Source organism: Protopterus annectens, chromosome 4.part0 (assembly GCF_019279795.1).
Source record: "Protopterus annectens isolate FY-2018-M chromosome 4.part0, PAN1.0, whole genome shotgun sequence".
NCBI lineage: Eukaryota > Metazoa > Chordata > Ceratodontiformes > Protopteridae > Protopterus > Protopterus annectens.
In genome coordinates this window covers 941,248,978-941,321,066 of record NC_056733.1, presented here as the reverse complement: position 1 = coordinate 941,321,066, position 72,089 = coordinate 941,248,978, and positions in this window count along the sequence as shown.

Here is a 72,089-nt window from a genome sequence, read left to right as displayed (position 1 = left end):
CTGCAATTTTATCAAAACATTTATGAGTTGTTCTTGCAGCCACTTCTCTCTTTCTTTCTGTTTTGTCTCCCTTTTATACTACTTTTTTCCACTGACATTCTTCTAGCAATCAGAGTTTTTTGTGTAACTCCCTAACCCTGCCACTGGTTGATGGGTGGGTACCTTCATCATTGCGAGTACTTTCAATGCTCTCTGCCTGTGACTGCACAGTCCATACACTCGCTAAGGAGGGGTTTCATGAGCTGTCAGCCTGCCAACCAAACACCCACTGCAATGGGTCCAGACATCCCAGAAGTATGACTCCCAATGAGGGATTGCTCAGCACATCTCCCTGCCTTAATGTCTTCTCCCTTCCTCCTTCCAGCTTTCCTATCTTCCCCCTTTCCAGCTATATAAAAGGCCAATCAGGTTGTCGACATAAGGACACCACTAAAGTCAATAAATAAAATGTTGCTGTTTGAATTTACTGCTGGATAGCTGTGCTGAGTGCTGTTCTCTGTGGATTCTCATTAAAATTTGATTTGTATAGGTTCACACTCACACCCACATATCAAAAGTAGCTGAAAGAAATCTTAACTTTACATACATATGGCTTTCACTGCACATTGTTACACTACATTTAATCCATTTTACCCTGGTGAAGCTGGATGAATTTCACGTAGGCATTTCAGCGCAGCACCATGCTTTTCCATAAGCAGTGCCATTTATTTGTGCTTAGCTAATTAAAATTAGGTTTACTGGACCTTTTCACTGATCCTCCTTGCACATATGTAAACAGTGGGAGTATGATTACCACCATATTTCCAACAGAAAATAGTGAATTTCATAAATGTAATATTAGCTTTCTGTGTGTGCCCATGTGTTTGTGTGCACTTGAGTAAGGAACGGTATATTTTGCTGATGATGAGCTCTTCATCAGGGAATTCCAAATGGTCAAAATTTACAGAAGAAAACTTTGATAGTCTATCTTTTACTAAGATGGTTTGACAAACAGCATGTGAGCAAAATGGGCTTTTCAGACAAATTAAATAACTTATCGCAAGATGATACAACATCAGCACAGGATGCATTTGGTTAGGAGTATGGTGGCATGGGATCTGTGGTTCACCACAGAAAAACAGGTCTGCTTCCATAGTGAACTCTGTGTCTGTCCATCACATTGGTGAACAGGTGTTAACGTAAAGACACAGTCATTCTGTTTGCTTTTTGCCAACTGCATTTACTCCACTCACATTCATGGCTCACTTTTTAGCTTTGTGGATGCACATATATAAATATGTGTGACTATGTTTTTATGTTTTTGTGGGCTTATTGAGAACTGCACCCCACACACATACTCCTTTCCCCAAAAAGGGGGGAAAGGCAAAAACAAAAAACTGTAATAAGTCAAGCTGACCAGTATGGCAGCTCAACACTGCTTGACATCGATCCCATCTGTAATGGTTATGTACAACTGAGAAGGAGGACAGAGTGGATCAAAAGGGTAACAGGAGGGCCAGCAATGGTGGTGTAGAGGGATAAAGCCCCAACTACAGCCTAGGCAACTGCGACTGCAATTAGAGGCCCATGTGCTTAACAGGGCAGGCAGACAAGAATGGGCGTGCACACCTTGGGAGGATGGTGGGGCAAAAATGGCACAGACATTCATATGACCTCAGAGGAGGGTTGGCATTGCAATGGGTGGGCTTACAAAGCCACCATATGGTGATTGTTATCATTAGCGAGTGTTTGGGACTGTGCAGTCACAGACAGAGAGGTTTGAGAGTACCCACAATGATGCAGGTAGCCCATCATTAGGAACAGGGAAAGGGAGCTACGCAAAAAAAACTCTGACTGTTGGGATGCTGGCAAGAGCACAAACACACAGTGTCTGCCTGAATAATAGGCAAGAGCTGACGAGACGCTATCAGATCTAGAGATTCCCCACCATTAGTTAATGAATGCGCTCTAGTCTGATAGGGAGAAGCTTGATGGCCAAAAGGGAAAGGAGTAAAGATACACCTATACAAAAAAGGGGTAGTGGGATGTTTCTGATAGTCATGTAGGGTGTGATACCAAAATGGATATCTGAAAACATTATTTTTATTTATTTCCATTTGTTTACTGGGATAGTCCAACTTTTTTTCAAAGAAAAAAAATGGGCTGCCATGGTGGTGCAGTGGGGTTAACACTGCTGCCTCACAGCAAGAGGTTCTCCAGTTTGATTCTTGGCTGGGGTGCCTTCTGTGTGAAGTCTACATGTTTTTCCTGCCATCGAGTGGGTTTCCTCTGGGTGCTCCAGTTTTCTTCCACATCCCAAAGACACACTGCAGGTTGGTTGGACACTAAATTGGTCCTAGGTGTGAATGTGTGCACGTGTGGAAGGTTGTGAGCCAGTCCAGCAACTCAATACTGTAAAACTCCACTTCCAATTGTTCTGCGGACCATTGTTCCACTGTGGCAACCCTAGCAGGAAAAGCTGAAAGGAGAAGAAGATTTCAAAGAAAAAGATCCCCTTCCAAGTGGCTAGACGCTAAAACGTTTTTAAAGTATATTACTTATGACACTAGAAAAGCTACTAGCCACCACTGATCACACACTGCACTCACGGTACCCAACATAGAGAGAGAACACAACACAAAGGGGAACATAACACAGAAAGAACATAACAGAAAGATAGCACAATAGAGAAAGAGAGAATATAACACAAACAGAACACAACCAAGAGAGATCAAGAGAACACAACACAACGGGAACATAACATAGAAAGAACATAACACAGCGGGACCACAACACAGTAAGAGAACACAATACAGGAAGAACATACAGACACACAGAGCACAACACAGAGAGTGCACAACACAGAAAGAACATAACAGAAATATAGCACAACAGAGAGAGAGAGAGAAATGAAACACAAACAGAACACAACCAAGAGAGAGAGAGAACACAAAACAGAGAGCACATAACCCATATAGAACACAACACAAGGAGATCATAACAGAGAAAGAGAAAACATAATGCAGACAGAATATAACATAAGGGGAACATAACATAGAGAGTACAGAACACAGAGACAGCACACAGCAGAGAGAGAGCACAATACAGAATACAGAGATGAACCACAACCCAGAAAGAACATAACACAAAGATAACACAACAGAGAGAGAGAGAATATTACACAGAGAGAATCTAACAGAAAAATAACTTAGAGGGAGAGAGAGAAAGAAAACACACCACAGACAGAACACAACAGAGATAAGAGAACATACCACAGAGAGAACACAACACAAATGCATCAGGAACATTATATTGTTGATAATCTTTGAAAACTCATCTCCCAACATAAACAAAACCAAACATGCAGAATGATTGTATGTATGTTGTTAGTAAACTGGTTTTGACTATCAGGTGAAAATCTTGCTTTTTTTTTGTATAGCATGTATTTTTTTCTCTTTTCCAAAACAGCACCTCCCCCCCCCCCCAAGTGCAGCACAGTTCTAGTTATCCCTGACCTACTTGCCTACCATAGAGCCTTCAAGCTATTAACTCTACCTTTGTTATACAATATAATAAGGATCTCCCGACTAACCATAAAGCACAGACTTCCCCCAGTATATTTATGGCCTTAGTGTTTAATGTCAGTTATCCCTAGGAGGTGTTTAGGACTCAGTCTGGTGACAGAGGATAGGTGTGGCCCGCTTCTAGTATGAGCATACTTCAATTCTTATCTCGGATACCACAATAACTCACCTCCCCCACCCAAGTTAGCATATGCTTGCCATTACGCTCCCATACAAGACAACTGTAATCATCCTGTTTTCCATGGAAAATATAATTCTCCTACAGGAAACTGATCTGTAGCCACCCCCCAGACAGTCCTACTGTCACATGTCGTTATTCCTATTCATGTGACTTCAGCCTTGCAGACGAATACCTTGCATTTGTGCAGCTAGTCAACATAGCATCATAAGGTATGCTCTTTCAGGTGCATTTTGTGTTTAGGATTTACATACTTCAACTCAACTTTCTCCAGGTGGCCTAAAAACTTACTAGCATGCATTTCACTCTCGGTACTTCTGAAACTAACATTTCCCAAAATAGCAACTTCAAAAGCAGACTGTCTTTTCACTTTCAAAGCTCATAAACTCTGAAGTACAATAGCATTGCACAAAAAAATGCTGACTCATATTCCAGTTTTAGACACGTGGCAGGAAGCATTTAATGTCTTCAGTGCACAGCTGCACAGGTATTATATTACATTGACAGTGTAAATTGCTTTTGGTTAATATTCAAAGTAAACTGCTTTCCCTGAACCATATCTGCAAAAGGAATTGTCTACGTAGCAAAATAATCCAAAGTGAAAAAAAAAAGACATTTTGAAGAATTCTACTGAAAAATGTCTCGATATGAAACTGTTACTTGCTTATCAATATAGGTTTCATTTTTACATTGACAACTACGGTAACCCTTGTTTGTTTGATTTAATGATAAAGCAGGTTATAAGAAAATGAATTAATGTACCTACTTCCCATATAAGGGGAAAATCACTGTTACACCTTTCTGATTTTCTTTATAACACCAGTTTAGACATAATTTGCGACCCCCCCCCCCATCCAACTCTTCTATCCTTTGTTCCATAATCTTATCGTCTCCACACCATCCTGTCCTTTACAATAATTAGTGTGACTCACTCTCTACCTCTCAAAATTTCCAGCAACTTTTCTCAACTAGTAACTGGTCTATTTTCTCTTTATAGGTTCATAGGTTGGTACTAGGCTATTGGCCCTAGGGCCTATATAAGCCAAGCCAAACGGTACGATTTTGCCACATCATACATGCAGAAAACTGTACAGAAATTCATACCAGATCGGTCGAGGCCCGGGTTAACAACGACCGCCACCAGTACTGTTGGCCAACAGGGTGCTGGAGGAAATTGGGCTACTGTTGGCCAAAGGAGGAGAAGAGGTGGAAGGCATGCCCGAAGGCAGGTAAAGGCTAGGACTGTGATAGTGAGTGTTGGAACTTTGAATGTTGGCAGTATGACTGGTATAGGGAGAGAGCTAGCTGATATGATAAACCGAAGAACGGTTGGTATATTGTGTGTGCAAGAGACCAGATGGAAGGGGAGCAAGGCTAGGTGTATCAGAGGCGGTTTCAAATTGTTTTATCATGGTGTGGATGGGAGGAGAAATGGCATAGGCATTATCCTGAAGGAACAGTATGCTAAGAGTGTTTTGGAGGTGAAAAGAGTGTCGGATAGAGTGATGTTTATGAAGCTGGAAATTGATGGTGTAATGATGAATGTTGTTAGTGCATATGCACCACAAGTTGGGTGTGCGATGGATGAGAAAGAAAAATTTTGGAGTGAGTTGGATGAAGTGGTGATTACTGTACCCAAGGGTGAGAGACTGGTGATTGGAGCAGATTTCAATGGGCATGTTGGTGAAGGGAACAGAGGGGATGAGGAAGTGATGGGTAGGTATGGTGTTAAACAAAGGAATGCAGAAGGTCAGATGGTAGTGGATTTTGCAAAAAGGATGGACATGGCTGTGATGAATACATATTTTAACAAGAGGGAGGAGCATACGGTGACATACAAGAGCGGAGGAAGATGCACATAGGTGGATTATATCTTATGTAGAAGGGCCAGTCGGAAGGAGATTGGGGACTGTAAAGTGGTGGCAGGGGAAAGTGTAGTTAGGCAGCATAGGATGGTGGTTTGTAGGATGACATTGGTGATCAAGAAGAGGAGGATGAGTGTGAGGACAGCACCAAGGATCAAATGGTGGAAACTGAAAAGGGGTAATTGTGAGGTGATGTTCAAGGAAGAGTTAAGACAGGCACTGGGTGGCAGTGAAGAGTTACCACATAGCTGGGTAACTACAGCAGAGCTAGTAAGAGAGATGGCTAGAAGGGTGCTTGGTGCAACATCTGGGAAGAGGAAGGAGGACAAGGAGGACCAGGTCTGGTGGTGGAATGAAGAAGTACAGGAGAGTATACAGAGAAAGAGGTTGATGAAGAAGAAGTGGGATTGTCAGAGAGATGAAGAAAGTAGACAGGAGTATAAGGAGATGAGGTGCATGGCAAAGAGAGAGGTGGCGAAGGCTAAGGATAAGGTGTATGAAGAGTTGTATAAAAGGTTGGACACTAAGGAGGGAGAAAAGGACCTGTACTGATTGGCTAGACAGAGGGACCGAGCTAGGAAAGATGTGCAGCAGGTAAGGGTGATAAAGGATAATGAGGGAAACATACTCACAAGCGAGGAGAGTGTGTTGAGCAGATGGAAAGAGTACTTTGAGGGGCTGATGAATGAAGAGAATGAGAGGGAGGGAAGGTTGGATTATGTGTGGAAAGTGAATCATGAAGTGCAGTGGATTAGCAAGGAGGAAGTAAGGATAGCTGTGAAGAGGATGAAGAATGGAAAGGCTGTTGGTCCAGATGACATACCTGTGGAAGCATGGAGGTGTTTAGGTGAAATGGCAGTGGAGTTTTTAACTAGATTGTTTAATTAAATCTTGGAAAGTGAGAGGATGCCTGAGGAATGGAGAAAAAGTGTTTTGGTACCGATTTTTAAGAATAAGGGTGATGTGCAGAGCTGCAGTAACTACAGAGGGATTAAATTGACAGCATGAAGTTATGGGAAAGAGTAGTGGAAGTTAGGTTAAGAAGGGACATGATGATTAGTGATCAGCAGTATGGTTTCATGCCAGGAAAGAGCACTACAGATGCGATGTTTGCTCTGAGAGTGTTGATGGAGAAGTACAGAGAAGGTCGGAAGGAGTTGCATTGTGTCTTTGTGGATTTAGAGAAAGCATATGACAGGGTGCCTAGAGAGGAGTTGTGGTATTGTATGAGGAAGTCGGGAGTGTCAGAGAAGTATGTAAGATTGGTACAGGATATGTACGAGGGTAGTGTGACAGCGGTGAGTTCTGCGGTGGGAGTGACGGATGTGTTTAAGGTGGAGGTGGGATTACATCAAGGATCAGCTCTGAGCCCTTTCTTATTTGCAATGGTGATGGACAGGTTGACAGATGAGATCAGACAGGAGTCCCCGTGGACTATGATGTTTGCAGATAACATTGTGATCTGTAGTGAGAGTAGGGAACAGGTGGAGGAGACCCTGTAGAGGTGGAGATATGCTCTAGAGAGAAGAGGAATGAAGGTCAGCAGGACTCAGACATAATATATGTGTGTGAATGAGAGGGAGGATAGAGGAATGGTGAGGATGCAGGGAGTAGAGGTGGCGAAGGTGAATGAGTTTAAGTACTTGGGATCAACAGTTCAGAGTAATGGGGAGTGTGGAAGAGAGGTTAAGAAGAGAGTACAGGCAGGATGGAGTGGGTGGAGAAGAGTGTCAGGAGTGATTTGTGACAGACGAATACCAGTAAGAGTGAAAGGGAAGGTTTACAAGAGGGTAGTGAGACCAGCTATGTTATATGGGTTGGAGACAGTGGCATTGACAAAAAGGCAGGAGTCGGAGCTTGACGTGGCAGAGTTGAATATGTTAAGATTTGCACTGGGTGTGACAAGGATGGACAGGATTAAGAATAAGTATATTAGAGGGTCAGCCCAGGTTGGAAGGTTTGGAGACAAAGCTAGAGAGGCAAGATTATGTTGGTCTGGACATGTGTTGAGGAGGGATGCAGAGTATATTGGGAAAAAGATGCTAAGGATGAAGCTGCCAGATAACAGGAAAAGAGGAAGGCCTAAGGTAAGGTTTATGGATGTGGTGAGAGAGGACATGCAGGTGGTTGGTGTGACAGAGCAAGATGCAGAGGACAGGAAGAAATGTAAACAGTTGATCTGCTGTGGCGATCCCTAACGGGAGCAGCCGAAAGAAGAAAAAGACATATCGGTAGCCTCTATTATTAGAAATGCATATAAACCATAGTCTATACATGTAAAATTGCTGTATTAAGAACTCTGTATGTATTACACTGTATTTATGAGTTACTAGTCTGTTGTAATGTTTGATATTTTGTACAAGTGTCCAGTTGTAAAGGTGGAGCTTTTCTCCCCGGGCCTCTGCTAAAAAAGGAAATGTATCCAGTCGGACTTTCCCAGTACAGAAATGTAAAATAAAATAAAATGAATAACGAAACAAACTACTACAACCAATGCAGTAAATGCACTGCTCCAAAACTTGTATGTAAACATTCTAGCAGCAAATCAGCTGACTGGTTTAGCCGTGTGTGGACTCCATTTGCTGCTGGATTGTTTAAATAAATAAATAAGCTTATTTGGTCTTTCTAACTTGCTGAGATAATTGTTTTCTTTACCATCTTTTTGCATATTATTAAATTATACGCTGGAGCTGCTAAAGTCGTTCACTCCTTCTCATGAAAGAAGTGACACCCTGCTTCTAGCATGATACAGCCAGATGGAGTAATAAAATTCAAGGTTCAAATAAAAAGTAAGAAATATTAAAGAAATGATCAAGGTGCTTAACAGTCCTGGAAAAAGTCAGTGAGTGCAGAGCACAAATCTTCATTTCAGCTCTTGCAATTAGAATAAATTCAGTGAAGGCGACCCTGGCCAGCTGTAACACAATCTCATGATTAATACGCCTGAAGAACATTAATGAAAGCTCACTGATGAACGAATCATTAACGTTTAAAGGGTACAATCAGCGCAGGCTTATATGACTTGCCAACAGGCTTATCTGACAATGTTTTGGTGCCTACATTTATTATATACTATTTCTGTGTTTCAAACGTTATCAGGAAAATGCTACAGGAATACAATCAAACATTTGTTCAATCTGAAACCAGTTCACCCTTTCTCAAAACAAAGTGTTATCATTATTTTAGTTTCATTTAAAACACCAGTGTGCATTGATACAACAGAGTGAATTACACAGACAAGCTCCAAAGAGCTGAAAAATTAACCTCTATCAGGAGAATGTAACTACGAAACAGTTAAGTATTGACTGGACACCATTCAAAGCATCAGCAACGTATTTCATAACGTAAAAATATGTGCAGCCCTGAAGGAATTTTCAAACAGAGGTAGACTTAAAGTGCCTCATAGTTGCACACTGGACTTTCTATGACTCATATAAGATTTTCCCATGACCTACATACCAGTGTTTTCTCTGCCGTGTTATTTCAGACTTCTGGATGTCTGACAATCTTTTTGTTTCAGAGTCCCAGCATTTGCACCATGGATTAATTTCAGGGAAGCTATCCAACTCCTTTCATATTATTTCTGCATTTTAATGACCTTGTTAAAAAGTGTACTTTGCTGAAATTACAGTTTTGCTTTTTAAAGTGTGATTTGGTAAACCACCATTCAGAATGAACTGGGCAGTCATTAAATATGCCACATGCTGGCACACTGCAGTGGTTTGGCATCATTCATACAAACTATGCCAATGGATTTGGCTAGAAGGATAATATAACATACACCTTTTGTTCGATACCTGACACCTGCATACTCATTACATCTTTGACATCTTGGCTGTGCCAATTCCTTTTGCTGTTCACTGCCAGTAATGACATCATAACCATTATTTAATGGGTGGGTCTGTCCTTTTGGTATAAGTGGGCATTGAGTCACTTGACCTTGCATTGCTGGGACCGACAACTATCATCCAGTTAAACAAAAGCATAATTTTTCTATTTTTTCTGTGCAGCTGTTCAAACCACATCAGCTCTTGGGGTGGGAGTCAGCTACAAAACATTATGACCACATGCTACCATGAACATATGTAGTGACCACAAATAAGAACCATTGTGCAGTTCAGTGATCCAGAGCAAAGTCAGACCTCCAAGGTCACAGCAACCAAATATTCTGTGAACATTTGCTTATTGCTTATGGCTGATCTCAAGATCTAAAGACAAGCAAATATATTTTAAAACAGTATGTGAACCATGCTTAAAGTAATAAATAGCTCACTTATATAACAAAAAGGCAAAAGTACAAGATAAGCTGTGTTTGTCTTACACTGTAGTTAAGGAAATGTGTGCAGTGCTTAAGAAGAGGCATATCTAATGTCAGTATCCTGAGGCATATCTAATGTGAGTAGCCCGAGGCATATCTAATGTCAGTATCCTGAGGCATATCTAATGTCAGTATCCCGAGGCATACCTAATGTCAGTATCCTGAGACATATCTAATGTCAGTATCCCGAGGCATATCTAATGTCAGTATCCTGAGGCATATCTAATGTCAGTATCCCGAGGCATATCTATTGTCAGTATCCTGAGGCATATCTAATGTCAGTATCCCGAGGCATACCTAATGTCAGTATCCTGAGACATATCTAATGTCAGTATCCCGAGGCATATCTAATGTCAGTATCCTGAGGCATATCTAATGTCAGTATCCTGAGGCATATCTAATGTCAGTATCCCGAGGCATACCTAATGTCAGTATCCTGAGACATATCTAATGTCAGTATCCCGAGGCATATCTAATGTCAGTATCCTGAGGCATATCTAATGTCAGTATCCCGAGGCATATCTAATGTCAGTATCCTGAGGCATATCTAATGTCAGTATCCCGAGGCATATCTAATGTCAGTATCCCGAGGCATATCTAATGTCAGTATCCTGAGGCATATCTAATGTGAGTATCCGGAGGCATATCTAATGTCAGTATCCCGAGGCATATCTAATGTCAGTATCCTGAGGCATATCTAATGTGAGTATCCGGAGGCATATCTAATGTCAGTATCCCGAGGCATATCTAATGTCAGTATCCTGAGGCATATCTAATGTGAGTATCCGGAGGCATATCTAATGTCAGTATCCCGAGGCATATCTAATGTCAGTATCCCGAGGCATATCTAATGTGAGTATCCCGAGACATATCTAATGTCAGTATCGCAAGGTATATCTAATGTGAGTATCCCGAGGCATATCTAATGTCAGTATCCTGAGGCATATCTAATGTGAGTATCCCGAGACATATCTAATGTCAGTATCCCAAGGCATATCTAATGTCAGTATCCCGAGGCATATCTAACATCAGTATCCCGAGGCATTTCTAATGTGAGTATCCCTAGGCATATCTAATGTCAGTATCCCGAGGCATAAATAATGTTAGTATCCCGAGACATATCGAATGTCAGTATCCCGAGGCATATCTAATGTGAGTATCCCAAGGCATATCTAACGTGAGTATCCCGAGGCATCTCTAATGTGAGTATCCCTAGGTATATCTAATGTCAGTATCCCGAGGCATACCTAATGTCAGTATCCCAAGGCATATCTAATGTCAGTATCCCAAGGCATATCTAATGTCAGTATCCTGAGGCATATCTAATGTGAGTATCCCGAGGCATATCTAATGTGAGTATCCCGAGGCATCTCTAATGTGAGTATCCCGAGACATATCTAATGTCAGTATCCCAAGGCATATCTAACGTGAGTATCCCGAGGCATCTCTAATGTGAGTATCCCTAGGCATATCTAATGTCAGTATCCTGAGGCATATCTAATGTGAGTATCCCGAGGCATATCTAATGTGAGTATCCCGAGGCATATCTAATGTCAGTATCCTGAGGCATATCTAATGTCAGTATCCTGACGCATATCTAATGTCAGTATCCCGAGGCATATCTAATGTGAGTATCCCGAGGCATATCTAATGTCAGTATCCCGAGGCATATCTAACGTCAGTATCCCGAGGCATATCCAATGTCAGTATCCCAAGGCATATCTAATGTCAGTATCACAAGGCATATCTAATGTGAGTATCCCGAAGCATATCTAATGTCAGTACCCCGAGGCATACCTAATGTGAGTATCCCGAGGCATATCTAATGTCAGTATCCCGAGGCATATCCAATGTCAGTATCCCAAGGCATATCTAATGTCAGTATCGCAAGGCATATCTAATGTGAGTATCCCGAAGCATATCTAATGTCAGTACCCCGAGGCATATCTAATGTCAGTATCTCAAGGCATATCTAATGTGAGTATCCCGAGGCATATCTAATGTCAGTATCCCGAGGCACATCTAATGTCAGTATCCGGAGGCACATCTAATGTCAGTATCCCGAGGCATATCTAATGTCAGCATCCCGAGGCATATCTAATGTCAGTATCCCTTGTCTTCCTCATTGCTTGAAGAAATTTCACGACATAATGTGTGTTAAATGAGCAGACTTCAGCTCAATGAAACATTAACAAAACAGCAGAAAAAGCCCCGTGATACAGAGTAATGAACCCTTTACTACACCTCTGGTGACCACTGTCCAAACAGTGGCACTAATTCTGGACAGGCTGGATGGGAATAAGCAGCTTATGGTGGCTCACCCATCATGGAGGGAGTGAGGCTGCCTGCAGCATTAAGAACCTGCCAAACTCTGTGCTGTAAGCAGTATACCCTTGTCCAGGAGGCTAGACATGTACAAGAATGTAAATACACCTCCCTTAGGTACAGAGTGTACAACTTTCAAGGCAGAGCTGTCATTGTGGGGAAGGGGCAGGGTACACTGTACAGCAGCCCCAGACATGATAAAGTATGTCCAGCAGATGCAGTGAACAAGGAGAGGAGCTCGTAGCACCTAATGGTCAATTGGTCAACTGCAGGGAGGGCAGAAAAAATACAGGAGAAAAATCTTTAAGCTCTTCTAACCTGTTTATTCTTCACTTTCTAGTCTGCCTTTTGTATCTACCTGGGTTTCAGGAACCATGTCCATTACTGTAACAGGATACTGGGTTTAGCCCATGCATGCCCAACACTTCTCAATATTCAGTCTTCTACAGGACTGGCCATTAGTTAATTCTTTGCCTACTCCAAGTTTTATAGGTAAATATTTCTTCACATCAACTTTGCTTGCAGTATGTGCCCCTAAAACATAACATTTATGTGCACTTGACAGGAGCTCAATCACTGTAGTCATTAGTGTCACTGACTTCACTGCCATACCTACTTCTTTTCGAGTACTGCATTTCTAAGGGCTGCCATCCAAAGCACCTGATCATACCTGTCACTCTCTGCATTTGCCCCACTTATACAATTTGTAAGGACTGGTCATCAGGGCAGGAAATGCCAAATGACATCATTAAACCAGTGGAGTGAAAATCCTACCGCTGATCTCTTACTGGTTCTACTGGTCTCTATGCAGTTTAGTGTCCCACTAGTCCTGCACATCTATTTACATCATGTTACAGAGCCGAGGGCATCCATAACACTTTAAAATACCTTTTCATTTATTTACTGATATTTGATTAGCAGGAATGTCTGACAGGATAGAAGCCCATTTTCAGTGGAGGCTTGGAGAGAAAAGCTCCAAAGCATTGCAAAACATTTTAAGAACAAATTTTACAGTCTTTAAAATAATACAACAAAAGACAACTACACTTTAAATTTGTTTGTTTGTGTCTTTCGGCTTTTCTGGGTTAGGGGTCGCCACAGCGGAACTCCGGTCCGCTAATGATTGGTAGTTGATTTTTACGTGCTGAGTTACCAGCCCTGACGCACAACCTTCAACGAAGGTACGTCCATTCACGCATGTCTCCACGCAGAAGACGCTCTAGCTGAGAATCGAACCGGACAGCGTCTTAATGTGAGGCGACTACTCTACCACAGCACCACCACCGCGGACAACTACACTTTAAATAATTATACTAAATTAGACATAATACAAAAACTTTGGTTAAGAATAGATATAACCTATATCATAACAATTTAATAGAGAAATTTTAGCCCATTTATAAAGAAATGAAGGTAAGTTAGTATAATACAAAGTGAGAGAAAAGCAGGCTTATGGTATATTTAGAGAGAAAGCCACGGGACAAAAATTGATAGAAATAAGGAAGTGAATGAAGAAGGGAGAGTACGGAGATGTAATGTATGAATAGGTATTTGTTCACATTTAGGGACATAGTTTATCCTGGTGTTGAGCAAGAACATAGGCAGCTTTTGGCTAGGAAGTCTTTAAGAATGGTTTTGAAGGACTGTGGTGAGGGTATTGATCTAATGGACAGAGATAAGAAGTTCCAGGCCTTAGCAACATGATACGAGTACAGACAGTGCTCAGCAGATTTGATAGGTTTGTGGACAGACAGGAGTTTTTGGTCATTGGATCATAATGGCCAACTGAGAATACAGTTGTGTCGAATGTTATTTAGTGCTGGACAAGCAGATGGATTCTGGATAATTTTATAGGTGGTAAGAAGCTATGTATATGTTAGCTGATGGGGTAGTTCTGACCAATTTAGGCTTTTTAGTGCTATAAAGTGGTGGGTTCTAAAAGGGGTATTTGCTGCAAATTTAATCAAGTTTTGATTTTTTTTTGTGATGTCAGAGGGTTAGAAAGGATGGGAGTGCCATAAAGAGGTGTGGGGAGGAGATAAGTAGTGTAGCTTTAGTTGCATTGGTGAGAACGTTTTTGGCTCTATAAACCATCCCTAGTTTTTGATGAGTTTTTCTTATCCAATTTTGTATATGCAGATTGAATTTAAGATGATCACCCACTATCATCCCTGATAATTTGCTATGAGAAGTGACTTCAATGGTTGTATTATCAAGAGAGAGGACTTTATTTTTTTTTATTTCAGGGGAGAGGAATTTGGAGGAGAAAAGTAGTAACTTTTATTTTTTTGGGTTGGGCTGTAGGGTAGCTAGGGTAGGGTGAACTGGGCAATCATCACGGGGTTCTCTTGTCCAAGGCACAATTCGGCTATATCCAAAAAAAAAAATAATATATATATATATATATATATATATATATATATATATAAACACACACACTGTCTCTCTGGCTATATCTTTGGTGTACACAGTGAGCAATTTCTATTGCCAAAAAAATATATCTGTCAGCTCACTGTGGGTACATTTATTTATAAAAAAAAAAAATTCAGGAGTTGGAACTTGGCTAAATCTGTCAACAGATTTAACTGCATTACTGCGAACTGAAACTGCTGAGGGCTTAAAAAAAAAGTAAGTGCATGTGTACGCGATAATGCTTGTGCATACACTGCGCAAAGTTGGACAACTACTGAAGGGATTGCTGGCAGGAACTGTTTTATTAATTTCAGTGCTTGTGTTGTGTTTTTGTATACATGGACAAATTCAACCACTGAAACGGTTCGAGGAATGTTTCATTATGGAGCTTGTACATACTTAGACCACGAAAGGGGTCACTGGGGGAGAATGCTTCATTGTTTTGCGTATGCATACTTAGACTGACCACTGAAAGGGTTGGGTGAATGTTTCATTCTGGAGCTTGAACATACTTAGACCACAGAAGGGGTCATTGGGGGAGAATGCTTCATTGTTTTGCGTATGCATACTTGGACTGACCACTGAAAGGGTTGAGTGAATGTTTCATTCTGCAGCTTGAACATACTTAGGCCACAGAAGGGGTCATTGGGGGAGAATGCTTCATTGTTTTGCGTATGCATACTTGGACTGACCACTGAAAGGGTTGGGTGAATGTTTCATTCTGGAGCTTGAACATACTTAGACCACGGAAGGGGTCACTGGGGGAGAATGCTTCATTGTTTTGCTTATGCATACTTGGACTGACCACTGAAAGGGTTGAGTGAATGTTTAATTCTGGGGCTTGTGCATACATGGACAGACCACAGAAAGGGTTATGGGGGAATGCTTCATTTTTTTTGCTTATTCATACTTGGACTGACCACTGAAAGGGTCGTTGGATGAATGTTTCATTCTGGAGCTTGTGCATACTTGGACCGACTACTGATGTGGTCTTTTGAGGCAAATGTTTTTCGTTAGCACTTGCGCATACATGGATAAAGTACTAAAGGGATAAATGTGGGAAATGTTTCATTTGGTGTCAGTGAAATACTTGTGTATACATTGACAAACTACAGAAGGGATCACCAGGACATTTAGGGAATAAAGCAAACAATTCAACAGGACTGTCTGATAAGCAGCAATGCAGCAAAGCCAAGCATAATTGTAATGTATAGTCTTCATGATTTCAAAACAAGCATATAGTAAATCCTTCCACTATGACTCACCAAAGATGAAACCCCTGATGATCAGGCCTACTGAACTTTAACTGTTTTTTTAAGGAAGCAGGCACCCCTGCATCCCCAATGTGTAGGTGAGTCACCCACACCCTCCAGAGTTATATTACTAGTATTTTCTTGGTCAATGCAAAAAGTAATAAATATCTGTCTCTCATGAAAACAGTGTCAGGGGGAATCTCTCCCAAACTCTTAGTACAAGAAACCTGGGCAAAGCCTAAGATGATGGGGTCAAAGGCCCAAAAATAGGGACAGGTTTTAAATATTGCTCTTATAAAGCATACATGTACAAAGTTGCTAGAATAACATGGTTTGTATTAATATGCATTTTCTGAAGGAAATGAAGTCTGAAACACAAATGTATGTCACCATTTAACAAGTTCAGTCCTCACGGATTTGCCAGAAAACCACAAATTTTATGAGGTAAAAATATGGACATTCTGCAAAAATCTGGCCATTTGAGGTCAGGGGCCAGGGCTAAGAATTTAGCACATGTTGCTTAATACTCTGAAAGTCCATTTTGTTGCCTCAGTGAACTAAGGAGAAAACTCAATCAAAAATTACTTGTCCACTCAAAAATGAGGCCTCACTGTACTGGGTTGTTCTTAATAGGCTTCTTCGGGTCTCCATCAGAGTACCTTGAAATAATCACAGTTACTGCATATTTGGGGTCTATATCACGCTGTGGAACTTTTAAAAGTTCTAATGTCATATGGTCGACACCATATGATCGAACTTGTAAAAGTTTGAACGTTTCAGTGGAAATCTCCGTACAGTGCAGAATGGGAAGATTTCCCTTTCTGCACTATAGTGTGATCTCGGAGTTGGTATATTTAAAGAGCGGGGGGGGGGTGTGGGGTGCAGTCCACCACTTGGGGGGTGCAGGGTGGCTTGCCCCCCTGCTTAAACCGTTCAGGTAGGTTTTTTCTTTTGTTTATTTTTTTTTATTACATTTTCAAACTTTTAAAAGTTTGATCATATGGTGTCAACCATATGACATTCGAACTTTTAAAAGTTTGCTTATGTAATATAGACACCAGATCTGAAGAACAACAAATTGTGCTGCCCAAAGTGTTATACTGTATGTTTGAGCCAGAGATTAGTGTACGGCTTTGGATACAGAATAAAAAATTGTGCAGCCCAAAGTATTATACTGTATGTCTCAGTCAGAGATTAGTGTAGGGCTTTGGATACAGAATAACAAACTATGCTGCCCAAAGTATTATACTATATGTCTGAGACAGAGATTAGTGTAGGGCTTTGGATACAGAATAACAAACTGTTCTGCCCAAAGTATTATACTGTATGTCTCAGTCAGAGACTGGTGTAGGGCTTTGGATACAGAATAACAAATTGTGCTGCCCAAAGTATTATACTGTATGTCTCAGTCAGAGACTGGTGTAGGGCTTTGGATACAGAATAACAAATTGTGCTGCCCAAAGTATTATACTGTATGTCTCAGTCAGAGATTTGTATAGGCTTTGGATGCAGAATAATAAATTGCTCTACCCAAAGTATTTTACTGTATGTCTGAGCCAGAGATTAGTGCAGGGCTTTGGAAACCTTTCATCTTCCTCTGGTGTCATAAAATAGGACAGCTGCATGTAACGCAGTATACAAATAGTTATTGGATTTCACATTAACAATTATCACTGGGCTTTTATAAAGTGTGTATGATAATTAAAATGAAGATAACTTTAGCTCAGACACTTCCTTTATTGATGACTAGCATGAGAATTGGATATATGCCTATCATGGTTGCTTTTGTGCAGTAACAAAAGAGTACAAATGATGTCACAATGCACACTAAACTTTTTTGCACAGTATACATAAGGGTCAGGATGTATTTTTCTGTCTGTGCCACAGCAACAAGTACTTCATATATTTCTCTACTGCAGTTCGTATTTACTAAGTTATTAATAGTATAATTTGTTATGCTTCTGTTGGCATTTGGACTGTACCTGCAAAGAGATGTGGATTAATTTTGCTGAATTCTGCATTATTTTTAATATCTGTGTTTGTCTTTTCGGCTTATCCTGGTTAGGGGTCGCCACAGTGGAACTCCAGTCCGCTAATGACTGGCAGTCAATTTTTATGGTACCAAGTTACTAGCTTGATGCCCAACCATCAGCGAAGGCACGCCCATTTACGCATGTCTTTCGGAGGCCACTCGACCACGGGGAGGACATGCAGACTCCACACAGAAGACACTCCAGCCGAGAATCGAACAAGAGAACCTCTTGCTGTGAGGTAACAACGCTACCGCTGTACCACAGTGGTATTTTTAATATCTGTGTGGTATCTTTAAATTGCTAAAGCTCTGTTGCACTTGGTTATACATCACATGGCAGTTAAATGATTAACTCTGAAAATACATTAAATTTTCAATAAAACTTCCTGTTTGGACATGTTTTTGAGCCTCTTGGTCTCTTATGTTTTTAGGAAAAATTGTTGTCAATGCATTTTTGTTTTGCTCGGAGGAGGGGAGTGATGCCAAATGAGAGTCTTGCCCTGAGTAACCATGTTTCAGTTGCTGTTAAAGCTTCCTGAGTAATTTGGGAGGTGCGTCCTGTTGTCAGATGTGCAAATGAGTGTGAAGTCATCTGTGTACCGTATTAGGGAGGCCTGTTGTGTGGATGTGTAGAATGTGTGGTGAGAATGCTGAGGAGACAAAGGATAGGGGCTTGTGGTATACCAGTGGTGACTGGGAGGTAAGGAGAGATGGTAGAGTGCCATTTTACTGACTGATATCTATTGCATAAATATCTCCTAAACCACAGAAGGCTGGGCTGAGACAGACCTAATGAAGACATTCAAAGTAGATGTTTACTGTGACAAACTGTGTCAAAGGCTTTGGACAAGTCTAGAAATAAGGAGGAGACCAATTTGCTGTTATCTCTAGCTTTATTGACAGTATCTATATAGGTTAAAAGTGCAGTGTTAGTACTATGAGAAGGACAGGAGCCATGTTGTGCAGGGGAAAGGGGTTATTCCTGCAGGAGATAGTCTAGCAATTGTTTTTGGATACATTTTCAAATATTTTGGAGAGGGGGGATAAGACTGTTATAGGTCCATTCATGCTTATCGCCTTTTCCCATTTTGCATATGGGGTTGGGGAGTCAGGGTGTCACTTCAGCAGTGAATCATCTTGAGCCAAGGTTTACACCACCGGGTGGCTAGCCCTGCAGCAGTAATTCATTCGTACCACACACTCACATACACACACTCACCTACGGCCAGTTTAGAGTGTACAATCCACCTACTGCATGTCTTTGGAATGTGGGAGAAAACCAGAGCACCCAGAGGAAACCAGATGATAAGATTGCTATAGGTGTAAAGTTAATAATGTCTGTTCAATCTCCTCATTTGTACAGAGGGATAATGTGCGACTTTTTCCAGAGAAAGTAAATGTGGGATTCCTGGACTGTCCTATTTATAAGGAATGAGACAGGACAGACAATGGTATCAGCTGCTATTTTAAGGTACTCACTTGGAAGGTCATCAGCTGAAATAGAGCATGGTATGAGTTTATTTAAGAGTTGTTTTATATAGGATGTGGGCACAGGTTTGAAGGTGAAAGCTGAAGTGGTGACGTGACTGCTGGGCAGGGTTAGGATTAGATGTTAGGGACTCTGTGGTTAGGGATTCTGCACTATCTATGAAATGTAGAAACAATGGTTGGTAATGATAAATCTGGTGAAATTCAAAGTAAAATAGCAGAAACACCAGAATCAAGGCAGGATACAATAACTAGGCTTTAATGAAACACTTCAGAATGCCTTAAAATGCAAGTAAAAACTTTTGCCAGTATGGCTTCTTCAGGCATATTGTACTATAGTTTCGAGTGATGAGTTATTGGGAGGGGGGTTAGGGCTGAATTTATGGACAGGATACAAGACTTCTTTAATGGCTGTCAAGAACTTTTTCGGGTTGTGTTTACTATTATTCTGAAAGTTATTACAGTCTGTTTTTTTGGTTTTCATGGATTTCCTTTTTAGTCTGATTGTGAAGCATTCCAAAGTTTTCAAGATATTGTGATGTTTTATATTTTTGCCGTTCTTTCCACACTTTTTCTCTGTTCTGCATTAACATTCTACTCTTTTTGCGTAGTCAAATTGCGTCATTTGTCTTTAGTCTCTTCCTTCTAGGAGGTGCAAGGCTATTCCAAAATGTTACACTGAATTCATTTACAGCATCCTCTAAGAGGAGTATTTTTAGGAGGTTCCAGTTAACAGATGATAGGGTAGTAATGGACATTTCTGGGGTAAACTTGGAAAGGTTGCATGTTGTTTTATAAACATGCTGTTTAAGTGGATGTGAGAAATGTCTCGTATAGATTGGGAGGTGATCACTGGGACAGTCAGACATTGTGCCTTTGGTTGTGTATTTGCTAGAGCCTGATATTAGGATACAATCTATTAGGGAATTTGATGTTTTCCTGTAATGTGTGGGACTAATAATTAGTTGTGTGAAACCAAATAAGTTAACACTAGATGCAGAAGAGTTAGAGTTTATGTCCAACTAATTGACATTCACATCACCTAGTAGTATTTTTCATTGCGGAATTGTTAAGGATATCCAATGTAGGATATTTTCCAGTATAGCTGCATTATCCCCAGGAGGGATGTAAATAATTTCACGCCTTTTCGTACCTAACCCCAGCCAATAACTCTCCCTCACAGAGTATCCATCAACATGGCTTCCACATCCAAGGTGGCAGTTGTCATACTTTTAGCACTACATTATCATGGACTTCAATTACGCAGTCCACATGCAGCTGTTTCCACTTCCTCCTAAGTATCACTCAATGGCTGTGTCGATAAGGCAATGGCTGTGTCGAATGTTGTTGGCGATAAGGCAATAGCTGTGTTGAATGTTGTTGCAGATAAGGCAATGGCTGTGTCGAATGTTGTTGCAGATAAGGCAATGGCTGTGTCGAATGTTGTTGCAGATAAGGCAATGACTGTGTCAAATGTTGTTGCAGATAAGGCAATGGCTGTGTCGAATGTTGTTGCAGATAAGGCAATGGCTGTGTCGAATGTTGTTGCAGATAAGGCAATGGCTGTGTCGAATGTTGCTGCAGATAAGGCAATGGCTGTGTCGAATGTTGTTGCAGATAAGGCAATGGCTGTGTTGAATGTTGTTGCAGATAAGGCAATGGCTGTGTCGAATGCTGTTGCAGATAAGGCAATGGCTGTGTTGAATGTTGTTGCAAATAAGGCTATGGCTGTGTCGAATGTTGTTGCAGATAAGGCAATGGCTGTGTCAAATGTTGTTGCAGATAAGGCTATGGCTGTGTCGAATGTTGTTGTAGATAAGGCTATGGCTGTGTTGAATGTTGTTGCAGATAAGGCAATGGCTGTGTCGAATGTTGTTGCAGATAAGGCAATGGCTGTGTCGAATGTTGTTGCAGATAAGGCAACGGCTGTGTTGAATGTTGTTGCAGATAAGGCAACGGCTGTGTCGAATGTTGTTGCAGATAAGGCAACGGCTGTGTCGAATGTTGTTGCAGATAAGGCAACGGCTGTGTCGAATGTTGTTGCAGATAAGGCAACGGCTGTGTCGAATGTTGTTGCAAATAAGGCAATGGCTTTGTTGAATGTTGTTGCAGATAAGGCAATGGCTGTGTGGAATGTTGTTGCAGATAAGGCAATGGCTGTGTCGAATGCTGTTGCAGGTAAGGCAATGGCTGTGTCGAATGCTGTTGCAGATAAGGCAATGGCTGTGTTGAATGTTGTTGCAGATAAGGCAATGGCTGTGTCGAATTTTGTTGCAGATAAGGCATATGCTTTCCTTTCTGGTTCTCTTGCTTCACCTCATGTGAGAAAATGGATGAGTAGTTCTCCTAACACTGCCCAGTGAGGCCTCCTCTATGTCACCTCTTTATTTTTAGTGTACTTACTCATTTTACCTACTCCTGTACTGTTTAATATTTTTCTATGGTCTTTTTTTTCCCTGTGCCTTCCAATCACCAAGCCTCCAGTTAGTGAGACGTGCCCATTTATTCCCCAGCTACTGAGATTGCTGACCCTGTGATTTTCATTTTATTTATTTATTCTTTTGTTGACCTGGTTAGTCTCACTACACCAGTGTCCTCTTTTTAGGAGAGATGCAAGGTGGTATTCATATACTGAGAAGGGGAAATCAGGCAGGGACATAGAGAAATGTTCCTGTCTCTTTTTTTGATAAGTGGAATGGGATCTTTTATATTCACATGAACTATCATGCACTCAGACTGAATGGCCTTTAGCTTAACATATCACCTAAAGAATGGCACATTTAGGAGTGCAGGTACTCCATTATAGTTCACCACAGAGTCAGTATTTGAAAAATTAATTCAAGGCAAGGAACTGAGGTGTGAATAGAACTTACAGCCTTCTGACTTTCCAGTACCAAAGGAGCATGTGCTATTTGTTCAGCTACTGATAGTACTTTCACAACAGTGTTGGGGTGAGAGTTATTTGGATGGGTACTATTTAGGCAGCAATGGAGGTATTCTGCATCTCTGTCAGCATCCCTGTAAAGAGGACATTTTGTTTGTAGCCTAACCCCACCCTGGGTGGGGGATTGTGCTGTCTGCATCACTGTGTAGGACTGTAACTCCTCTTTCTTAATTACTATGATAGCTTTACCACCAAGAGCTAGATGGCTTGGTGAGCTTAAAACCCTTATTTTATTATTTTTTATTTATCATTTTGCTGACCAGGAAAGTCCAACTAGGACAGAGCCTATTTTCAGTGGAGGCCCAAGGAGAAATGCTCCAGATGCATGTCTTTGAATTGTGGGAGAAAATCGGAGTACCCAGAGAAAACACACACGAACACAGGGAGAACATGCAAACTCTGCACAGAAGGCACTCTAGCTGAGAATCGAACCAGAAAACTTCTTACTGTGAGGTGACAACGTTAACTGCTGCACCACTGCGCTGCTCAAACCTTGTGTCCAAGATGCACGTTTATTAGGAATTCAGCAGTGTGCATCCATCTCTGTCCATCCTCCCCTGCACAGCTCTGTCAAACATTTGAGGTGTTAACTGGATTTGGGTTGCCTAGGCTGTAGTCAGGGTTTTATCACACACTGACCCCCATCAGAGCTGTCTCAGGTTACTAATTTGGTTTGCATTTTACACTAATCACTTTTCAGCCTTCTGTATAGAATAATGTCTAATAGCATTTGTCCGCTGCCTTCTCTGCCCTCTAGCTGTTGGTCATCCTTTGTTCATACGTTCACAGGGGATATTAGGCTAGCGGCCCTACAGCCCTTACAAGCCTTGTCATGTAAATCCCAAGTTGCCCCAATTTTAATTGCATAGATGGATATAATTTGCAGAACGTGTCTGTGATTAACACCAACTACCCCTGTCCATGAGAGGACAGGGGTGCCACCCCCAGGGTGAATTTGCGGTCTCCCATCCATTTGTTTAGGCTGCATCTGAATAGGGTCAGTGAGGAGCTCTACTTCACATGAATTGGAGGTTTATTCCAGAGTAGCAATAATCTCTGGGAGATATAGCTGTCTCTCCAGCATGTTCTGTTCATGTCACAGGCTAGGTTAAGATCCCTAGAACATGTGACTCTTATGCCATGTGACCTGCAGATGTGCAGCATTTCCATCAGGGCAGGGTCAGAGACTGTCCTGTAGGCCTGGCACAGGTCACCTCTCAGCACTTACAATTTACCCCAAGACACAGATCACACACCTATTGGTCTGATTATAGGGTGTGAAGTCCACATTACATTTGGGTTGTGTGTTTGTTTTCCTGACATAACAAATCCCCCATGTTTTCCTGTCATGGCTGTAGCAGAAATCTTTGGTGTGTATTGATACTGTCTGTATTATACTAATATCACAGTTGGAGTCAATGACTGCCCACAATCTGTCGTCCTTCATTCAGCCGTTGGGACACAGGATGTGTATGTCATCTGTGATGTCCATTACTTAAATAATGGAGGTTTAATCCCCAGCTGAGAGACTTTCTCAATGTTCCCTGCTTGGGGGATTGTGTTCAAACCCTACACCAGTTGAGGATAGACAGTATGCATTGTCTTATCTACATCCAGGCCTATCACACAGAATCAATGGGCAGTGACAACATCACAGATCACCTATTACATGACTCATCACATGCACCTTCCTGACTCAGTTTAACAGACACTTCAACACACCCTCCACACAGACTATGCTGTTGTAGAAGGGTATTTTCAACATGCATCCGTGTGAGTTGGGGGGGAGGCAGCACTTGATGCATTCATGTATAGACACATCCTGACTCTTCATCTGCAAGGTAGACCAAAATGTCATCATGGACGTTTTCTAAATGGACACTAGTGACATCCCAGCTGTGTGCAACAGACCTGTGTGCGTTGTTAATGCTACACATTGTCTGTTACATCAATTAGATGTCCTCAAAGAGATCATCGAGGGCATGCATGATGACAATCCTATCATAATTTTGAATCTGACAAGCCCAAGGCATATGACACAGATCCACACTGAGGTATTCACTCAACACAGTCAAATGTGGCCATATACACCTATATCACCAAGTAGGTAGACCAGTGTATCACAAACATGGCATCTAAATATGTTGACAAGTATGAAGTGGCTTATATCTCAGGTCTGTACAACAGGGCCGGTTTGCTCACTGACAGAATATATATTGTGAAAGTTGATGAATCACCCTGTACCAGTAGAGCTGTCACCACTGGTGTACCCCAAGGATCTGTGTTTGGCCCTTAAATATCTATTTCTTGGCAGTTCAGGCTAAAGTATATGGCCTTTGGCTTACCACATCTGCTGTTTCTTGCATACAGGGAGTCCACCTATGCTGATATACTACAGGAGGGGCTAACACAGACAAATGATTGGTGACAAAGCCATACAGTCTACAAATAAATGCAGAAATGTGTCTTTATTTTGTCCTTCTGAAAAGTGGAATTCCATGCTAATTACAGCATTGACAACAGTCCTGCTATGCTGAAACTCAGTGACACAAACACTGAGAACACATGTAGATAGCAACTTGAACTTTGACCACCAAGTGTCCACACTGGTATTGAAAGCCTACTGTGCATATCATAAGTCATGCCATCATATTCAGATCTTAGGACTGTATGACAGCACTATACTTGAACATCATCAGAACACCAATACAGTATAATGCTCTCTTTTGCAGGTACCTCACCAGACACATGCAGCAGCTGGAGAGACCACAAAGGCTTCTCACCAAGAAAACATAGGGCCTACAAACCATGCCATGATGTATGTGGATAGAATGAAATCTATGTCACTGTAATCTGCATTGCATAGGATGAGGTGACTTCTGTTTGGCCTCCAGGCCAGTCTCCAACCCTGCCCTGGTGGGAATAGTGCATATCCACAAATCAGATATAGCTGATGACATCAGCAGTGTCTTTTGAGGAGAATATGAAAATATCAGTGTCCCATATGCTGGTGTAAAAGGCTCTCTGTAATGTATCAAGCAACAGTACACACACACACACACACACACACACACACACACACACACACACAATCGACTGCAGTGAGAATAGAACCCCTACCTACCTAAGTACACAGACTACAGACCTCTATATTTAAGGCAAGCACCACAGGTTAAGCTTGACTTGGAATGTCTCAGACACACTTTATAGCTGATGACAGCAGTGTCTGTTGAGGAGAACATGGTAATACCACTGTCCCATATGCTGGTGTAAAAGGCTCTGTGTAATGTCAAGCAAGAGCAGAACCCTACTTACCTAAGTACACAGACTACAGACCTCTGTATTTAAGGCAAGTGCCAAAGCTCGTCTGACTTAGAGTGTCTCAGAAAACACTTTATAGCTGATGACATCAGCATTGTCTGTTGAGGAGAATATGGAAATAACAGTTTTCCACATGTCGGTGTAAAAGGCTGTCTGTAATGTACCAAGCAACAGTACACACACACACACACACACACACACACACACACACACACACACACACACACACACACTTGACTGCAGTTTGAATAGAACCCCTACATATCCAAGTACACAGAATACAGACCTCTATATTTAAGGCAAGTGCCACAGCTCAAGTCTGATGTTTACAAGACTGCAGGTCAACTTATAGTGGATGACATCAGCAGGGCATATTGGAGAGAAGATATTGGGAGGCCTGCATAAAATGGATGTGTAGGCATATGCAACTATCAAAATACTGTCAAATCCATGGGACTGGAGTGGTAACTGCAGGATACACACTTCTGCTCTTTGGGTTAGACACACACACACACACACACACACACACACACACACACACACACACACACACACACACACACAGCTGACTGCAGTGAAAACAGAGCTGCTACCTAAGTACACTGACTACAGAACTCAGTACTTTACGCAAGTGCCATGGCACAAGACTACAGGTAAAATTATAGTGGATGACCTCAGCAGGGCATGGTGGAGAGAAGATGCTGGGATGCCTGTACAGGTTCATAGATTCATAGGTTCATAAGAGGTTACTAGCCTAATGGCCCTAGGACATTTACAAGCCTAGACATGTAAAAACACAAGCAGCCTTATTGAGCATAGTTAGACGGTCATTGTTAGCAGAGAGATTTTGCAATCAGCACTGACCAGCCCTGGCCACTAAGAACACAGGTGCCACCCCAGGGGTACATTTACAATCATCCATCCAGTTGTCAAGGTTGAGCTTGAATAGGGTCGTTGAGGAGCACTGTTTCACATGCAGTGGGAACCTATTACAGAGAGGTGGCAATCAGTGAGAGATATATCTGACTCCCCAGCATGTTCTGTTTATGTCACAGTCTAGGTTGAGATCCTTGGAGCAAGTTATTCTTGTCCCATTTGATTTGCAGATGTCCAGCATTACCAGTAGGGCAGTGTCTGAAACTGTTCTGTAGGCCAGGCATAGGTCACCTCTCAGCAGTATGAATGATACTGAGTACAGTGCAGGTCTTTCAGCTTTTCCATGTTTGTCATGTTTTGGAGGCTCTGGATTCATTCTCTGTGTTTTCTCCATTTGATGCAGGTGTCTGGTGAGGTACAGACAGAAGGGTGCATTGTACTCAGTTAGTGGTCTGATAAGGTACAGTATGAACTCTCTTGTCCTGGATGTGATGGCCTCATTTATGAGGTACGCAATGTAGAATGTGTGCCTCACCACTATGGACACATAGTGATTTAAGTGTAGACTGCTATCAACATGTGTTCTCAAGTCTCACAACATAGTGTTTTAGCTTACAGATGTGCTATGTATACCACAATTAGCAGGGATACTTCATTGCCAAAGGGGGCAAGGAGGCATTTTTTGATTTAAGGTTCAGTCTGTGAGTTTGGCACCAGTCATTTGTCTGTGTCAGCACCTTCTGTAATATGTTAACATAGTTGGGGGACTCAATTTGACTGCATCCAGTTGACAGTCATCTGCAAACTTGGTAAGCCACAGGCCATCTACCTTTGCCTGGACTTCAGAGAAATAGTTTCCAAACAGTTGAGGGCTCAGCACCCTTCATTGTGGTATTTCACTGGTAAGTGGTTTAGTGGTAGAGGTGCAGTCTCCAACTTTGACAGTATGCATTCTGTCAGTGAGGCAGTTGGCTATCCATCTAGTAATGTATGGGTTAATCCCCAGATGGGAGAGTTTCTCTATGATACCTGAATAGGCGATAGTATCAAAGGCCTTGGCTAAATCAACAAAGCTGTATGTCCTGTATCCCTCATCCAGGTCTTTAGGGTCATTATCAAAGAAGTCCACAATGTTTAATAAACAAGATCGACCCTTGAAAAAAAACAAAATGGGTCAGGTCAAGTGTGTTGAGGGTCACCTACGTCCCTGTGGATAACGTCCATGCTGATCCCTTCCCTAGCCTTGAAGATGAGGCATTTTAGGCTTATGGGTCAATAGCACTAGTTCTGCATGTTACCAGATTCGTTTGCATTGTATATCATACATTTGACATTAATGTCTGTAGTGTAGGTGATATATGTGTGGAAAAAGTACTGAGACACCAGGGTTGCAGTGCTTGCGGGGAGGCAACACATGGCTGTATTGTAAATATGTGAAATATTGTTAGATAGGGCCTTCAGTTTGTTATGTTTCCACATGTAATTTCATGTCATAGACAGGAAATGGACAGTAAACAGCAGTAATACATAATATTTACTTTTCCATAATGTGATCAGCAGCGGGTTTGTATGATGGTTGTCAAAGTGTTTGACATGTGAGATACATATTTTTAATACTTTCCATGTTTACGCGTATCTAAGCAGTGCGCAAATGCAAGCCACATTGCAAAAAGTTTGAGAGTTAGTATTGTGTCTATGAAACACCTGCTGCTTAACTAACTCTATGGCAGCAAGTGTAAATGCACTGACACATTTCTTTTTGAGCCCAGATGATACTGGGTTCAAATCCAGGTGCATCTAATACTTTTAAAGACTTTTAAATAAACAGTTATAATGCAATGACATGAATTCTTTATAGTACATGTGTTGCTGTGTGTTGACAAAGTGCAGCTGAGTTAAGAGGCATTGCGCAAAGATAACCACAGTATTGTACTGCCACTCACCAGTGTTGCGTACTGGTGCACAATGCGAAACTCCATGCAAACACAGAGACCAAAAAGTGAAAAGATATATTGCTTTTTCTGCTACTTATGTGTGTTGTATGTAATTCTATTTTTGACCAGATTATAGGTGTTAAAATAGTATAGATAGGAAAGTGATGAAATGGGGAGCAAGCAGGGGAAAGAACAAAGGGAAATCAGTACAGAAATGTGCAGGAGGGAGGTAGGAAAGAACCATAGCTATCCATTTCTTTAACAGTGTAAACTGAAAGTATGTACAGAATATTAACTAAATTCTGACTTTCACCTCCACAAAGAGGGAGTGGCAACAAAGCAATCATGTTGTATACCCAATTGCACCAAATCAAGTGTGTCAAGAAGTACATGTGTGAATTGGAGAGCTATGTATGGGACAATTTGTTTTTTGGGGAGAGATGCCCATTTTTTTTTAATTCAGTGAGAGATGACTGCTGGGTAAGGGACGTAGGTATGTCTGGGTCAGATAAGTTGAGTAGGTGAAGAAGTACATGCAAACAAGACAAGAGAAAGGGACAGTGATGGACACAAAGGGTTGGGGGACACCATGATTAGGGTGAGGGAGGGGAAAATGCAGGCTCATGGGCATCAAGCTTGGAGACAGTGAGAAGCGAGTCTTCACCCACTGGAATGTCATCACTATCCCATTACTCTACTGGCAGCTAAAATGTTTGACATCTCCTCCTCCTGGACCAAGAGGGAGAGCAGCCTCTCCATCCAGAGTAGGCATACACCAATGGTGAGGTGCATGACCCTACACACTATCCCATGCAACTCCCTGCGGGTGATGAAATCACCACCTCTGCCACTGCTCTCAGAGGGTACCACTGCACCAGCTTCCAGGGCAGTACTACCTGAGGGAACAGGTATTGCAGGGGAAGCAGAGGTAGTGCTGCCAGATTGGCTCCCAGATGTGCTGGGCATTGGTGCTGGAGCCAGTAGGCAGCCTGATCCACTTGGGCTGGCCTACTTTGCTGTGCTGTGTAGCATTCAGTGATGTAATACACATGGATGACAGAGAAACATTTTGACGACACATAATAGAAACAAAAAGAGACATAAAGGTTGGGGTGAGAGGAAAAAAAGAGATAAAATTAGTGCCATCATATACGACATGCAATGCATTAACACAATTATACAACTATTTTATCTGAAGTATTACATTTAGGTATATAGCCTAACAGGTACACACTGTATTACAGACTGCTGAAAGTAATCCTTATCATGTGCATATATTGCACATATGAGCATTCTAATTATACAGATTACAGTTTACAGCAGGGCATTTGTGCCAGTGGTATGGAGTTTATAACTTAATGTAAATATTATTGAAGAAATAACAGTACTGTATAGTTAGGAATCGTGGTATTTGAACCCACAACATTTGGCTACAGTCTAGTATTGGACTCTTACAATTGGTTTACAAGTACTCCCTTATTTTCATACTTGCATAGCTGTAGGATTTCTGCTGTCTCAAATTCCTGCAACCAACAGCTGACAGTATCCCTTTTTCTCCTGCGTAGGTCATTAAAATGATGCTTACATTGCTCTCCAGTGTGTGGGATACCAGTGGCACTGGATAAAACCTGGGCCAAACTATTCCATGTCTCAGACTTGTTCTGGGAGCCAGAATAGTCCCCGGGCAGAAGCCTTTGGCTGTGGTGCTTTACCAGGAGTCCAGTAAATATCCTGGACTCCTGGACACTCCACCTCTGTGCCCTAAAGTATGCAACTTCCTCTCCAATGCCAACCATGTTTACCAGCTGAACTAGAGCAATGGAAACCTGATGCTTTCCTGCCAATTCTAGTTATCTCATTTACTGGTAGTGCACAAACTCGAGTAACAATGCCAACTGCATTTGCACACCGCTAAGCAGAGTGCAACAGTGCCAAGAAGGTGGGTATTAAATAATCAAAACTGGAAGGTTAATTTAACACTTGGCTTTAGTGTGAGGGTCATCTACTGATGTAGCTTAGAAATATATATTAGAAACTGGAAGGTAACTGTTAGGTGAGTTAAGTTTGCAGACATGTACTGGGCTCATACATGTAACAATCTGACTTTTTTTGTCTTTATACACTGAGGAAAATGTACTTTTACAGTGTGGGATTCAAACCTAGGCATAAGGGACAAAACATTTTCTTCCACAGTGTTGATTTTCCATCTTTGCCTCAGAAGAAATGCTGCTCAGACATGGTCAGGAACCATATATAAATACAGGTGGCATATGTATGTGTGTGACCTGACAAGGTTATTGGATATAGATCCAGTTATGTATGTATCTTAGTTAATTATGTAGGCCATGCAAGTCCAGACAGCAAAATTATACTTACAGAAATATAGTAGACAGTATACATTCAGTCATACATCTGAAAACACAATAATGGTATCTCATTCCTCATGCATATAATTCATATCGTCTCCACTATCTAAAGTGTTTAAAATGAGTGAATATAATGGGAAGTGGAACAACAGCAAAAATGTCTGAAATATCTTGTATTAGAACCCAGAACCATGTTTATGGGAGTCCTACACTTACACCTGTTACCACAAGAATGTTGAAATAGCACTTGTCTATTTTTCAGTTCATTGCAATAAACTGCACTGTCATGACAGTAAAAATAGGCTGCACACCCTGTACTAGAACACAAGACTGTCTGTACTCCAGCCCTACACTTACACCTGCTGCCACAGGACTAGTTAAATGAAATTTCCTAATCATTCTCTGTGTTAACTGCTGTGCAATGCTGCTTAGCAGGTTTGCACAGTGCCCAACAGAATTAACAGAATGTATCTGGGTTCAATTATTGGCTGTCTGAGTCCTGTTGGCAGATGTTTGATGGCTGCAGCTCCTGGGGAACCCTGCTAACTGCCACTCAATGCTGCTAAGTGCACTTGCACAGTGAGATACAGATATTGCATCAATGTATTCTTTTTTACCTTTGCCCTTTTACAGACGCCCTGTTTGCAGGTGTTCTACAGGTGTTCTGTCTGCTCCTGGGTGGTCCATTAGTCCAGTTTGTGCACTGCTTCACTTTCCACAAATGAGATAAGCACAGCCAAATCTGACATTCATTTTCTCCATTTCTAGTGTTTGCCCTAAGTGGTGCATCACGCAAACACTGGCCCAAAAAAAAAAAAAAAGGAAAAGGGGACAAGTAGTCGAAATAAAGAAATGCAATCTATGAAATGCACACTAGAAAATGTTGGTACACATGAGATATTTCTATATAGGTCTATATTTGAACTCTCACTCCAATGAACCTTCAGAACACAGGAGGGGTGCTTTATCCCTCTTTGCCACAGAAACAGCTTTGCAGCAGGGAACTGAAACATAAATAAAAGGAAAAGTAGTTAAAATGATCCAAAGCAATCTATGAAATAAACACAACAAAATGTTTGTTAGTATACAAGATATTTCTACATAGGTCTTGATTTGAAATATCACTGCAATGAACCTTCAGAACAAAGGAAGGATGCCTTATCCCTCTTTGCCACACAAACAGCTTTGCAGAAAGGAACTAAAATCATTCTGCATACAACCAACTGCAACATCATCTACAGTAATATGAAGCCTTAGAACTGTTATTTGCACATTTATTATTTTTGATTGTAGTGCACTAAGTGAGCTCACAACCAGTTATGACTATTGCTTGCAAATATAGAGCTCTGTCTTACCTCTCTGTGTTTGTTGGTCATTCTTTTCTTATCTGACCAGTAATCAGAGACATGCAGTCTGTAAGCCATTCTATATCACTGTCCTTAAAATGTGTGAGGATATTAAATGGCAATAATATCATATGCAGTTGCCAACAAATGAAGGGGAGGTTGGATGTTAATGAAGAGAAACTGTGAATTGTATGCTGCTTACTTACATTTCCACCCTTGAGAAAATTACATCTGTTTGTTTGTCTTTATGGCTTTTCCCGATTAGGGGTCACCACAGTGGAACTCCGGTCTGCTAATAATTGGCAGTCGATTTTTATGGTGCCGAGTTGCCAGCCCAATGTCCAACCTTCAACGAAGGTACACCCATTCACGCATGTCTTTCGGAAGCCACCCGATCATGGGGAGGACATGCAGTCTCCACACAGAGGACACTCCAGCCAAGAATCGAACAGGAGAACCTCTTGCTGTGAGGCAACAATGCTACTGCTGTACCACCGCAGCTTTCTTAACACTTTATAAGTCTTACTTGACACACCCATTGGATGTAGGGCAATCTGCAGTGCTGTTGTGTTTTCCTTCTCCCATGTAATCATTCACAGTTGCAATCCATTAAAAACAAACACTGAGGGAGTGCCTGCACTATGTTTACATCTGATACACAATGCCAAGTATTTGGGATTTAGCAATTCTAATGAGTTTACACCTGATCTGCATCTTCACTGTGCTGATAAACTTGAATCTACACCATAAAAAGGCAGCTGTGTACCTAAGGAAACTGAAGGTGATGAGACTTGTTTATGTGGAGAACACAGAAAATAGGCTATTACTTTGGGATATATCTGCACAGAGGATTACTGAACTTGAGAAGTACCCTTGCATTTTGTCAGCTACATACGGCATATGCTGGAATGTAATTAAGAAAAATCTGTATACTAGTTTAATATTTATTTTTATTTTTTTTATTTTACATTTGTTAACTGGGAAAGTCCGACTGGACACAGGTCCCTTTTCAGTGGAGGCTCGAGCAGAAAAGTACCACATACAGTACAGTACAAGTGAGGATTTCATTTACATCTATTACTACAATTCAACATGCAATATTCAGATATTAACATCTTGTTATCAGGACTATATACAAGGACATAGACTCATTTCAGCATGTAGTAGACAGAGTTAAACATTTCTGGTATATCTACATTACAGCATGCAATAATCAGATTTTAACATCTTGTTCTCAGGACAATATACAAGTACAGTTACAGACTCATTTCAGCATGTAGTAGACAGTTTGACATTTCTGGTAGTCGGTTTATATGCAGTACATTGTAAGGTTGAGAGTCGTACAGTATTTGTGAAAAAGGAGTAGAAAAAGGTTTTAAAGCATTATTGGTAGTAAGGTTATTATGTGCTACTTTGTAATATTAGATTTAGTGAAGTATTTGAGAAAAAAAGTACAAAAGGTTTGAATAGGAATTCAATCTGACAAGCCCATGTGTTTGGGGTAGGACAGGTATACCTGGGTAACTAGAGGAAGTTATTGGTGAACTTTAGCAGATGAATTCATGCATTCATGCAACAGTGCATTGGTTTGACTTAACCTGGGTTGACACAGGAGCAGAGCCAGTTGTTTGAATAGTGGCTTTTGAGGAGTCTTTTAAATTGTGAGGCAGAGGTTGTAGTAGTAATGTGATTTGGGAGTTGATTCCAAACTCTGGCTATGGTGCAGGCAAACAGAGACTTACCGGCATCATTTTTGTGTTTGATGATGTTTATAAGGTTTTGGTTACTGGATCTTAAGGTTCTGGTGGTTGTTTAGGGCTAAATTACATGCTGTAGTGATGGAGTTTTGTTGGGCAGGTAGTACAATTTGTGTGCTGTAGAGAGTTGATTAAGTAACAGTAGTTGGGGCAGCTCAAGCCAGTTGAGCTGCTTTAGGGCAAGACAATGGTGGAATCTATGAGAGGCCTCCGTTGTGAACTTGGCAATCTTGTTGTAACAAGATTCCATCTTGTTAAGTTAGGAATGGCACAGATTTGTCAGTATGGGGGAGGCATATAGTAGGATGGATAAGAGGTGGGTCCTAGCGATTCTGGATTTTGTATTTTTGGTCATGAAATGTTTGCTTCTATAAAGGAGAACCAGCTTTTTGCTTACTTTCTTGATTGTTTGGGCTATGTGAATGTCAAATCTGAGGCTGTTATCGATAACTACGCCTAGCTGTTTTATGTGGGTTGTTGGGGTGATTGTGATGTTATCTTTGGAGTTTATGATGAAATCATTGCTTAGCTGTGGAGGTCTACCAGGACCAAATAAAATTAGGTTGTTTTTGGGGGGTTAAGAAGAAGTTTTATATTGGTGAACCATGCCTCTGCTAAGGTAAAGTTTTTTTTTTAGTTGTGGTTAGTAATTCCTTTATGTTTGGGGCGGTACTTATAATGGTAGTTTTGTCTGAGTATGTGGCAGAGATTGAGGATGCAGCTATCTGGTTTGTAAATAGGAAGAACAGCAGTAGACCAAGAATTGACCATTGGGGGATACCGATGGAAACTGATAAAAGGGAGGGTAATTGGTCTTGCCATAGCACTGCTTGCTGTCGACCTGATAGGTAGTTATTAAACCATGATATAGTGGAAGAGTGTATGCTAAGGGTAGTTCGTGTTTCAAGAAGCATGCTATGGTTTACTATGTCGAAGGCTTTAGATAAGCCTAGGAATATGGCAGATACCAACTGTCCCTTGTTTCTGTGGTGATTGACTAAGTTGGTAAAAGAGAGTAGTGCTGTGGTGGTGCTGTGGTAGTGCTGTGGTGGTGCTGTGTTGATGCTGTGGTAGTGTTGTGGTGGTGCTGTGGTGGTGCTGTGGTAGTGCTGTGGTGGTGCTGTGGTAGTCCTGTGGTGGTGCTATGGGAGGGTCTAAAGCCATGCTGAGAATGAGCTAGTAGGTTGTTTTTCAGGAGGTACTGCATTAGTTGATAGTGAATTTCAGGAGGTACTGCATTGGTTGATAGTGAATTTCAGGAGGTACTGCATTAGTTGATAGTGAATTTCAGGAGGTACTGCATTAGTTGATAGTGAATTTCAGGAGGTACTGCATTAGTTGATAGTGAATTTAAGGAGGTACTGCATTAGTTGATAGTGAATTTCAGGAGGTACTGCATTAGTTGATAGTGAATTTCAGGAGGTACTGCATTAGTTGATAGTGAATTTCAGGAGGTACTGCATTAGTTGATAGTGAATTTCAGGAGGTACTGCATTAGTTGATAGTGAATTTCAGGAGGTACTGCATTAGTTGATAGTGAATTTCAGGAGGTACTGCATTAGTTGATAGTGAACTATTCTCGCCAATGTTTTAGATAAGGGTGATAAAATTGCTATTGGCTGGTAGTTGATAAGCTCTAGGGATTTGCCTCCCTTGTGGAGTGGGATTATATGTGATATTTACCACAAGGTGGGTACTGTGGCTTCAGTTATGGACCTGTTTATGAGAATGGATATTCGATAGGCTATGGCCTCAGCTGTTATCTGAAGGAAGTCAGATGGGAGTTTGTCTGCTGCTAGTGTGGTTGGTTTAAGTTTTTTTCATGAGTTTAGTGATAGTTTTAGTGGAGAATGGGTGTAGGGAAAATTAAAGGAGTTGTTTTGTTCTATGATGTGGGTATGTGTGGGATTTGATATGGGGTTGTTAATACTATTTTGGGTGTTGGCTAGAGTTTGAATTATTTCAGTAAAATATCTGTTGAAATGTGTTGGGATATTTGGTAATACAGGGGTGGGGGTGGTAAATTTTCCATGGTGAAGTAAACTATTTATTGTGGACCAGAATTTCTGTGGGTTATGAGCAAATTTGTCTTGCATGGTTTTATAGTAATTGGCTTTGTGTAGTTTAATATGTTTTTTGGCTTTGTTGCAGAGTTCTAAGTAGATTTGTTTCAAGGAGGAGGTTTTTTGTTTATGAAATTGTACCAAATAGTTTTTGTCTCTTTCATTAGCCAAGGGACATAATTAGTTTTGACTCTAATGTTTCTGGGTGGTGCATGCTCATTTAGGATTTTGAGGAAGGCAGAGTTAAAGTATTGCACAACTACGTCTACAGGTAGGTGAGTTAGGGGAGTCCAGTCCCTGTATTTTAGTGCGTTATGTAGGTCATTAGTTTTGACGTTCCTTTTGTTGCGTATTATCTTTAGAGTGGGGAGAGTGGTATGGTGGGATCTGTTCCTAATAAGGTAGGTCACTTGGTGGCCACATAGACTGTCTGGCAGACAGCCTGAGTGTTGTGTAAGATTAGGGTTTGATATCCAGTCTAAAATGGTGTTTGGATGTCTTATCAATTCTAGTGGGGTCAGAAATAATTTGGGTGAAACCATGTAGGTTTATATGGGAGGAGAGGTTGTGACTGGAGCATTCAGCCAGTCAATATTAAAGTCTCCTAGTAGTATGGTTTCCTGTGAGAGGGAGGTAGACATCCAGTATAGCTGGTTTTCCAGTGTGGTAATGGTATTGCCTGGTGGAATGTAGGCACCTGTAATAATAATATCTTTTTTTGGAGTTTAGTTTTAGTTTAGCAAATATTACCTCTAAATCTTTTGTATCATGGGCATTGAAGTCAAATTGTTCTATGGTGAGAAAACTATGGCTACGCCACCACTTTTTTTCCCTGTTCTATCATTACGCATAGTATAATATATATATATATATATATATATATATATATATATATATGTGTGTGTGTGTGTGTGTGTGTGTGTGTGTGTGTGTGTGTGTGTGTGTGTGTGTGAGTGTATATATATATATACACACACACACACACACACACATATATATGTACACATATATACATACATTTTATATATATATATATATATATATATATATATATATATATATATATATATATATTTTTTTTTTTTTTTATTTTACTATTTTATTTATTTTACATTTGTTGACCGGGCTAGTCTAGCTGGAGAAATTTCCATTTTCAGTAGAGGCCCGGGGAGAAAAGCTCCACAGAGTAAGATACATACAGAAAAACTATCATACAAAATTTAATAATAATAATCATTATAATGAAATATTACAGTTAGTAATAGAGTTTGCAAAAAATAAAAGCTAGTAAACTCTTCAGTGCAAAGAAAAAACTACTAGAAGAGTTAGTTACTATAACACTCAAACACACACACATATATATATATATATATATATGGGTCTACTATACATGATTGAAATTTCAAAAAGCCGAAACCCATATGGCCGAGACCATATGGTCGACTTTTGAAATTTTGAACATGTAAAAAAAAACAACAAAAAAACCCAAATACCTACCTACGCATTGCTAGCTGCCCCCGCTGCAACCTCTACACCTCTTGCTATTTAAATATACCAACTCAGAGATGGCACTACAGTGTGGAAATGGAAATTTCCTGTTCCACGCTATAGGGATCTGTCCGTTCAGAATGTTCAAACTCCCAAAAGTCTCGGCCAAATGAAAGTCGGCCTTTATGGAAGTTCAATCATCTGTAGGGGACCTAGCAAAGGCTTTTATTACTCAGAAGTGTACTGATGGCATGGGAATGTTTGTCAGGGAATTTCACAGGTATACATGATTGGTAATACCTTAAAATAGAATGGTCTGTGTTAAATCTGTAAACATGTTTCAGGGACAAAAAGTCCTTGGAAGAAGACATTCCAGTTATCTACCAATCAGCAACCGCAACATAATCGTGTAAGGTTCCAAAGGGACCAGGAAGTTCTGGGCCAGCAGTCTAGTTATTCTACATCAGGAGAGAGTGCGGCATCTTCAATGGATGAAGGCGAAGAAGAAGAGCATTTTCCAAGGCTGCCACATCCAAAAGATGGGGGATCCTTTCGGAAAATGTTTTGTGAACAGACAGGGCCAAAATGGAACCAAAAGAACGTTCTTGGTAGGGGCGTGGTACAAACAGGGAGTAAAGCTATGGTCCTTACAACAAATGAAGTAAATGGACAAATTAACAAGGTACATATTACTGATAAAGATTCTTATGTAGTTAATTTGTCAGGTTATGCTTTGGATGATACTGAAATGTTTGTATTGCAAAGGGGTTTAAAATTTATCCCTTCAGTTCTGCCAAGATTATATGAATTAAAATGTGATGTATTTAAATTGGTATGCAAAATGTATATTAAAGAGTATTTCTATAGTGTGAACAAAGTAGAAAATAGTATGTTAAATGATGCAATGGATTTATTTTTGTTAGTCTGATATGGATAGTAATGCCTATAGTAAATTAAATACAAGTAAAATAATGGTTAAAAATGCATTCATGCCTCCATTTAGAAATGAATGTATTCAGCGGTTTCATACAGCATTTAATTTAATACTAGAAAAGGAATTGCATGAATTTAACAAAGTTAAAACATATAATTTAACCAAACAGGAACGGTTTAAATTAAGTGAAAATAGCCACTTAGTATTTAAACCTTCAGACAAGGGGGGGGGGATTGGTGATTATGAAATCTTCAGATTATTTTGATATGTGTATGGAACATTTGCGGAACAAAGATGTTTACTGTAGGGTGAATGAAGAAGTATATTTTCAAGCCATTAGAGAATATGAACAATTATTAAATAAAGGAGTACGTTTAAACTATTTCTCTAAATCAGATATTACTGATAAATTTTCCAGTAAAGACAGTACAATGGCTAAATTTTATTGTGTTCCCAAAATATACAAAAATATGTCTCAACCCCCAGGTCATCCTATAGTTTCAGCTAGTGGCTATTTTACACATAATTTGGGATGTTTCCTACATGAATGTTTGTTAAAAGAAGTAGTGAAACTGCCATCTTATATAAAATACTTTTTTGATTTGTTAAAAAAGTTGGAAGGAATGCATTGGGAATTTAACATGTATTTTCTAGTATTAGATGTTACCAGTTTGTATACAAGTATGCAACATAATTTTGGTATGGAGGCACTGAGTTACTTTATGGGAGATAACCCTAGAGCACATTATATAAAAGAGTTAGTACATTTTTGCCTAGTAAACAATGTTTTTGAATTTGATGGAGCATTGTATAAACAGTTGCAAGGTACAGCTATGGGGGTGGATTTTGCCCCTATGTATGCAAATTTGTTCATGGGTCTTGTGGAATTTAGAAATATATATATATATATATATATATATATATATATATATATATATATATATATATATGAGTAAATTTTATAGAAGTTTTGTAACAGGATATTTCAGGTTTATAGATGATCTTATATTTATCTGTAAAGGGGCAGAAATGAAGTATGCTTGTTTATTGATTATTTGAATGATAATAGGTTCCATATTAAATATGATGGCCTACAGGAAGGAACAAAGGTGAATTATTTAGATATGACCTTAGAAGGTTCATGGAATGGGAAACTCAAAACCCAAAGTTATAGAAAGTTTGAACAGCCTAGTCATATGCGTCATGCTTCTAGTTGCCATCCAACACATATTTTGACATCTATTCCATATGGAGAGATCCTGAGGATAAAGAGATTGTGCAGTGATATACAGGGTGCTGAAAGACAGGCTGAAAAAGTAAGTGACATGCTCTTAAATAGGGGATATGAAGAAACAATTGTGTCGGATGGTTATACTAAAATATTTGGAAATAATATTAATAGAAAGCTCAACAATAGAAGTCAATGTAATAACTGTATAATAAGACAAAAAGAATGGGATTTGGAGCAAATTTTATTTTGTGTGTCCAAATACACATTATTTTCAAAGAAGTTACAAACATTGTTAGGAGATTTCTGGAATATAATTAAAAGGGAAGTACCATCACTTACAGAAATAGAGGTTAAAAATTCCTACCAAAGGGGCCGGAGCTTAAAAGACTTTCTGGTGCATAGTAGTTATAAACAATCAATAGATGCAATAACCGGGATAATATCAGAATTAGGTACTGTACCTTGTGGAAAATGCACAATATGTCAATATATAGCAGCCAAATTTGATAAAATTAATGGTAAAAAGTTTCAAATAAAAGGAAGTTACACTTGTAGAAGTGTGGGTATTGTGTATGCTATTAGATGTTCATGTAATAGTTTTTATATTGAAGAAACTAAGAGAAGTTTGGGAGAAACAATAAAAGAGCATGTAAGGGATATTAGGAATAATAAGATAATAAGCCCTGTAGCAGAGCACTTTAATAAGGAACATGGTGGAGATTTTAGTAATTTGCAAGTTTCCGTTTTGGAACAAATAAATTCAAGATTTCTGAGTGAAGAAAGAATAAAATATTTACTCAGAAAAAAACAATACATTTTTATACTAAAATATAATATATTACAACCATTAGGGTTGAATAAAGAGTGTCACTGGAAAAGTTTTATAGAATACTTTTTTAAAAAAATACAAGTTTTTTATTTCATTAATTGCACTGAATAACAAGGGTGTAGCTAATTGATTTCTTAATTAGTATTGTGTTTTATATAAAAAGATGTGTTTTTTTTCAACAATAAACTACTCTGTAAAGGCTGCTTAAGCTGAGGCACTAAGAGGTGATGTTGCTGTTATTTGTTGTTTCTAATAGAAAGATTGCTTGCTACTACTTTTTTCCATCAACATTTGTTACTGAAAGAGACTGTTTTGCTGCTATTTAGTGCTTTTTATTAATGAAATTGTCTGCTGCTACTTGCTACAAGAAGTACCCGTTTCTCAATAAATGCACTTGTCTTTCAGTTTAAAGGAGGTATCAATCCTTGGTCTTCATGGTACTTTTTTTGCTTTGGTCTCCAGTAGTCTATATATGTTTTAGGGACAGTTAATCTGATAGCCCTTTTAGCATTCAAAGATGGTTTCATAGGTTCATAGGTAGGTACTAGGTTATTAGCCCTAGGGCCTATATAAGCCTAGCCAAAAAGGTACCCTGGCTTTCACCACCCAAGAAAATTATTTTCCTGTGCCCTTGTTGAGCAGAGCCACAGAAGTGATCCCTGGGGTGAATTTCTTATTTCCCATCCAATCATCAAGATTTTTCTTGAAGAGTGCTAATGAGGAGCTCTGTTTGATATAGATAGGTAGTCTGTTCCAGAGTATGGGAAGTCTCTGGGACAGGAATCTATCCCTCCAGCATGTTCTGTTTATTGTGGTGACAAGGTTTAGGTCCCTAGAGCGTGTAGCTCGGAGGGATTGGGATTTCTTTAAGTGGAGCATGTCCAACAGCTCTGGGTTTGACATAGCTTTGTATGCTAGGCAGAGATCACCTCTGAGTAGGAGATATGCGACGGAATAAAGCTGGATTTTTTTTACTTCATCTGCATAGGGCATCTGTTTGAGGCCAGTAATCCTGTTTGTGAGGTATTTCTGTGGCCTTTCCAGTTGTTGTAGATGTCTTGTGAGGTACATACCAAAAGGTGCGTTGTACTCTATAATGGGTCTAATGAGTGATGAGTAGAGGGGAACAATGACATCTTTCTTTCTGGATGAGAAACCTTTTGTGATGAGGTGAGCCACATAGAAGGATTTCCTGACCACTGTGGTGATGTGATTATCAAAGGAGAGACTACTGTCCACTTGTTTCCCAAGGTCTCATCACACTTTCGGCATTAAGTAGACTACCACTTATGTGGTAGTTCATGGGTACAGAATTTTTACCAAAGGGGATGACAATACACTTTTTGACATTGAGCTTCAGGCCATGGCTTTGACACAAGGCATCTGTCTCAGTGAGGCCCTTTTGTAGTATGTCCACATCATTAGGAGTTTCGATTATGGCTCCTAGTTTGCAGTCATCTGCACACTTTGTTAGCCAAAGACCTTCTGTGTTAGCCTGTACTTCAGAGAAGTAGCTACCAAACAGGAGGGGACCCAGGACTGAACCCTGTGGTGCTCCACTTGTCACTGGTCTGAAGTCGGATTTGGAGTCTGCTACTTTCACAGTGCGGGTTCTGTCCATGATCCAGTTGGCAACCCATCTTGTGACATAGGGATTTATACCTAGTTTAGTGAGCTTATCTATAATTCCAGAGTGGGGGATGGTGTCGAAAGCCTTGGCAAGATCTAGATAAGCTGTGTGAACCACCTTACCCTCATCTATGGCTTTGGTGACTGCTTCAAAGAAGTCAATCAGGTTTAGGAGACATGGTCTGCCTTTTACAAACCCGAACTGAGTAGGGTCCAGAGTTTGGAGATTACCAATGTCTTTGTTTATGAGTTCCATGATGATACTTTCCATGGCCTTGCAGACCAGGTTCATCAGGCTAATGGGGCGGTAGTTCCCGGGGTCCATCGTGGCTCCCCCTTTGTGGAGTGGGATAACCATCGCTGTGCGCCATTCAGTGGGCACAAAGCCTGAGGTGAGGCTATGATTGCAAATGGTATCCATGTATCCTGCATTTCTATTTTGGTACAAACAAGAATCTGTTGCTATTTTACTCTCCTTGTTTTGCATCCAGTTTGTTGTTTGTATTTCAAATCTCTAGTTTATTTTATGTTTCTCCAGTAGGTAATACTGAAATGATACCTTTTCTGTTTTATCTGTGAACAGTCATTTTGTAGTTATGTGATACTTATGTGTATTATCCCTCTGTTGTATTTTAGGACACCTAGGACCATCCCACACTGGAGTCTCGGTCTTGAAAAAACACCCTTCACTGAACCCAAGAATCAGGTCATTGTTAACACTTTTAGGTAAGATGGTGTCTTCCTGCTTGAGAGGGGAAGTGGAGATATGTCAGTCAGAATGCAAATCTGGCAGTAGGTTGTCACAGATGTTAATGCAGTTGGTGGCCCCAGCAGGGCATATGACCAGGTGTGCCATAGGGCCACTAAAATGATCTCATCTGCATGGAGAGCAGCTGCAGTGGGTCTTGATTGGATGGGTACTGAGGACAGCCTGCTACACAGCTACCACTAACAGCAAAGAAGAGTTCCTGTCCACTGTCAGGGATCCAGACAGCTCCCAGGAAAGTGCAAAACCACATGTCCTTGACATTGGTGCTACTGTTTCAGGGACAGCAAGCATGTCCCAGGAAGAGCTTCCAGGTAGGCTTTTGTATCTCAGTTGTTGAATACTGTTGTATAGTAAAACAATTTAAATCAATATGTTAAGTCTGTTTCACAATAAATTTGTTGGGGGGAGGATTAAAGATTGTTACAGTTAACAACACATTCTGATTGATTAGCTTAGGTTGGAGTTGTCATCCAATTTCTTGTTGAAAGTATAGTTAATGGACCTATAAAGGGGAAAAAGTATTACCCCGTGTTACTGTTAATTGTGATGATGTCCTTACCTTTTGCTTAACTTCTTCCAGAACCATCTGGCATGCAGAGGATGCCATCATCTGCAGGTGGTAAGCCAAACATTTTTATGTCAGTACTGACGAGAAATTAAAAGAAATATTTTGGTATGTGATGTTGTAAGAACTGCTGTGTGTATTTCTGTACTGTCTAATGGTGGCAGCACTGGTATTCTGTTAGCATAGATTGGAGTATAGTAGTTTAGGTATTAATTTTTCCTGTGTTTGTTGCTTCTGATCACAGGTAATCTTGACAGTGGAAGTGTGGGACAGTTAGGGGTGCAGAGGTTGAATCTCACACTGAGGTTGACATACATTCATCCCTGAAATTCCATCGGACACAGCCAGTAGGCCTACTCCTAACCATTCCCGTGAGCCCACAGATATCAGACAGGTGAAGTGTGAGATAATTGATCAGGGAAGTGTGGTTACTGTGGCTTCAGTGCCTGTTGATGCTGGCTGTAACCAAACTATGGGCAAGCCGCCACACAGGAGGGTTGATAGGGGTGCTTGGAGCAGGCCTGCTGTCCATCCTTCACCTGATCGAGGTGTCTCTTTCCATGCCACTCAATGTATGTTTAGGGTCATCACGGAGGCACAGGCACATTCTCACAGGTGCTTCAGAGAAATGCTTAAGGTTGTAGATGTGACACAGGCTGACATGCGTGACTGCCTCCACCATGTTGCCGATTCACTGGATTGGACAAATGACATGATGGAACAAGTGGTGTCTGTGATGGAAGGTATGCTGGGAGGGGGATGGCATCCTCATGGGCGCAGGTCAGCCACATCATCTGCTGTTAGCCAATGTGGCTGTGCCTGATCATGCTCCCATAGTGGCAATACTTCCACTGCTCCGTCAGTGGGTGAGCTATGCACACCCAGATGTGGTAGGCCATGGTGTCATGGCCCTAGGCATATGCATGAAGGGAACTTGTCCAGTAACGTTCAGGTAGCAGCAGTGCATCTGACCATGGGTGTGGACGTGCCAGTGCAACTCCTGGCACAGCCAGTTCTCATGGTCAGGGACAACAATGATGAATTGCACCTCTACCATGCATGGCTCACAGCTGCCCAACATACCAAGACATAGAGCTAGCACAGAGCTTGGCTGTGTTCATGCCGACACTCACACACCAATTTCACCTGTCACCTGAAGGATCCCTATGGGGAAACACACACACACACACACACACAAACACCAGTTACATGGTTCAGCCATGCAGCTTAAAACTCATTTTGTCTCAATGGCCATTTGTTGGTTTATCCAAATGTCTGCCTGCTTCTCTTTCTTACTCACACATACTCACCATCCTTTTGTGACAGCCTAGACTTCTTACCCCCAACACACTTTGCAAGTGATGATAACTATGCCATATCCCTGTTTTGTATCTTTTGGATTCAGGGATACATAGGGTTTGTGTCTGATGCTCAGGATACATAGCTGACTTAGTGCTTAGTATATCTGCATTCATGATGTTGAACAGGTAATTGTACCTTTAAGTTATATTGGTATTAGAAAGTTAGATAGTTGATAGCATCAAAATAATATTTTCCAACTTTATAATGAATGAACTTGTGAGGGATGTGAAGTCTGAAACTGCAAAGTGCCTCATTACTTTCTGACTTCTCTTTAATGATTTTCCAGTACAAACGTATGGTGCTAAAGTGTGGGCATGCAGTGACCATTACTACTTTTGAGAGGTACGACTGGGTGAATCTTTGATACCTAAGGCCTGCTACATAATAATGGATGCATACAAGTCAAATAAGTCTCTGCTGTCACATGTTAAGGTCATTTCTGTACAAATCTCCCACATTTTATTTGCTTAAACCACCACGTAACAAAATGCAAGGATATGCCAATCATTCATATAATTACACAATCCACTCCAGGTTCAACACTTACCTTGTAAATACAGCAGTTATAACAGTTTTAGTTCAGGGCTGACTCTGTCTGATGCAAGCAGTACACAGTCATTACATGGGTAAGTAAAGGTTGTGAGCATTGCTTGCCATCAATGTTACTATATGTATGTGCATAGGAGGAAGGTTTTAGGCCCTTAGGTTCATAGGTTGGTACTAGGCTATCGGCCCTAGGGCCTATACAAGCCTAGCCATAACAAATCCCTGGCTATTTCTTCCCTGGACCCCTGTCTAGCAGGGTGACTGACATGATCCCTGGGGTGAATTTCCTTTCTCCCATCCAAGGTGGTGAGTGAGTGTGCTATGCGTTGCCTCTTAGCCAATGTGAGGGCATATTGAGCATGCCTATGTCTACCTACACCCACCGCACCTGCTGCTTACCCTTCTGACCCGTCATCTGTGTTTGGCTGACGTGATCCTGGCATGGCTGGTGGGATGTATGCTCTTTCCACTTGCTGATCCGGCTCAGGATGATGTTGCGTAGCATGGCACATGCAGTGAATATTTCAGTATGTGTACTTGGATTGTACTGCAGGGCTCCCCCAGATGCATCTAGGTATGGAAACTGTCACTTCAGCAGCCTAAACACATGCTCTGTTTTTCTGGTTTAAGCGTGTGCCTCATTATGGCATTCTTCAGCGGGTGTGTGTGCATTTCTAATGGGTGTCATCAGCCACAATTCCAATTGATAACCTGCATCCAGTTAGGAAATGATCCTGTGGGATATTCCCCTTAGTGAATATTGAATACATTTGGGAGGTATGCCAGATATGTGAGCCATAGTAACTGCCAGGGTTGCCAGCATACACACTCAAGATAATTGCCTTGGCATTATACACAACTTGGCAGTTAATAGAGTGAAAACCCTTTCTAGTAATGCAGAGCCTTCCCCACTCCTTGAGTGGTGCCTTAATTTCTACATGTGTGCAATCTGTGGCACCCAGTATCTCAGGGTAGTGTGCTACAGGGTAGAACTCCTACATATGTCTGGCCCTGTCCTCAGGCGTACAGGGAAAATATACTGTATGTGGTCACTAGTATGTTGGAGCATAGCATTCAAGAACTGATGGAGGATCCTGGATGCTGATGCCTGTGACACCCGCAGCATGTCCCCTGTCGGTCTCTAAAAGATACCCGTAGCTAAGATTCTAAGTGCTACACATACCTTTGTCTCCACTGGGTGGGTTTCCCCTCAGTTGGCCCTGGTTCTAAGTTGAGGACGACAGAGGTTGCAGAGTTACTATTGTGTGTCTCTATCCACCCTGTCGCGCTGTAAATTTTCCACCTCATGCAGATTGTGATAAGTACCAGGGATCTGTAAACTCTTCTCCTTCTTGGCCTTGGTCAGCAGCAGCACAGACTTCAGCCTGTAGCACGTACACATGAATTAAAACCACAGCAGCCACTAACATTGTTTTTTGTATAGAGTCCTTTCAGTGGCTGTATTCCAATAGGTTTTGGAATTTGCAGGAAACAACAGCGCTGAGTCTACACGGTTGCTTTATAGCTTGTTGAATCAATCCTTCATCTTGGATTGATTGATTTATTAGCATACAATTCAGCTGCATAAGCTGCAATTTGCATGCCACAGTGTTTACCTTGTTTGCATGGCTGTGCACAACCCTACTTTGCGTGCAGAGCTGCTTACTGAATCCAAAATGTTGCTCTACCATGTGCGTGTCACAGTGTGACACGTGCACACTGTAAATGGACCATGTAGGCTTTACTGAATCTGGCTGATAATCTTTTTTTCAAGTATCCAGCACATGGAGACGCATTATTTCCAATTTAATGCATGGTGATGGACTTGCTGTGCTTATCTGTGGGTTCTCTGTGCACCAGTTGTGTTTTCAGACTCACTGTGCCTACCTGTTGGTATGTGTGTGTGCATATGCATAAACAAAAAAAAAGTAAAACTAGCTGTACAAGAATGATCAGGGAACAATTAATCTTAATATCAGCATCAAATTATTAAAACAGACTGTTGCTAAAATTTGTTATTTAAGATCCCTGTCAAACATCACTTTGCATTCTTCTTAGAAATGAGAAAACAGGATTCAAGCTGTCTTGTTTAAACCACAGCTTATTAAGTTAAAACAAGAACAGAGAGAAAACAAAATAGAATACACACACACAATGTGTTTACAAAGTAGGTTACCGTTTACAAAGACATGCATCTGGAGAATTTCTCCCCAGGCCTCCACTGAAAATTGACTTTGTTCCAAGTTGGACTTTCCCAGTAAACAAATGTTAAATAAATAAATAAACAATGTGTATGTATGTATGTATGTATGTATATATGTATATATATATATATAGAGAGAGAGAGAGCGAGCGCGAGAGGGAGAGAGAAAGAGAGATCTACTGGAGTTTATCTAAACTTCAGCAGGTCAACAATAAAAACACTGACTGCAAAAGATAAAAAAAAAAAAGGAGGAACACCCTAACTCGCATGGTCAGAGACATAATCTCAGACTATGCAAAAGAAAACTAATTTTATACAATCCATGTTTTTTAAGTCTCTCGTGTTAATGTTCAAAAACCACTTCACACGTCAGCTTACATACCCTGATCTTATGACTTCTATTTTCAGTTGTAGGCCCTTCTGATATGCATTGCTATAAGTGAGCAAGTAAATTCCCACTAGCCTGCTTTTTGCAAATTCTGGTACCTAATTGTCCTGTGTCGTGTTTCTTAAAAATGTATAAACCTAAAAGTGGATCACTGTGAACAGTGTGTTAAAGACTGAAAAAATGGGTTGCTCTGTTTACATAAGTCACATCATCACCCAGTTTCTCTAAATTCTATAAGCACAAAAGAAAATAAACCATCAACAAATCACCAGTAAGCAATAATGTACTTCATAAAGATTGACTGACAAATAAAACACGTTTCCCATCTGGCAACAAACAGATCACCATAAAGTGGGGGCTATTTCAGCCTCCAAATCTATACCAGACACCTTCTGATAAAGGAAAGCATTATTTTCGAGAATTATTTCAAGCAGTTTAGCTGCGGTGGTGGTGCTGCGGTATCATTGTCGCCTCACAGCAAGATGTTGCACTGTTCGATTCTCAGCTAGAGCGTCTTCTGTGTGGAGACATGCGTGAATGGGCGTACCTTCGTTGAAGGTTGTGTGTCAGGGCTGGCAAACTTGGCACGTAAAAAATCTACTGCCAATCATTAGCGGACCGGAGTTCCGCTGTGGCGACCCCTAACCAGGAAAAGCCGAAAGACACAAACATTTCAAGCAGTTTACCCACTGAGAACATCAGTGTGCTCTGGAATAAAGCAAAGCACACTGAATGCAACTAACCAAGTTTCAGAACGACTTGCTTTGAAACAAAATGCACATTGAACATTTCCTGTGAAATAAAACATTTGGTCAGCATCCCTTAACAATATCTAATCAATCAATTTTGGTGTGTCCTCCATGGTTCATGTTCACTAAGCTCTAACAGTTATCATCAGATAATCAGATAACTTCAAATCAATTTTAAGCACATTCTCTCAGTGTCCACTACCAACAGGGCACTGCCTTTGTTAGTGTTCATAAAATGCCTACTATGTCAGTTTATTTAAAGCGCGTCAAGGTTTACACAAAAATAACATTCTTCTGTGTGCTGATTTCATATATTTTATTTTTTTTTTAGTTTTATTTCAGTTTGTTAACTGGGTAAATGGAGTGGTCATCAGACTCTCTTCAGCCATGATGCAAGCACATTAATGTATCCAGCATATTACAAGTGTACATATATTAAACATGCAACAAATTAAATTATACTTGTTAAGATTATGCAAATATTTTAGATGCATTTAGTGTCAGTGCAGTTCAGATATACTTGACAATACATTTGATAGATATTTACTCTATGCAAACATTTAGATACTTATTTACAATATCTATACAGTTAATACCTTTCTTCAAAATCATTTATTTACAGGTTTCGGTTCTCTTTCATGTACTGGTTCAACAAAAGTGACAGCATTAGAATGCAAGACATGATTAAAACTTCTGGGTTTACTTGAGGCTTCTAGACTACTGTTGTCTTTTCTCAGGTCCCGTGTCGCAGCAATAACTTTCAAATGTAAGTGTCTTATGAGTATTTTGAATGAAATCAGAATGTCAACCACCCTTGCCTTTCAGGTGTGGGTAAGTGCCAGCTCCTTTTTAATAAGATAATTTCTGTCCTTGTTAATTTATTTTTGAAAGATCAACTACCTGTACTTCCTGTCATGACAGGGAACATGAGATGAGTGTTGCACTTCCTGTCATGGCAGGGAACATGAGATGAGTGCTGCACTAACTGTCATGACAGGGAACATGAGATGAGTGTAGCACTTCCTGTCATGGCACGGAACATGAGATGAGTGTTGCACTTCCTGTCATGGCAGGGAACATGAGATGAGTGCTGCACTTCCGGTCATGGCAGGGAACATGAGATGAGTATTGCACTTCCTGTCATGACAGAGAACATGAGATGAGTTTTGCACTTCCTATCATGACAGGGAACATGAGATGAGTTTTGCACTTCCTGTCATGGCAGGGAACATGAGATGAGTGCTGCACTTCCTATCATGACAGGGAACATGAGATGAGTGCTGCAGTTCCTATCATGACAGGGAACATGAGATGAGTGCTGCACTTCCTGTCATGACAGGGAACATGAGATGAGTGCTGCACTTCCTGTCATGACAGGGAACATGAGATGAGTGCTGCACTTCCTGTCATGACAGGGAACATGAGATGAGTGCTGCACTTCCTATCATGGCAGGGAACATGAGATGAGTGCTGCACTTCCTGTCATGGCAGGGAACATGAGATGAGTGCTGCACTTCCTGTCATGACAGGGAACATGAAATGAGTGTTGCACTTCCTGTCATGACAGGGAACATGAGATGAGTGCTGCACTTCCTGTCATGACAGGGAACATGAGATGAGTGTTGCACTTCCTGTCATGGCAGGGAACATGAGATGAGTGCTGCACTTTCTATCATGACAGGGAACATGAGATGAGTGCTGCACTTCCTGTCATGACAGGGAACATGAGATGAGTGTTGCACTTCCTGTCATGACAGGGAACATGAGATGAGTTTTGCACTTCCTGTCATAGCAGGGAACATGAGATGAGTGCTGCACTTCCTGTCATGACAGGGAACATGAGATGAGTGCTGCACATCCTGTCATGACAGGGAACATGAGATGAGTGCTGCACTTTCTATCATGACAGGGAACATGAGATGAGTGCTGCACTTCCTATCATGACAGGGAACATGAGATGAGTGCTGCACTTCCTATCATGACAGGGAACATGAGATGAGTGCTGCACTTCCTATCATGACAGGAAACATGAGATGAGTGCTGCACTTCCTGTTATGGTAGGGAACATGAGATGAGTGCTGCACTTCCTATCATGACAGGGAACATGAGATGAGTGCTGCACTTCCTGTTATGGCAGGGAACATGAGATGAGTGCTGCACTTCCTATCATGACAGGGAACATGAGATGAGTGCTGCACTTCCTGTCATGACAGGGAACATGAGATGAGTGCTGCACTTCCTATCATGACAGGGAACATGAGATGACTGCTGCACTTCCTATCATGACAGGGAACATGAGATGAGTGCTGCATTTCCTGTTATGGCAGGGAACATGAGATGAGTGCTACACTTCCTATCATGACAGGGAACATGAGATGAGTGCTGCACTTCCTGTTATGGCAGGGAACATGTGATGAGTGTTGCACTTCCTATCATGACAGGGAACATGAGATGAGTGCTGCACTTCCTATCATGACAGGGAACATGAGATGAGTGTTTTAACAGGTCTCCCCTCCCCTTCTAATATTAAGGCTATAACATTAATGTTACGTGTGTAAAACTGTTGATGTCCATTCATCTCTGAGGATCTACCAGTGTTGTGGCTTATTAACTCTGCTAGTATGACAAAAACAAAACATAAACACCTGTCAAATGTGATTCTTGCAGTTTGGAGCTGCTGGGAGGTGGGGCTGGATCCTGGGGCAAGAACGGTTGTCTTCAAAATAACACTGGAAATTTGCTGATTAAAAATACAATGGGCAACATGAAAGAAGAGAGATTCAAGTCAATAATGTTAGAACTGGATAAAATGCATCCTAATTTACTAGTTTCCACTCTAACTGGTGGTTTTGAAGGGGGTATAAAGGAGGTAAAACTTAAATAACTACTTCAGAAGCAATGCTGGAACTTTTAGATGCTAAAATTGTGGCTACAGAACATATAGGCACATCTAAAATGTATACTTCATTTGTAATCCTGAAAAAAAAAAATGAGGGAGTGAATTGTGTGGATTTTACAAAAAATACATTAGTGAAATTTAATGGTCTGATGAGAAAAAAAATTAAGATCTGAGAAAGCCCACATAGTTTTGTTTCCTGCAGTTGGTCTCTTTGAAGCTTCCTAGATGCCTTTTGGTTTCCTTCCACCCCTACTTAAAGAAATGATTTTGTCAAACTGCAGGCTTAATGATAATTAGGATTAATGATAAGAATTAATAGTACAGGAAACAATAATCAGTCACATGATCATGAGTATTCAGCCAAAACAAGGCCAAAGACAGTAGCTTTACAAAGTGCAAGCAAGATGTACAAGAGATGGCATCTTAAATTTAAACTGTTATATCCAGCCAGTTTCAGGATGAACCATCTTTGAGGAGCCACCACATTTTATCTGCCTGGAGATGTGGAGCTAAAGTCCATCCAATGCTATGTGATGGAGGTGAGGGTTCATCATAAATGGCAAATACTGCAGAGGAGGACTGTCTAACCACTCAAGGAAAACTGAGAAGGAAAGAAAAAACATGTTCTTCTCATTTTTAAGAGAAGGATATTAGAAAGACAGAAACCAGCTTTTGTATTGAATCACAAAGGAAGTAATGCAGAAAGGTTCTTATCAAGACTTCAAAATTCTGTGAATTAATTGAATGCTGTGCTAGGATGCTGACTGTATTACTGTAATTAATTTTGGATTATCAGACAGATGGGACAACTGTGACTTACCTAAATGAATGTGGGTTTTCCATATATTCTACCAAAGCTGTATACTTGACTATTAAATAAATGGATACATAAGGTACTAGGACTCTCATATTTAAATAGAAGTAGATTTTTTTTTCTCTATACAAACTATTGTGCATGATTTTGGTGTATAACATGCCATATGGAAAGGTTCAATTCTAACATAGTCTTTAGTAGTAATAACAGTTTGTGAACACCATTTTTTACAATGTATATTGAGTAATTGGCACGGGCGCGCAAACATTAAAAGAAAGGGAAAAAACAAATTACAAACATTTTTCGTTTCAGGCATTATAAATATATATTTTTGGTTTTAAAAATTATCATTCATTCCAACATTATATAAATTGTGCAAGTCCTACCTTCCCTGAAATTTCACTCCTCTTGAATGTTATTCTGGATGTATTATTTCCCAAATTCTGTTTATTTCTATGTAGTTTGTTTCTTCCCCTTTTCTAAAGATCCCATCTCAGATTCTTTTATTTCCTTTACACAATTCACTATTTTGGCTATGGATGGTTTCGATTTTGATTTCCATTTTCTAGTACTTGCTTTTCTGACAGCCAATGCTATTAAACTTAGGTCTTCCTATGTCTAGGCAATTCATTTTCTATATCCCAGCTCAAAAGACTCATTTCCTTAGTTGCAATAATTTGCTTCCCCCACATTTCTGGCAAAGTACCCTCTAGTAAATTTTTAAAATCTACCAATTTGCTATACTCCCAATTATCCCACTTTTTTCCATACAACCACCAGCATTTGATGATCTAACCAAGGAAAAATTCTCTAAAGTCTGCCTGGGATATAGACATGTATACAGGCACCTCAATGCAAAAATCCTAAACCTTCTTGATATTACAGCATACTTGGAAGCCACACAAATGCCCTCCAGCTGTTCCATTGCATACTGCTTTATTTAGTCTCACTTCCCAATCGTTTCTAACCTCATCTGATCGATTCTTATAGCTATTGTGCATTATTTTATATTCACTACTAATTACTCCTTTATAACAGCATCTTCAGCTCTAGACTCAACTATAAACTTAACCAGAGATGGTATTTCATTTAACACTCCCTTATCCCTTTCTCTTTGCATGTACTCAGCTATCAACTATCAACTATCAATCCCTGGTATGGAAGGCAGTCTCCAACCTGCAGTCCAAATTTATGCTTGGCCTCATCCCAGTCTATTACCTTTCCCTCCTAAGTTATTTGCTCTCAAAACCTTGGCTCCTTTGATAATTTTTTTCCAATAAATTCCAGCACACCCATCCCCTTTCAGGGAGCCCTAATTGAATGACCTGCTCTGATAGAGATTTTAGTTGAATCTACATAGAAGCTGCTGTTAAAAAGGGATAATTAGTAGGGCACATAAAATACTGCATGATAACTATAGGAATCAGTCAGAGGATGTTAGGAAAGATTGGGAATAGAGATTGAATACGCAATTCATAATGAAGCAATGCCAAGACATATGGATGGCTCCCAAATATGCAAGAAAGTCTATACGATTTAGGATTTTTGCCTGGAAGTTTTTGCATAGGTATTTTTATACCCCAAGCAGACTCCAAAGAACTTTTTTTCAGGAAGATGGAAAATGTTGGAGATGTGATTGGGAAGAAAGAGGTAACCAGGAACTTATGTTTTGGGAGTGTAATGAGTTGGCAAATTTTAAAAAAATCCCTGCAGAGCACTTTGTCAGAAATATTGGGTGCACAAATCTGTATAACTGGAAACGTTTTTATTTTTTGAGCTGGGATGCAAGATCTGTTTTTTTTCCAAGACATAGTAAGGGCTTTTTAAGTTTAATTCTGGTGGCTGCTATAAAAACAATTACTAGAAAATGAAAAGCAATGACTAAGGCAACCATATTTGAAATAGTGAATATTGTGACAGAGATAAAAGAACTGGCAGTGTGATCTTTAGAAAAAGATAGGAGCAAATTACATAGAAAAACGTGTTTATTATGGGAACAATACAGGCAGAATAATGTTTTTCAGGAGGAGTGAGGTTTAAGGGAAGCAGGAACTGACTAACTTATGTAATTTTGGATGATGATACTTGTATAAAGTAATATATGGGATGCATAATGTTAGCAGCCATCAACATGTTAACATGCTTTGTTTTCTTTTATGTAAATGATGTTTCAAGTTAATACAATAAACGTGTTAAATAAATAAATAACTGCCATCCCCTCTTGCCTATTTTCTATGCCTGTACTTGATGTCATTCTAACTGGAAAAATATTTCTCCATTTCTGTATTGGCTTGGTTCACGGAATACTTCCTGCTCCTTTACAAATATAATATTCTGTACAGTTATTATTTTGTTTAAGGGTCTATATCCAAAGTCCTTCTCTCTACTTATTTAGTGACCTCCCCCCATTTCAACATCATTTATTTCCAATTTGGTGTGCAAACTTCTGCTTGTGTTATGTATATGAGTCTATACTACGTCCCTTAAAATGTAATCCTAAACCACCTTTATTCTAAGGGGAGACACAATTTATTCCATGTATTCTTTCCCACCACAAATACATTCCTTCAGTTCTTTAATTCTTTATTAAGTATGGTCAACAACTTCTCTTCTAGTTGATAAAAATATGCATGACCTGTACATAAAACTAAAGGGACTGGAAACATTTTCACTGTTTGTACCTTACTACTCATAACCATAGTTAATAGCTTCCAATGTCTCTGCTTTTGTATTATCTTTTTAGTCTAGTTTCACATATTATTAGTCGCCATAATACAATAATTTTAATCCATACACCCAAATACTTAATTTTATCATAGGTTCATAGGTTCATACTAGGCTATCTGCCCTAGGGCATTTATAAGCCTAGCCAGAGTGTGTTTGGCTTTCGCCACCCATTTTAAATGAATTTTGCTATGCCTTTTTTTGAGGTTAGTATACTATGCCTCTGTCTAACAGTGACACAGAAGTGATACCCGGGGTAAACCTACCATCTCCCATCCACTCATCAAGATTCCTCTTGAAGAGAGTCAATGAGGGACTCTGCCTAACCTGGACTGATATTTTATTCCAGAGTGAAGGGAGCCTCTGGGTTATGAATCTGTCCCTCCAGCATGTCCTATTTATTTCAGTGCTGAGGTTCAAGTCTCTTGAGCGCGTGGCTCGATGGGATTTGGATTTTCTGAGGTGCAGCATGTCCATTAATTCCGGGTTGGACATGGCTTTATACGTCAGGCACAGATCGCCTCTGAGCAGGCGGTATGCCACTGAGTAGAGCTGGAGTTTCTTTATCCGGGCAGCATATGGCATCTGTTTGAGCCCTTTGATCCTCTTGGTGAGGTACTTTTGGGGTCTTTCCAGTTGCTGCAGGTGTCTGGTAAGGTACATCCCAAAAGGGGCATTGTACTCAATTATGGGCCTGATGAGGGATGAGTAAAGAGGCACGATGATGTCCCCTGATCTAGATGTGAATCCCTTCATGATTAGATGGGCTATATAAAATGTTTTTCTAACCACTTTGGCCACGTGGTTTTCAAATGAGAGATTGCTATCAACTTGGGTCCCCAGGTCCCTAATTACTTCTTCCGTACTTAATGGATTACCACCTATGTGGTAATTTGTGGGCACTTTGTTTTTGCCAAAGGGGATGACTATACACTTTTTGGTGTTTAGCTTGAGGCCATGGCTCTGGCACCAGTTGTCTGTTTCTATGAGGCCCTTTTGTAGGATGCTTGTGTCGGCTGGAGAGTTGATTATGGCGCCTAGTTTGCAGTCATCTGCGAACTTGGTCAGCCACAGTCCTTCCTTGTTGGCCTGTATCTCCAAGAAATATATACCGAACAAAAGAGGTCCCAGGACTGAGCCTTGTGGGATGCCACTTGTAACTGGTTTGGAGTCTGACATAGCTCCAGCAATTCTAACCATGTGGGTTTTGTCCTTGAGCCAGTTTGCAACCCATCTAGTGACATAGGGGTTTATATTTAAGCTGGTGAGCTTATCTATAATGCCCGAGTGGGGTATTGTATCGAAGGCTTTTGCGAGGTCCAGGTAGGCTGTGTGGACCACCTTCCCCTCGTCAATGGCCTTGGTGACTGTTTCAAAGAAATCAACCAGGTTTAAGTGGCAGGATCTGCCCTTAACAAAGCTGAACTGGGTAGAATCCAGTGCCTGTAGGTCCCCAATATCTTTATTTATGAGGTCAATGATGATCCTTTCCATAGATTTGCAGACCAAGCTAGTCAGGCTTATGGGGCGATAGTTTCCAGGATCCGTTGAGGCACCACCTTTGTGGAGAGGGACCACTGTTGCTGTATGCCACTCTTTGGGTACATATCCTGTAGTAAGGCTGAGATTGAACAGTAGTTTTATGTTTGGGTTTAGTTCTTCTTGGAGTTCATGTAGGATGCAGCCCAGGACACCGTCTGGTCCCATTGATGCTGTGTTTTTTGCTTTGGAGAGGGCGGCTCTTACCTGAGCATCTGAGATGTCAGGGGGGCAGCACTCTGCTGGGATAGATATTTGCCCTTTGGTGGGAGGGGAGTTTGCGCTGAACCTGTCAGCTAGGATGTTGGCAATGTCTGTGGGTTCGGTGTATTTTTTGTCATTTTGGACTAATTCTGGGAATTCCCACCCAGGTTCCTAACATAACTAAAGAAAGCCTTGTGATTATCCTTAGTGTCCTGTGCAGTTTTTCTCTCGAAGCTGCCCTTAGATGATTTTATGAGTGCCTGTAGTTTTTTGCTAATACTGATCAGAGATGCCTTCCCTTTTTGGGATTTTGCTCTATCATGTAGTAGCTTCCTCCTTCTATTGTATAGTTTGTTTATGGCTGGGGTCCACCAGACAGGACGCCTGCCTTTGGAGGATTGGGTCTTGGTTTTATTTGGGATTGCATGATTCATGCATTCCTGAAGGTGTTCATAGAATGTGTTTATAAAGGATTCTGCGGTCTGGGCTGTATTTTCCACAGGCCCGGGGCTTTGAAGGATTCCACCTCGGTTTTGAGGAGTGTGAAATTTGCTTTAGAGAAGTTTTTCACTGTGGTATTTCTGGGCAGGGGGTGGGGTCGGGATGTGAATATCCAGTGAGATTATTTTATGGTCTGATCTTACCAGTGAGGGATACACTTTTGGTCTGGAGCATAGAGCCCCCATGTTGGTGATGATCAGGTCCAGTATGTTTTCCCCTCTTGTGAGAGTGGTAACAAGTTGTTCCATAGCATTTGAGTTTATAAATTCTAGGAACCTTTGGGCTAGGGTGTTGGAGCTAGAGTAATGCTCCCAGTCTATGTTTGGGTAGTTGAAGTCGCCCAATATAATGGTGTTTGGGGAGACCTACATATTTTCCAGTGTTCTCAGGAAGGCCGAGTGTGGTTCCTGGGTTTGGGAGGGTGGTCTGTAGCAGGCTATAAACTGGAAGGCAGTTTTACCCACTGTTAGTTGCACATGGATAGTCTCTGATGCTTTGTGCTGTGCCACCAACCTGGAGGTGTGGGTATCTTTGACGAATATTCATACTCCCCCTCCTTTTGTGGTTCGGTCCAAGTTTTGGGGCTGAAAACCATGGTATGAGGTATAACCTGGTAGTGCTGGGGTGCTCTCGGGAGCCTTGAACCAGGTTTCTGTTACTGCACAGATATCGATGTTCTCCATGCTAAGGAGAGTTTCGAGTGCGTGCATCTTGAGGTTTAGACTTCTGGCGTTGAGTAGCATTACTCTTAGTTTCTTATCCCTTGTGATACCTATGGAGGTGGGTTTGTCTTTTGAGCCTTGCCTAAAAAAGGCACTATGGGGGTGGCAAGAGCCTTTGCCAATATCCGAAAGCCCAGTGGTGACAGGTGCAAGTCGTCCCTAGCGAAGCATCGTGGCTTGTCAAACATGTCATCCCAGGCTGACAGGCATTGGATCCCCTTTGAATGACACCAATACTTAAGCCAATTGTTGAAATTGATCATCTTGTCTTCATATTGTGGCATCATTCTTGGTGAGGGTAAGATGCTACTCAAGGTCAGGGTCATACCGGCCTGGGCTACATGCTCAGAGAGCTCCTCTATGTCTCTTTTCATGTAGTCCAGGGAGGTACGTCTCAGGTCATTCACACCAGCATGGACAATGACTGAGTCATATTTGTACTTGCCTTGGAGTGACCTGAGTGTTTGTGTTATGTGGCGGATCCTAGCGCCTGACAGGCAGCTCACCGTGACCTTCTCCTTGTTCAGCCTGGTGAGCGGGACGTCAGTGTGCCTGATGATAGAGTCACCTGTTACAAGTGTATCAGGTGTGTTGTTTAGCCTTAAGGGCTGTGACTGTTCGGCACACTGGCTTTGTGAGCTATGTGTTGCACGTGTTTTATTTTGGGGTAGCGGTTGCTTGGGTGTCTGCTTTGGAGGTCTCTGCTGCTTAGGCAGATTTTTATTTAGAGCCTCCGAGTATGTTTTTGTCTGTTTATGTGTTTGGTTTGCTGTCGTGGTAGGTCTATGTGAGACTGGAATTGTAGTGAATGTGGTTTCCTTCTCCTCCTGACTGGTTATGCCAGTACTGAGTTGAGAGAGCTTAGCCTCCAGTTTGGCTATATGGTTGCATCGCTCACATGTGTTGGAATTTGTTGGGAGGAGGAGAGGGTTGTCTGTGTATATGAGGCAGTTGTAACATTGCCACAAGATTCCCAGATTCACCAGCTGGACCGGAGAGAAGATTGACAACTGACCTTTGGACATGCTAGAATAGTATTGGGAATTCCTTTATAATTGAAAAAAAGGGCCAGTGGGGAACAAGGTACTCAAGGGGAGATTGTGAGGGTGTAGTGCTTTTAATTTTTTAGTGCTGACTTATATAATTGCTTTAGTGAGCAAGTGCCAGGCTTTAGAGTAGGAATAGGGTGTTTATTATGAGAACTAGATCAGTTCTAAGGGAAAAAGTGAAGATCAGACTTTGTGGAGCCGAGAATGGTTTAAACCCAATTAAGCGGAGCTGCCCGATGCTGCGCTATGCACAAAATCTCACAAAGCCGCGCCAAAGCGGGTTTTATACTGGGGGACTTGAAAGAGCTAGAAATTGGCCCAAAATGGCCAATAGACTATCAGATTCCTGTTCTGGGAACACTCCTCCAGGGATAGATAGGCTGCTCTAAGCTCCCAACTGCCACTGGTGAACAAAGAAGCCTCCCTTTATCCAAGAAAGGAAATGGGCAACACAGGAACTTTCCAAAAGTCCAGAATACAGCAAAGCCTGTATTTGGACTACTCTAGGTTGTTTTTTTTTCTTTTTTGCAACAAACAGCAGGAAAATGCAATAAATATGTAACACAGGCTAGAGCACTTGAGTGTGTAGCCTCAACAGGTAAATGCAACAAACAGGACAAACTTTAAAAGTGCAGCTGCAAAAACAACTTTAAACAGTTTAAAACAGTTCATGTCCCCTTAAATATGGGTATTGCTGAACCAATTCATTTGTAGGGACAGAGTGTACCTCTATAACCTTTGTGTTACCTTCATTTACTATATCCTAAAAATAAACTGAAACCATCTCAACATATTCCATAAAACTAAAATGTCCTTTTCTGCATTTATCAAGGAGAAAATGTGGTCTGAAAATAACATTTTTATTACTATAACAGTTAATATCTTTGAATTTCTGAGTCACTTATTCTCTTTGTCAATGGCTTGAAGTATAAAGCAAATAAAGGGGGAAGAGGACACCCCTGCCTGGTTCCTCTGTTCAAGTACAACTTGTCAGACAGGAATTCTATTAGTTCTAACACATAAGGGGAACATCATGTAAAAAGGAAATTGCTGTCTCCAACCTGTTTCTCTAGGCAGGCAGAGGAATTTTTTAGTTCAATGAATTGAGGAAACCTTTAGAGGAATGTTATAGGATTTGATTGAAAATAATATGTAGAATCAGACAAAGTAAATCAGTATGTTTAACATGGACTATCGTCTTTTTGTGTATCTGTGAATATATGAGATAATGTGAAAATGAAATGTTTCTGACAGATTTAAGAATACTGGGTCTGTAATTTTCGAAAGTTATTTCTTGTAGAGGAGAAAATAATTTTAGCTATTCTGAAACTGGGCGTCAGCATTTAAGTTAAGGGTGAAACAATCAGAAATGTACATCCAGATATAACTGTAATTCAAAGTAGGGAGGGGAGATTCTGAAATGGATGACTGGTGTATTAGGAGAATATAATGGGCTTCTCCTGACTATGTAATAGACTGTTTAATACGTTCATCCAGAATCTCTGTTATTTTTTAGAAAAATTGTCTCCTATGTGGACGTGTACTGGAGAAAATGTAGAATATTATGTTGCAATTTTAAAAGTTTGCATGCATTACTGTTGAATGTTCTAGTTGTTCTGATTTATAGGTTCATAAGTCATTATTAGGCTGACAACTCCTGGGGGTCCTTTTTAAGTCTAGCCTTGCTTCCCAAATGAACCTGGAAGGTTGATACTCTGTAGTGTTGTTTTATGGTATGAACATAGACTTGGTCATGAGTGGTTAATCATTTACAGAGTGCCTCCAGCCTTTATGTGCAGCAGTGGCTCCTGCCCTTTGTCTTTGCCTTTAGTGCAGAAGATGCTAGGTTCAAGCCTTGGGCTAGTCACTTATTACCAGGTTAGCATTGGCATATAATATTTGATTCTCACCTTTGGTCACTGTAGGGATAATGACTAGTTACGTAATGGTCTGTAGACTAATCACCTAGTATTTACTTATTAAGTCATATACCCTGACCGTTAGTCTAGCAGTCAGTGCTGAGGGTTACGGCTGTGAATCATATTTCCTGTATTATAGGGTTTGATTCCTTCGGCCCTCATTTGCCTGTTGTGTGACCTTGAGCAAGTCTCTTGACCAGACATTGATTTGGGACAGCTGGAAATTTGGGATAATCTTTCCAATGGTCCCTGGATAGCAAGTCTAGTAACTCCCTTTGAATCTATCTATAAGAGACATAGGTGCCATACAAGGGGTACATTTCTGATTCCACATACAGTGGTCCAAGTTATGCTTGAATTGGGTAAGAAGAGATCAGCTTGACATGGATGGGAAGCCTGTTCTCAAGAAGGGGTACTCTTTTACACATGCCTGTCCTTCCAGCATGTCCTATTTATGTTGCAGGTGAAGTTTACCGCCCTAGATTGGGTAAATCTGATATTATTTATTTTACAGATGTGCAACATGTTTCTCAAAATGGGATCACATGATGCTTTATAGGCCAGGCACAGATCATATCTCAGCAGCCTGTAGGATACGGAGTACAGGGACAGGAATTGTAGACAGTCCATGTAGGACATGCTGTTTGTGCCCTTTACTATTTTTGTGAGGAATCTATGTGGATACGCCAGCTGCTGCATATGGTAGGTCAGGTATATACTGAAAGGGGAGTTGTATTCAATGATTGGTTTGATGAGGGACAAGTGCAGTGGAACGATGACATCCTTGGATCTGGATGTCATGCCCTTGCTTATAACTTGCACAATATAAAATGATTTCCATATCTCTATAGACACACAGTGGTAAAAGGCAGGCTGCTGTCTACATATGTTCCCAGATCTCTGACCACTAGGTCTGCTCTTATGGATGTATTGCCAACATGGTATTTGTCAGGGGTAGCCATTTTCCCAAAGAATACTATTCATTTCTTGACAATGTGTTTAAGACCATGGCTCTGACATCAGTTATTTGTCTATTTCAATCTTTATTGGAAGGTATTTGTGTCACAGAGAGGCCTTTGATGTTGGCTTGACCTCAGAGAAATAGATGCTAAAAAGGAGTAATCCTGGCATGAAGCACTGAGGAAGTCTACTAGTGATTAGCTTAGCTGTGGAGGTAGATTCCCCTATCCTAACTTTCTGCATCCTATCTGTGAGCTAGCCATCCAGTGGGTGACACAGGGGTTTTATACTTCATTTTATGAGTTTGTCAACAATGCCCAACTGATGTATTTGCTTTGGTGACCTTCTCGAAGAAGTCCAGCAGGCTGAAAAGGCATGACCATCCCTTGACAAAATCATACTGGGTTTGATCTAGTGAATGAAGGTTTTCTATGCCATTGTGTATAATTTCCATGATAATTCTTTCCAAGGATTTGAATCTGAGACAAATCGGATGCATGGGCTTGTAGTTACACAAATCAGTAGATGGCCCACCCTTGTGCAGAGGGATGACAGTTGCAGTTCTCCATTCCCCTGGCACAAAAAACAGTTGAGAGGCTGTGGTTAAGTAGTAATTATAGTGGTCCTGATAGTTCATGTTTCATGCTACTAAGAATGCATCCTGGGATATTACTAGGGCCCAATGCTGCTTGTGTTCTTCGCCTTGGACAGTGCACAGAGGACCTGTTCCCTAGTAATAGCTGGGGAAATTATGTTTGACGGTATTTCCGTGATGATTAGCTAAGGAGAGGAAGGTAAAATTCAAGTATGCTCCAGCTCACTATAGGGGTCTCCATTTACAATTAGTTTGGCACATTGCTGTGTATTGCATTTGAAGTTGTGGATGTAGCTGAAAAAATGTGTGATTGTCCATCATCTGAGAAGCTATTTATTTATTTTATTTTACATTTGTTGACCGGGCATGTCCGACTGAGCTTTAGAGCCCTTTTTCAGTGGAAGCCTGGGGAGAAAAGCTTCATACATTAGACAGTTATACATTTTAAAAACAATTAATAGGGTCATAGGTGTGTACTAGGCTAATGGCCCTGGAGCCTTTACAAGCCTAGCCAATATAAGTGCATAGGCATTGTGCTGCCCAACGTTAATTCCCAGTGCCTCTATCAAGTACAGATACTGGAGTAATATCTGGGATGAACTTTCTATTACCCATCCATTCATCAAGATTTCTCTTGAAGAGGGACAGCGAGGTGCTCTACTTGACATGTATGGGAAGTCTATTCCAGAGCATGGGCAGTTACTGGGTGAGGAACCTGTCTCTCCAGCATGTTCTGTTGATTGTGGTAATGAGGTTGAGGTCTCTGGAGCATATGTTTTGGAGGGACTGGGATTTCTTTAGATGTAGCATTTCTGACAGAGCTGGGTCAGATATGGCTTTGTAAGTCAAGCAGAGATCGCCTCTAAGTCGGCGATATGAGACAGAGAATAGCTGGAGTCTTTTGAGACTGTCCATGTAGGACATGTGTTTAATGCATAGGATCCTCTTTGTGAGGTACTTCTGTGTCCTCTCCAGCTGTTGCAGGTGTCTAGTGAGGTACAGACCAAATGGGGCATTATACTCAATGATTGGTCTAATGAGGGAAGGGTAGAGAGAGATGATGAGCTCTTTCTTCCTGGATGCAAAACCCTTAGTAATGAGATGTGCCACATAGAAGGACTTTCTGACCACAGTGGCAATGTGGTGGTCGAAGGAGAGGTTGCTGTCAACCTGAGTTCCCAGATTTCTTATAATGCCTTCAGTGCTCAGTGGGCCCCCATTGATGTGGTAATTAGTGGGAACTGAGTTTTTACCAAAGGGGATGACAACACATTTTTTGGCTTTAACCTTAAGGCCATAGTTTCAGCACCAGTCATTGGTCTCCGTGAGGCCTTTCTGTAGGATGTCTGCATCACTTGGGGAGTTAATAATGGCTCCCAGCTTGCAGTCGTCTGTAAACTTGGTCAGCCAGAGCCCCTTTGTGTTTTGGCCTGGACTTCTGAGAAGCAGATGCCAAACAGAAGAGGACCCAGGACTGATCCCTGTGGGACTCCACTCATGACTGGTCAGCAGTCTGACTTGGAGTTCACTACCTTCACACTGTGGGTTTGATCTGTGAACTAATTTGCAACCCACCTAGTGATATAGGGGTTGACGCCTAGTTTGGTGAGTTTATCAATAATTCCCGAGTGAGGAATGGTATCAAAGGCCTTGGCCAGATCGAGGTAGGCTGTATACACTGCCTTACCTTCATCCACAGCCCTGGTGACTGACTCAAGGAAGTCAACCAGGTTGAGCAGGTATGATCTTCTTTCACAAAGACAAACTGCATGGGGTCCAGAGTTTAGAGATTTCCTATATGTTTGTTAATCAGATCCATGATGATGTGCTCCATAGCTTTACATATCAGATTCATCAGGCTAATGGGGCAAAAATTCCAGGGTCTGTAGTCGCTCCCCCTTTATGGAGAGGGATGACTGTAGCAGTGCGCCATTCAGTATGTACAAAGCCTGAGGTGAGGCTGTGACTGAATAGGGCACACAGATGTGCTACAAGTTTGTTTTGTAGTTCATGTAGAACACAGCCCGGGATATTATCGGGCCCCATAGAAGTTGTATTCTTGGCCTTGGGCAATGCAGCTTTAACCTGTACTGCAGAAATGCTAGGTGCCTGGCATTATTATGGTATTATGATTGGTCCTTTGGGGGGGGGGGTAAAGTTGGCACTGAATCTGTCTGCCAGTATGTTGGCAATATCTGTTGGCTCGGTATAGGAGGTACCATTGTGTAGTAACTCAGAGCAAATCTGGGTATTGCCGTGGATTCATAATAAGATAATGCATAGTTCATACAATATGATAACAAAATATTTTCAGAAATGTATTCATTGAGAATAAGAAGTATGCTTTTAGGACATTACGTAGTGTAAGAGAGTTTTATGTTAAAGCAGCTACAAGAAGGTTTTCCAGAAAGTGCTTCTAAGAAGAACAAGCTGTACAAGCTTAGGACTTTATGTAGGTTATTAGAGAACATATTTTTAAAAGTTTTGTTAGACAGTATGTGTATTATTACAGAAACATATTTAAGAGTTTTTGTTAGACAGAATGTGTATTATCAAAGAACCAGAAAGGTGTTATTTACACCTGAAACTTAGCTTCGGTGGACTTCCAAGATGGCTGCACAATGATTAACAGTTTATTTTTGGCTCTCCCACTGTGAAAACAGAAACTCAGAAAAGACAGCCAGTAAATTTGTCTTTTTTGAGTAAATTTCAGTTACTGGCTAGTATGTGCGCTGCCTGTATACCAGCAATCAAAAAAGGTGAGGAGAAATCACTGGCTGTCAAGAATTCTACAGCTGTTCAGCAGAAAGCAGTGCTAGCTCCAGATTTGGTGCGAGACAAGACTTCCAGTAATCTGAAGGAAAAAAATAAGTCAAAATGCTGAGAGATGATTAAAATAAATGAAACAATGAAGCAGTATATCAACTCAAATGACAAAAGACTGGAAATATTGAAGAAGCTTTAAACATATATTTGGATGAGCTGATAAAACTGCAAAAAGCTGAGGTTGAAAAGAAGAAAAGGGTTGTTGAATATGAGACTGCTCATCAAGAAGAGAAGTTTCAAAAAACAGTAGAATTAGAGCACAGGTCATGTAGGGAAAACCCTAGATTTTCTGCTGTATCAGAGAAACTGAAAGGAACACCCTACATTAATTTTATGAAAACACAAAACAAGCAATTAGACTTGTATTCCACAGCAGGAGTTGTTAATTGAAAGGGCACATCATGTATATGCTCCAAACCTGGCTATGAGAAAGACAGCACCACTAATAGTAAAGATGCAATCCTACCAGCAGAAAGAGTTGAGTCTGACAAACCTGTGACAGAAGAACAAACAACTAAAAGCTGAAGACAGTACAGTATTTGTAGGAAATGATTACTCTCTGTACACCAGGTAGAAGAGAAGTAAATGTATTCCAGCAATCAGTGAATGTTGAGATGCAGGTGTGTGATTCAAGCTGCTGTATCCAGTTATCTTCAGAACATTTTATCTTGGAGGGTCAAAAATCATTTTCTGATATAGAACAAGCTGATGAGGAAATACAAGTCGGTCCAACAAAAACTGAACTATCAAACATAAGGGGATTCTGCGCCTCACTATTCTTATAATAAAGCTCAGAGACAAAGAGGGACTTCCAAGATGGCTGCACATTGAGTAACAGCTTAATTCTAGCTCTCCCAGTGCGAAAACAGAAACTCAGCAGAGAAGGTCAGTGGACTTTTGTATTTCTGGGTAAATTTAAGTAACTGGCTAGTAAGTGCACTGCCTGGATGCCAGGAAAAAAGAAATACAGAGGACATGAAGGAAAATCATCTACAAAAAATGAGGAAAAGCACTGACTGGGAAAGGTACTGCAGCTGTTCAGCAAAAAGCAGCGCAAGCTCCAGACGTGACTTCCAGTAACCTAGAGGGAAGTATAAGACAACTGTACAAAGACCTGGTTAAAATAAACAAAACACTGATGGAGTATATTAACTCAAGCAACAAAATGCTGGGAAAATGGAAGAAGCTCTAAACAGATATTCAGATGAGGTGACAAAACTGCAAAAATCAGAGGTTGAAATGAAGAAAAGGCTGCTGAAAATAAGACTGCTCAAGAAGAGATGTTTCAAATAACAACAGAATTAGATGGCAGAGCATGTAGGGAAAAACAATATTTTCAGCTGTACCAGAGAAGCTGGAAGGAACAGACTATTAATTTTATGAAAGCACAAATAAGCAACTGGACTGGTATTCAACAGCAGGGATTATTAATTGAAAGGGCATATTGTGTGTATGCTCCATACCTGGCTATCAGAAAGCAACCTAGACTTTTAATAGTAAAGATGCAATCCTACCAGCAGAAGGAGTTGGTTCTGACAAAACTGTGGCAGAAGGACAAATTACTAAAAGTGAGAGACAGCAGAGTGTTTGTGGAGAATGATTACTCATTGTACACCAGGCAGAAGAGGAGTAAATTTACTTAACTCTTCAGTGAATGTCAAGAAGCAGGCATGAGATTCAAACTGGTGGTCCCAGCTATCTTCAAAATATTCTTCCCTGGAGGGACAAAATTATTTTTTGCTTTAGAACATGCTAAAGAGGAAACACAAAAGTTTGTCCAACAAAACTGTGCTGTGAAACAGAAGGAGATTCTGCTTCTTGTTCTTCTGCTAATAAAGACCACAGAGAGACTGTGCCAGTGGAACCTCATCCAATGTTTCAATGGAAAATGTTGCAGAGAAGGAAGAGAGCATGACAGTAAGAATCTAGAGTATGTTGGAAATAAAACAGAGACAGGATTTGGGAGATGGAGATGAACAGGAATAAAAACAGTAACTTGGAAATTGACAAATATGTGATTACTAAGCAATAATTATATCTGTGAAATATGACAGAGCAAGAAAATCTAGAAATACTGGAATTTTTTTGGCCTGTGTTGGATTTGTGGGGACCTCTAAAGTATATCCACTACTTCATGGCATTAATGATCGGAAAATACTTAGGGGAGGGGAAGAGGAGGGAGAAAGTTAACTCAAGTAAAAGAAACGTTTTTCTTAATAGTGCTATTTTTATAGTGTATGATTTTCTTTGCATGCTATAAAGTTTTCTCAGTTGTTTTTAAATGTAGTGGGGATACTATTGTAAAACAGGTGCTCTTTTTTTCTCTCTTCTTCTCTCTTTCTCCTTGTTCGGTTTTAAGACACGCAGGCACTGCAATGTAAAAAAAAAAAGTCTGGTTAAAAAAGCATGACAAAAGAAAAATTAATGTGTTTTTTCTCATTCTTGCATGGGGGAATGACTGATTAAGGCCCTTCACTTGATCTAGTAACAAGTTTTAAGAGGAAGCAAGTAAATTAAAAAGAATAATGAATATTACAAGGCTTTTTTCTAACAAATAAATGTATGCTTAGTAGCAATTCTGTATCTGGCTCTTTTGTCTCCATGGAGACAATCTGATAAAGAGAAACTGGCTAGAAAAAAGAAAAACTGGCTAGGAGATAATGAACTCTGAAAGTATTCAAGTGTTTTCCCAGCTGGGAGAGCTATAAGGATAAGACAAAATCAGACAACACTTAGTAGAAGCAAAAACTGCACCATGGGTCTTAGCATGGATACCCTTTCTTTTAGGTTAACTCAAGTTTGTGAGGGTGGCTGTCAGTCTGGGCCATTTGTTCCTATTAGGTGGATAAAACTTCAATATTTGAAGATGTACATCATTGTGTGTGTTAGTATTAAGTTAACAGGTTTTAGGAGGGTATTTGGGTGTTTTTTGAAGGCTTTCAATAAAACAAAATGTTTCTCAAGAGGAGACATGGGCTCAGATGGATATGACAAGAAACAATTGTATAACAATCCAACAGTGCATGCATTTAACAGAAAAACAAGGGTTGGAATAATAACTTTTTAATGCAATGATACTTTCTGTAATGTCTTTAAATGTAAAAAATGACGGCACTCTGTGTGGCTGTGGCTGTGTCAGCTCATTCTAGAGATGTGCATATTTTGTCTTCTTTTGCACAGAAAAGCTAAAAATATCAGTTTCTGCATTTCCAGTTGAAGGTACAATAACTTATAGTAGCCAGACGTTACTAGAAATTAAACAGTCAACATCTACATGTTGCTGGTTGGATGTCTTGAAGTCTGCAGAGTATCTGGGGCCTACTACTTGCACAGAGCTACAACAGCTGGGTATTTTAACGATTCGTACTCTGAAGTGCTTGAAACTGGTAATACAGGTTTCTGAAATATGCTGAACAAGAAACAAAGAAAGATGTGTCAGAGAACAAGGAAAAGAGGTTGAAGAGCAGGTATTTATGTAAAGTTAAAAGCAAACTCCTACAGGCCTGTACTACCAACTATACTGCCAGCTAATGTGAGATCACTACATAGCAAGATGGACTGCTTCAGACTCAAACTCTCCAACAAGAACAAGGTGAGAATACTTGTTTATTTTTGATTACTGAGACATGGCTGCATGACGAGATAAACCTAGAGAATTTTATGTTGTTTCATGCAGACAGAAAACATACACTGTGTGGAAAGGCCAGAGGAGGTGGCGTCTGCATCTACGTTAACAAACTATGGTGCAGCAACAGTGAAATCATACCATCACACTGCTGTGAGAGCTTAGAGTTCCTGTCCATTAAATGTAGACTTGCCCAGGGAGCTGAATGGGGTCAATGTAACAGTGGTGCATATCCCCCCTAGTGCTAATACCACCGAGGCTCTAAAACTATGCAATCACATGGGTGAGCTGCAGAGCAAATATCCTGACTTTGTACATGTGGCAGCTGGTGACTTTAGTAAAGCAGATCTGAAAGAAGTGCTCCCACATTATCATCAGTATGTGGACATTCCTACAAGGGGTGATAATATCCTGGACAAGGTGTACATAAACTTAAAGACAACTTATAAGGCAGTGCAACTTCCACAAATGGAAAACTGACTGTATACCATCTTGCTATCACCAGCTTACAAACCTGCACTGGTAAGAGAGAAACCCACAAAGAAACAAATCTGGCTATGACCCAAGGAGGGCTATGGAGGCCCCCCAAGACTGCTTTTTTTTGAAGCGGGGATGCAGGGAGGCGTAGCCCCTCTGCTAGCACAAAAAAGGAAATTTTATTTTCCTTTTTTTGTGAAGTTCTGGCACTGTTGATATTTTGAGTGTCGACCATATGGCGTCGGCCATATGGGTGACAGTGTTTTGGGCTGTCGGTGTTCTTTAGGTGATCGGTTCCACAGGGATGTGTTCTCAGCCCACTGTTATTCACCATCCTGACCTGTGACTGCTATACTAAGCACAAGTCCAACCATATCATCAAGTTTGCTGATGACACCATAGTCGTGGGGCTCATCACAAAGGAGGATGAAAAGGTGTACAGAGAGGAGGTGGCATCTCTGATCAGTTGGTGTGAGGGGAACAACCTTGACCTGAATGTAAGCAAGACCAAAGAGATTATCACCGACTTCTGGAAAAGGAGACCAAACCACCCAGCGCTCAGGATCAATGGTGAGAGTGTGGCGAGGGTTAAGTGTATGAAATTCCTGGGTGTACACATATTAGAGGATCTCTTGTGTTTGGAAAACACCAGCCAGCTGGTCAAGAAAGGGCACCAATGCCTCAACTTTTTAAGAAGGCTGAAAAAAGCTTAGCTTTCTCCTCATATTCTCTCAACCTTCTATAGCGGTGCAGTAGAGAGAATCCTCATCTGCCACTTCAAAGTGTGGTTTGGAAGCTGCACAGTTACAGAAAGGAAGGTGCTATAAAGAGTGGTGTGGATCACAGACAGGTAACAGGTTCCAGTCTTCCATCAATACAACATCTTTATTCTGCAAGAAGCATCTGAAAGGCCATAAAAATAATACAGGACAACACACATCCTGCACATGGACTGTTTAAACATCTGGTATCGGGTAGGATATATCACAGCATCTGCTGCAGGACTACACCCTACAGTGATTAGACTTCTGAACTCAGGCACTAGTCCCAGGGGTCTGGACACATAATAAGTCAATTTTTATTTATTTTTACAATATATACTTATATATATTCCAAGTAAGTGCAATATTTATTTATTATATTCATAGTCAGGATTATTTAACTCACTCAAGTGCAATATTAGACAAAAAAACTTAGGCATTTCAATCTGTAGTGTGTTTTGCATTACTTTAAATAGAGCAGTTAATTTAACTCAGGGGACAGTATTCTTTTTGTATATGACTGTCGTTAAATGTCTCTGCTCTTTCTTGCATGTATTGGGAGTAGTATTGTATTTGCTAGTTATGTTTATTCCTTTACTTGTATGTGTTGTTTCACTTTCCTTTGTAATCTCAAGAATTAAGCTGATGCACAATATGTGTAGTTATAAATGAAAATAGTTTACTTTGACTTGACTTTGACTTTGAGATAAATACAAAAAAGAAAGAGTAGTGAATTATATTTAAAAAAAGGTAGAGTACAAATAGCTATGCTAGAGGAAAACACACTTCAAAAGAACTTAACATGGGAATGTTTTAAAGAAATGTTTTCAGGATGGTTATTCGGCAGAATACCTGGGGACAAAGGAAAAAAGGAGTATTTATATTAATTGCAAGAGGTGCTCCAATAGTGATAGAAGAGGATTAAAAGATAATGGTGGATTTGTAGTACTAAGTGGATACTGATAAGGGAGGAGGATTATACTGACATGTATTTATATTCCACCTAAAACTGCTCTAATGGAGCTTAAGAACTTTCTGGGAGAAATAATCCATTTTCAACAGGGGATATTACTTCTAGGTGGGGAATGGAATTTGATTTGCAGCAGTGAAGATATGTCCAGGGGGCTCAGAAGAGAAAGTATAACAAAGAAGGGTACACTTTTGAAGAAATTAATGAAAATATTTGGCATGGAAGAACTGAATTCAGTACTAGGAGTTCAGAGTGAATGTGCATATTATTCTCCAACATACAAAAACTGGGCTAGGCTAGACAGACTTTACATTTCACAGGAACATGTGCATTTAATTGAAGATGTTGATATGCTCCCAATAACTATTTCAGATCATGAGCTGATAATAACTAAAATAAAAACACAGCATAATAAAATAAAAATGAGACATGAGCATTTTCCCACCTATCTGTTGAAAAGACATTTAACAAATGAGTAGTGGAAATTATTCAGGAGCTGTTAGTGAAGACAGAAATTTCTGAAAATATAGGTAGGGAGTGGGATAAAATTAGAGTTTAAAAATACGGTGGAAATAAAAGAAAGGGAGCTATGGTTAAGAAGTAACAAGAATTATTTAGTGGTACTGACAAATGTTAAAGTATTGCAGAATAGGGGGAATCTCACAGAACAAGAAAAAAGATCAACTGCAGAATGCTAATCAGAAAATAGGGATTGCCTCGATAATATGCAAGTGTTTGGAAAGATTGCTGTTAAACAACTGTTTTTTAAT